This window comes from Antechinus flavipes, chromosome 5 (assembly GCF_016432865.1).
Source record: "Antechinus flavipes isolate AdamAnt ecotype Samford, QLD, Australia chromosome 5, AdamAnt_v2, whole genome shotgun sequence".
Classification (NCBI taxonomy): domain Eukaryota; kingdom Metazoa; phylum Chordata; class Mammalia; order Dasyuromorphia; family Dasyuridae; genus Antechinus; species Antechinus flavipes.
In genome coordinates, this window is record NC_067402.1 from 221,980,974 (window position 1) to 222,053,062 (window position 72,089).

General features: G+C 37.1%; 1 protein-coding gene across 2 annotated transcripts; it reads left to right on the plus strand.

The window, feature by feature from the left end:
* The first annotated feature begins 6,824 nt into the window (after window positions 1-6,824).
* On the plus strand, window positions 6,825-39,543 carry LOC127539399 (period circadian protein-like). 2 transcript variants are annotated; one of them, XM_051963600.1, is made up of 4 exons: window positions 6,825-6,988; window positions 37,870-38,109; window positions 38,516-38,545; window positions 39,403-39,543. In XM_051963600.1, the coding sequence occupies exons 1-4, from the start codon at window positions 6,931-6,933 to the stop codon at window positions 39,435-39,437; spliced, it is 363 nt and encodes a 120-aa protein (XP_051819560.1). In that variant the 5' UTR covers window positions 6,825-6,930; the 3' UTR covers window positions 39,438-39,543. The 2 variants fall into 2 exon arrangements, with proteins under 2 accessions (XP_051819560.1, XP_051819559.1); XM_051963599.1 differs by lacking the exons at window positions 37,870-38,109; window positions 38,516-38,545; window positions 39,403-39,543 and adding exons at window positions 10,668-10,934; window positions 11,393-11,434; window positions 12,234-12,374.
* Window positions 39,544-72,089: the final 32,546 nt, after the last annotated feature.

Consider the following 72,089-nt stretch of genomic DNA (forward strand, 5'->3'; position numbering starts at 1 on the left):
AATGATTGGGAGGATTACCAAATGACTTAATAATAATAGGGAAGTTAGCAAAAGGAGAAAGTTGAGGGAATAAAACATAGGGAGTGAAGATAATTTAAATTTTGGACATTTGGGATTCAAACTACTTATGAGACAACCAGTTTGAGAATTCTATTGGACGGGTGGTGCTGACAGACTGGAGGACAGGAGAAAAGTTAAGGCTGCATCAATGGACCTGAGCTTCATCTGCACAAAGATGATCATTGAATCCATAGGAGCTTTTGAGACTTGCTTTTGAGCAAGTGAAATAGTATAGAGTAAAAAGAGAAGAGAAGAAAGCTCAAGTCAGAGCTTGGGAAGACCCTCCAGAGATAGTGGGAATGATATGGATGAAGATTCAGCAAAGCAGACAAAGAGTGGCCAGAGGGATTGAAGGAAATGCAAGAGAGTAATGTATTGAAAACAGGAAAAGGAGAACATAGATCAATAATGTCAGGGCCACGAGAGAAATTTTGGAGGAGTGACAGAGCCTCTCAACTCTGACTACATGAAGCCAGACTCCTCTGCTTATGATTAAAGTAGTTATGAAATGACTTGAGTAACACATTCTAAGTGAGGAAGTTGAGGTAGAGCTTCTAATCCCCAGTAGTTCAGATTACTGGCATTAAGATTCAGCAGTAGAAAACAGAGGATAGCTCCCCATTCCCATTGTTAAGGACTAATTGAGGATTCAGCCATGGAGAGCCCAGGACAGACCATGGGAAACTCAGACCTCATCTCTACTGCACAATTTGTAACTATATCATGTACCTAGATCTGACCTGGTTTTACAGAGTACAAACAGGACCAGGGTTCAGGGAACTTGACATTAGGGGTTTTTCACCCTCCTATTAGGAGTGACAACAAGGTCTTACTGGTAATCCCAGACATGGAAATAGTCACCTGGACTCCTAGAGTGAATTACTCTGCTTAGGGATTTAATGTCATTGCTCTTTGTACACACTACACACCACACACACACACACACACACACACACTATTCTCTTCTGTTCGTTTCCTTTCAGTCACAAAAGTTACCAGCTCAGTTCCAATTAACACCCATTCTGACCAACATGTGGGGAAACTAAGGCTCAGGTGTCACAAAGCAAATGAGCATAAAGGGAAGAGAAAGCCAGGAAAGAACTGGGTACTGTAAAGTATCCCTATCCTCTGTACTAATAATCTCCTGCCTCTCTGTCCCAGAAAAGGGAAGAATGTACATTTATCTGTTTCCTGGAATCATTATTGGCCACTCAGTTATTTAAATTGTTATAGTCATTCTGTATACTGTTCTTTCATCTGGTCTTACTCCATAGTACATCAATTAATACAAATTTCTCTTTACGGTTTTCTGAATTATTATTTTTCTGGTACACTGATATGCTGTTGTATTTATATATCATGATTTGGGAGGGGGTATTTAATTTTTTTAATTAACAAGTATGCTTTTTCTCTCCTTGCCTCTACCACCAATTGTTTAAAAAATAAGGAAATAAAGTCTGTTTGTAATACATATTTAATTAGTTAGTTATGTAGTTAGGCAAAACAAATTCTGAAAATAGTTAAGTCCTTATTGCTCTTTATATATCTATTGTGTCTCTATAAAGAAGTGTACGGATGCCTTATCAGAAATTCTTTGGAATCAGGTCAATTATTGCATTAAGAGGTCTTCAGTTTTTCAAAAGTGTTCAACTTCATAATGTTGATGTTGTGATATAAATTGTTTTTCTGTTTCTTCTCACTACACTGCATCAATCCATAGATGTCTTCCCAGACTTCTCCAAAGCCATTCTTTTCATCAATTTTAGAGCAAGATAGTATTCCATTGTGTGCAGATGCCACAATTTATTCATTTATTCTTCCTATTGATGGATAACTCCTTAACTTCTAGTTGTTTGTCACTAAATAATTGTGTGAAATTTCCTCTTTCTTTGATTTCTTTGGGGTACAAGCTTGATTGTATTACTGAAAGTATAGTGTTTGGGGAAGCATAGTTACAAATCACATTCCAGAATGGTTGAACCACTTCATAACTCCACAAAAGATGTGGTAATGTGCTTATTTTCCTTCAACTCCTCCAACAATTGACATTTTCCTTTTTTTACCATCCTTGACAATCTGGTGGCTGTGGGGTAGAAAACCAGTTATTTTCACTGAAATAATTTTGGAACATTTTTTTCATGTGGATGTTGAGAGTTTTGATTTCTTCAATTGAAAACTGACTAACTGTCATTGAAAATATATCATTTGGGGAACTGGTTCTCATTCTTACAAATTTGAATCAATTTCTGATATGTCTAAAAAATAAGACTTTTATTAGACATTTGCAATAATAACGGTTTTCCCCACTAACCTGTTTCCATAACAGTCTTGGCAACCTTGAGTTGGTTTATTCACACACTTTCCAATTTTATTTGATCAAAAATGGTCATTTTTTTTAAAAAATGATTTTCTTATCCTTTGACCATATAATCTTATCCTACTCAAATCTGAAAGATGATATGCTCCTTTTTATTCTAATTTTTTATAATATAACCTTTTGCATCTAAATCATGTATTCATTTAGGGCTAATTTCAGAGACTAATTTTTAAGCAATTACTCAAATAATAGACACTCACTTTGTTTCCAGTACTTTTGCCACCACAACATGGCTTCCATTTATATTTTGGTATATATTCATCTTGGAATCAATTAATCAATTGATATGAGTATAATGATCACTTTTCTTTTATAATTCTAAACTGTTGTCTAGAATGGTAGTGTGTGAGACAGTAGCAGCCACCAAATCAATCAGAGAAGCTTGAGGTAAAAAAGGCAAAAAGAAATTTATTACAATCTCAGGAGAAAGGGCAACTCCTAATGGGCAAGGTGGCAACAGAGGAGTGCAAAGCACAAACTGCAAAACACAAGATTATAAAGAAGCCTAATGCAGAAGCTTCCATCCTCCCCCTTCCCTTCCCTCCCCAGACCCCTGGCTTTTTCTACCATAGTCTGGGGGACTCCAGATTTACACTTTAAACATGGAAATCAATCCAAGGAACAAAAGGATACTAGTAAATAACAAACTCTTTCTGCATCAAGTAATTAAGTGCTAATTAAGAGGAGGGGAAATGTTCATCCAAGACAATGGAATACCTGCAGTTTTTTAGCTATAGCTCACCTTGTTATTGCAAAGTCCCAAGTCACAATTTGGGGAAAGTTCAAGGCCACATTGCTATGAGAGGTCTTCACTCAGTTTAGCCCATTTAGTAAGGAAAATCATTATCTCCATCAACAGTATATTGATGTGCTCTTTCACATAACCCTTTAAATATTACAATCCACATTTCTTAATTTAAAGTTTAAAACACACTTTCTTCCTCCACTTTTTCGTTTTTATCCTGCATCATTATACATGATAAATTTATATTTAATTTCTATTTAATATATTTAATATAAATTAAATTTATAAATATTAATTTATATTATTATATGATGTAATATGTGTTATATGTATATATAAATAAATATATTTTATTTTTTAAAATAGGATAAATAATACCCATTATAATGCATATATATAATCCTGAAAAACAACTTTCCACATTGGATATGTCCAAATGTCTTTCCAAAAAGAAAAGAAAATATGTTTCAATCTGCCCTCAAGATGATTAGTTCTCTTACTGAAGGAGGATAGAAGAGTGTTTGGTCATTGGATCAATCAGATTTACTACGTCTTTCAACACTGATTTTCTTTTTTTTTTTCATCATTATGGTATAAAATGTTGTCCTAATTTTGTTCGCTTCACTTTGTGAACATAAAAGTTTTACTAAGCTTTTCTGAAACCATCCCCTTCATCATTTCTTATAGCACAGTAGAATTTGGTCATACTGATATGCCATAACTGATCCAGTCACGACTCGATGGACAGGCATAGCTTCATTTTATAAATCTTTGTCACCATAAGAAAAAGCTGATATATAAACACATTTTTGCATACTTTTTTGTACATTTCACTCATGTGTCATTTTGTATCTTCATCTTTTGAGGATTTCTACCTTTGAAAACTGCCTGTTTTTATCCTTTGAACCTTAATCTATTAGGGAATGGCTCCTATTCTTATACATCTTATTGAGTTCTCTATATAGTTTAGAAACAAGTCTTTTATTACAGGAAGTAGTTGCAAAAAACATTTTCCCACTTACCTGCTATCCTTTTCATTTCAGCTGCATTGGTTTTATTTGTGCAAAAATCTTTTCATTTTAGGCAATCAAAATTATGCATTTTACCTCCTGTGAACATGTCTATCTCTTGTTTGATCATGAACTGTTCCCCTATACATGAATCTAACAAGTAATTCCTTCCATGTTCCATTAATTTCCTTAGGATAGCAACCTTTATATCTAAATCATGTACCCATTTTGAACTGATAGAGTGAGGTGTTGATCTATGTTACTCTGCTTTCCTTTTTTTGTCTAATAGCAAGTTCTTGCAGTAGCTGGGATTTGGAGATTTATGCAACACAAGGTGACTGTGCTCAATTAATTATGTATATTGTAAAATTAATCTATTTCACTGATGCACTTCTTACCCATTATCAAATTGTTGTGACAATTACAACTCCCTAATATAATTTTAGATCTGCTGCTGTTAGACCCCATTATTTTCCTTGTTTGTTAATTGCTTCCCATGATATTATTGACCTTTTGCTTCTCCAGATGAATCTTGTTATTTATTTTTAGTTTTAAAATGTAATTCTCAAATAGTTTGATTGGCATGGCACTGTTTGAGTAAATTAAGTTAGATAATGTGCTTTATATTATAAGGTAGCATAGCCTATTCATGAACAATTAATATTTCTTCAATTAGTTATGTCTATCTTTATTTGTGTGAAAAAAGCTTTGTAATTCTGGTCATATGAGTAGATATAGTACTTGTGTATATATCTCGGCTGGTAGACTCCCAAGTATTTAAAACTGTCTCTTCCTGGTGATTTTAAAGAAAATCATCAATATTGTTGATTTAATATTCAAAAATGCTGAGGATTTGGGTGGATTTGTTGATAGACTTCATATATACTAAATGTCTTATTCAAATTAGTTTTTTAGTTGTCTTTCTACGATTCTCTAAGTAAGTTATCATGGCATCTGCAAAAAGTAATAGTTGTGTTTTCTTCTTTTTTATGCTTGTTGCTTCTATTTCTCTTTTTTGGTCCTATCTGTACATATATTATTTCTAGTAGAATATTAAATTGTAATGGTGAAAACAGAAAATTTTGCCTCAACCATGACGTGAGGGAAAGGCTTCCAGATTTTTTGTTCTTCAGGCATGGCCAACTGTTTTGGGCTCTATTTGGGGTTTTCTTGGCAAATATATTGGAGTGATGATTATTGCCTACTCCAGTTCATTTTAAAAGAGAAAAGTGGGGGGAACAAAATTAGGTGACTTGCCCAGAGTTACATAGTTAATAAAAGTCTAAGAATGATTTCAACGTTTCTTCCAAGCCTCCCTCCTTCTTTCCTGTTCCCTTTGTCCTTGTGTACATTACTCTAGCCTTCAGATGTTTTAAATTTATTTTTTGAAGGCTTCACCATGCTAAGATATCTTGAGATTTTGCTACCTAGATTTCTTTCTTTCTTAAGGACCACGCCTTAATGAATCCCAGGTCAAACTCCAGGTGAGCATTGCTGGGTCCTGATTGACTCAGGATGAATATAAAGAGAAAGCATTTCTCTTTTGGCTAGAAACACTGAGGACCTTCTGTTCCCAGGTTTATTCTATTTATTCATTTTTATTTTTCAGTAGGTGAAAGAGTCCATACTTTATAGCAATTGCAATCTAGCTTTAATCAGTCAAATTGAGACCTGTTAAAGACTTTAGCTTATTTGGAGCCTGAATATTAGGTGGTAAAACCTAACCACTCACCCTCTTTTCATGTGAGAGAAATATTTTTTTAAAATATGCCATAAAAAATTAAAAGTAGCTTTATGTAATTCCTTCTTTTAAAAATAAATACAAAAGGAAATTTTATAAAATAAAAAACATTAGCTTAAAAAGGTCAAGTTCTCTAACTGCATCCAAAGCCAACTCTAGCTCTCCTGACCTATTTCTGGCCACAAGATTCAGATGGTTCTGGAAGAAAAAGTGAGGCACATGGCCTTGCACAGTTGTCCATCACTTAAACCTAATTCACTTGAATGTCATGACATTACCCCCACTTATGTCACGGTTCTCTTCAAGAATGAAAGACAAACAACAATATTAAAATTATCATGTAGTTTTTTTTTCTACTTCTTCTCCCATCTTTAGATAGGTACCATTAGACATAGACAGATGGACAAATAAGAGAGATAGACATAAAATTATTCCATAAATACTTCTATTTATGAGTTCTTTCTCAGGAAAACTTTAGAATTATTTTCTTGATCTGACATAAATTGGAAATCGTCTTACCTAGAGTCAAGGAGTTGGACAAATTGAACTTCTAAAGCCCACAGGCAGAAACCAGGAGGTCTCTGTATGATCTTGGGAGAGGGTTCTATCACTATAATAATGCCAAATGAGTAGGAAGTCTCTTTCATCATCCACTGCCCTTGGGTCTAACTCATCAAGTAGGCCCTCCCCCATGGGCTAATTTTGGACAAAGTCATAAGTAAACATGTGATTTAAAGGATGAGAATTGCTAGCACTGCTGCCCATGACCTCTCTGCCAAAAAGTTAGGCATCTATCCCTAACAACCTTTGTTGATTTAGCAAATGGCTGTAGGCAGAAATAAAGGAAAGGGATTAGGGAGTGTGCAGAAGAAGGAGGGTAAATACCTCTCTCAACTTCCATTGGCTTCTGACATCTTTATAAGTACCTTGGTAGATAGCTGCTTCATCAACACTTCCCCCTCCTCCACAAGAGACTTCTCCATACTTCTTCAGCAAAATGAAGCTCTCCATTTTTCTCCTCCTGACTACTCTAGCTGGAATTCTGATGGGAGCTGGTGAGTATGGCCATTTCCCAGTCCCTCCTTCAGCAGAAGTCTAAGATCCAAAGAGGGCCTGAGACCAATTTTTCCAGATTCCCACTTAACAGAATAGGAGAGTTACCCCTCCTGGAGTCATGTTAACCTTCTCTAAGACCAATCACTCATCCATAGAAAGAGAGTTCCAAATATTGTTCAATTGTTTTTCATCTCTGTCTGATCCTTTGTGACATCATTTAGGGTTTTCTCGCTACAGATATTCAAATGGTTTGCCCTTTCCTTTTCTGTCTTATTTTATAGTTGAGGATACTAAGGCAAACAGAGTTAAATGACTTGCCAAAGGAGTCACACAGCTAATAAGTACCTACCTGATGCTAGATATCCACATATCTAAAAGATAAGTCTTCCCGACTCCAAACCTGGAATTCTATTCAATGTGCTACCTTTAAAAGAAAAAGTATCATTTTAGAGAAAAGCCTTAGAATGTACATTTTTTAAGAATTGCATTACATTTCATTTTGAAATATATATTTTAAACCATGGGCATATAATTTATTGATCTCTAATTATGAGTAACTATATTATATGCTAAAGTACACATTTTTAACTGATACCAGAGAAGTTTTATATTTACTTCTTCTCTGCTAGGTTGTCCATTTCATGATTTTATGTATTAACATAGTACTACTATCAAAAGGCCAAAATTAATCATTCCTTGCCTCCTGAAGACTCTTGATGAGTCATGCCTTTATTTAATCCAACAAATATGTCAGAATAAAGATTTTATGAGTTAAGCTAGTTGTCCTTTTGAAGAAGATACCCAACCAAGCCTTGAAAGGAAATATTTGGTAAAAAGTGCATTAAGAGTTAAAGGTAAGTGAGTAGAGATGCTGAATAATAATAAGCACAACACTACAGGCCAAGAACTGAGAAGGGACTCACTTACTTTCTAGGAACTCTCTACTTATTAGGGTGGATGAAAAAAGGCTATAACAGCCCTAGGTCTGTCTGAGCTCTCCTGGCTCGAGGTGGCTAAAAGGAAAGCCAGGAACACCAGGGCAAGTAACCTCAAACAAGTCACTTAACCTCTCAGTATTCTCTGCAACTCTCTCAGACTATATTTTGTCAGTTCCTCCAAAAAATTCACTGGCCTACATTGAGAAAGAGAAAGAACATAGAAACTGCCAGAAAAACAGAGGGAAAAGAGAGTGATAATAAAGAAGGGAGAGAAAGAGAATGAGAAAGAAAAGGAGAAAGAAAGAAGGGAGGGAGGAAGGAAGAAGGGAGGAAAGAAAAAAGGAGAAAAATAATGACAAAGAGAGAAAGACAAAGAGGAGGAAGAAGGAAAAGAAGGAAAAATTAGAGAAGACAGACCGAGGGAGAAAGAGGAAGGAAAAAAAAAAGAAAAATTCATCTACAAGAAATTTCTTGCATCAGAATTCACAGATCCAGAGACAGGGTTCTCTCTCCCCTAAAATAAACATCAATAATTCCTTGAAAGTTCTACTAATCCTTAACTTATCATCACCCCACATTCTAAAGAAAATAAGAATTTGGAATACTAAAAGCTACAATCTGTAAAAATCTTGGTATGAATTGACTGAATTAGTGAATGGAAAGTAAAGGGCCTTCTGGAGCAGGGAGAGAATCTTACTACTCCACCACCCAGCCCTTCCCAAATAAAGGCAGACTTCCATCACTTAACTGCACTTTGCAGATATTGCAGGGTTTGATTGTTTTTGCAAACTAAAGGTTTGTAGAATCAAACAAGACTATTAGCACCAATTTTTTTCTAATACTATGTGTTCACCTCATATCTCTGTGCCACATTTTGGTAAGTCTTACACTACTTCAATTTTTTTCATTATTATTATTTCTCTTATGATGATCACTGATCTTTGATTTAGCTATTATATTCGCTTTGGGGAGCCACAAACTGTACCCACATAAGATGGCAAACTTAATAAATGTGTTTTGTGTTCTGACTACTCCACCATCCAGCTGTTCACCATCTCTCTCCCTCTTCTTGCTTCTCTTTATTCTAGGTTACACAACAATACCAAAATCAGCTTAATTAGTAAACCTGCAATGAACTCTTTGTGTTAAAGTAAAAGGAAGTATCCCTCTATGAGGCAAATTTTTTTTGTTAACTTATTTTTTTAATTGCAACTATCAGTCAGCAGCTATCAATATAGAAGCAAGATCCTCCACAACTACAAAGATCACAATTTGCTGAATGTTCAGATAATGGTTAGCAATTTTTAGCAATAAAGTATTTTAATGAGGCAGATAAGAGGTGCCATAGGCATAGAGTGCCAGGTTCAGAATCAGGAAGATTCATTTTCCAGAGTTCAAATCTGACCTCATATTATTTGTATGATTCTGATAAGTCACTTAATATTGTTTGTCTCAGTTTCCTCCTTTATAAAATGGAGTAAAGAAGGAAATGGCAAACCACTGCACTATCTTTGCCATGAAAACACCAAATTGTGACAAAAGGTCAGATATGACTGAAATATCACTGAATGACAAAATGTTTAATTAAGGTTTTAAATTTTTTAGACATTTTAAGGATACAAATAGTCATTTTATACTATTTGACCAATAGGTATCTGAATTTTTAAAAAATTATTTAGATACAGTCTTTAATAGGCAAAAATTCTGCCCAGGGTCTTCCTAAGGCAAATGTAGCTTGACTATAGCTCCATTTATATAAGTAAACCTAACTTGAAAAGATTTCACTCTTCCAAAAAGTTACCAAATGGGAAAACTACTTCAAGAACATTGGACTTAATTCTTTTTTATTATTATTGTTTTATTTTTATAGTTATACATATATGTATATACATATAAACTGTTATATATAATTTATATATGTATATATAAATTATACATATTATATATATAAACTGTTTTAATACACATTTCTTTATGGATTATGTTGGAAGAGAAAAAGCAGAACAAAAAGGAAAAACTATGAGAGAGGGGAAAAAGCAGGAAAAAAATGAACATGTGTTGTTTCACATTCAATCTCTGTAGTTATCTTTCTGGATATTGATGGTGTTTTCTATTTATATTTCATTAGGATAGTCTTGAGTAGAGAACTGTTCAGTTCTGCAAACATATATTGTATCTAGGATATACTGCAACATATTTAACATATATAGGACTGCTTGCCATCTGGGGGAAGGGGTAGAGGGAGGGAGGGGAAAAATCAGAACAGAAGTAAGTGCAAGGTATAATGTTGTAAAAAAATTACTCTGGTGTAGATTCTGTCAATAAAAAGTTATTATAAAATAAAATTTAAAAAAAAAGGATAGCCTTGAGTATATTTTTTAGACTTAATACTGTTGCACATTTAATAGACAAAAGTGTAGTATTATATACTTTTTATGTGCACTGGGAAGCCAAAAAATTTATAGGATTCACTTTATTGTTATGGTCTAGAACTACACCTGCAGTATGCCTGAGGTACACCTGCACTGCCCTTTCCTACAAAGAAGATAAGTCTTTCTCTAGAAGGACAAACTGCTGCTCTGTCCAAGTTCCCTATCTTACTGAACAAGACCCCCAAAATCCATGCACTAGGAAGTGATTTTTTTTGTTACTCTTTACAACCTAGCTACTACCCAGATACATTTCACTCCCTAAGGGAAGGAGGATTTGAGTACCTCAACATTTAAAATTGACTCTGCAGCTGGACAGGATTCTAATGCAGCTCCAGAGACCACTACAGAAGAGAACAATGCCCCACAGAACACTACTGCAGGGAATGATAACACACAGAACACTGCGGCAGGGAATGATGACACACAGCCCACTCCTGAAGACAACAAGGCTGCAGATACCACTCCTGAAGACAACAAGGCTGCAGATACCACTGCTGAAGACAACAAGGCTGCAGATACCACTGCTAAAGGGACCGCTAGCCCACAGACTACTACAGGCTCAACAAAATCTAAGAGTGAGTATCTACCTCTGTCCCAAGCAGCGCCTTGTTCATTTGTCTCTGGGTATGGGCATAAACATATTCAGAATCACAAATGGTCTTTGGGTGGAGGGAGGGAAGCAGTACCCTTGGTTTCATAAGACATCCTTCTTGTTTCTTGGGCATTTGGGGGGCGAGGAGGAGGGAGGAAGAGGCAGCAGGTTCACTCCACTTGGAGTCAGGAAACCTGTTTTCTAATTCTATACTTGCTAGTTGACTGAGAATGGAGAAATTATTTAATTTCTCTGAGCCTCAGTTTCCTCATCTTAAAAACAAATAAATAGGATGTGAGAAGGAGAATAATTTATAATGATGCTTTCCATTAGGGGCTTTGCTCCTCCTGTGGGTGGGGCACTGGGGAGAAAACCTTGGCAACTTCTGTCATCTATGGATGACCTATTCTACTAACACAGCACCAATTGTTTCTGATGCAGGTCTCCTTGAAAAATTCAAAAAGGGTTGGAAAGACATTATAAGTGAGTATATTCAACATAGGCCACAGAATGAATCCCTACATGATCCCTTTCCCAAGCCTATAACCTTCATGTCCAATCCCTAAAATGAATAGGCCATTCTCCAAACCTAAGCAAAAGGTATGAAGCTATTTTGGAAGCGAGGGGTAGCTAAGCCTTTTCTTTTTGGTACAGTGCATAACACTTTCTAACATGCCCAAGGTCAGACAGGGAAAAAACATTCATTAAGCTGGTCTAATATGTCAGAAACTGGGCTAAACACTGGAGATATGATAAAAGATTAAAAAAAAACAGTCTCTGCCCTTAAGAAGCCTATTTTAGGGGGAAATAAGATATAAATTCTAGACAAAGGCTATATGACAACAATCTGGAAAGGACAAGAATTGGGAAGACCAGGTAAGGATTCCTGCAGAGGAGGGACTTGAACTGAGTCCAGAAAGAACACTGGGAACAGGGCAGAGCATTCTGGGCAAGGAGAGTGGCCAGCACAAAGACAAAGAGATGGAAGATGGTATAACTTGCATGAGGAACTGCAAGCAGAGCAAGTTCCTTCCTGGCCTAAAATTATTCTTTGAATCTTTTTCCTTTTTGCAGTTTAATCTGCAAAGCAGGAGTACATGTCCCTCAGCCCCTATTATGTCTACCTTGTCTCATTCTGGCATAGGTTCTAAGCTCTGTCCCCAAACTTGGGCTCAGGGTGATAAAGAAAGGAGGGTGGAAAGTCTGGGTGACTCAAGGCAGGAGCTGGCTATCTCAGGTTCACATTGGAGGGATGATTTCTTTCCATTTTTCTTGTTTCCAGATGACGTGGAGGAAAAAATATCCCATTTTGGTTGAGAATCAGGAAGATACAAACCTGTGGGGATCATTCCTTCAAAAGTTTTCTTAAAGGAATCAAAAAAAAAATTTATACAAGTCTAAATCATTAAACCAGAGCACCAAACCTGCTGTGTGTCTTTACTGAAGGATCTGTTGGGAAGGGAGGACCATGGGTAGAGGGTAAAGTGGGCATTCTAAGAAACTAGGCAGAAAATTTCTGTGGAAATCCCTGTCCTTCTCCAACCCGGCCAAATGCCATCAGCACCCTCAGTTAGCCAGCTCCTTCACACCCAATTCACACATAAAATAGAGAGAGATGCAACCAAAGTAGCTTACATAAAGAATAAAGAAATGTGTCTATCAAATGAATTATTTCTCAGAAATACAAGATGGAGAGAGAATCTCTGGAAAGGACAAAGAACTGGGAGGATCAGATTAGGCGTCCTGCAGAGGTAGGATTGAAGTGAGTCCAGAAGAAACACAGGGAAAAGGTCAGAGCATTCTAGCTATGGAGAGGAGTGTATGATTAAGAAAATTTATGGTTTGGATTCCCACCTAGAACAAAACATACTTAAGAAGAAGAATATAGATGTTTTATTGATAAACAGAAAAGGCAAATGCATAAATAGGCAATTTACAACAACAATAACTAATAAGCCCTAATACTGATATAATTATAGCAATACTTCTCCTATATATTATATTATATGTGTTATAATAGATACTACTATAATTATAGCAATAAATGTAAAAAGCAGTAGAAAACATCATCAATTCAGGGTGATGAACTAACTCCTGAGTCTCTCAGGATCCCAGATTCCAGCTCCATTCTCAGGGTCCCCAATGGGAAAGTCACAAGCAGAAAATCTTCTTTCTCCATGGAGGAGATTCCAAAGCTAGTAAGGTATCATGGCCATTTAAATCTTAGTTAGAAAAAAGAAGGCACTGCATCCAGAAGTGTGTTATGGTTCCTCACTTGAATCTGACCTAGGTCCAAGTGATGCATGGCTCCTTTAACAGTCAACATGTTTTGAAGGAACTTGGCTGACTTTCTGCAAAACATTTGAGGGGGAAAATCGGCAGGTTGGCCCACCTCCTACCTCACACACAATCTTTTCTGGCTTACAGCCCACCTCCCCATTCCTCAGTTCTCAGAAGTTAATCAGATTGGTGTTCAAATATGTTTTTAGAGGGGCAGATGTTTTCTTATAGGCATGGGAGTCACCCAAAAGATATGACAGTTTACATGGTGGGTCTGTTGAGAGACATGGAAGAACTTCCAATCCATAATAAGTATTCAGGTGAGCAAAACAGAAGCAAAGAGATGGAAGAAGAAATAACTACTATGAGGAACTGCAAGTACACCAGGGCCCTTCCAGGTCTAAAATTATTCTTTGAATTTCTTTTGTTGCTGAAATTAAATCTGCAAAACGGGAGGAAATGTCCCTCAGATCCTGCTGTGTCTACTTTGCATCATTCTGATAGTAGCTGTGAGTTCTGCCCCAAACCCTAGGTAAAGGGTGGTATAGGAGCAGAGTTGGGCCCAGTGAAACAGAAAGTCTGGGGTGACCAGATTGCCCTGGCTACCTAAGCTTCACGTTGCAGCCATGACCCCTTTCTATTTTCCCTCTTTCCAGACAAATCAATTAAAAAGTTAGTGAATTATCTGGTTGAGAGACAGGAAGATATGAACCTGTGGGAAGCATTTCTTAAAAGAATTCCTCAAAGTATATCATTAAAAATAGATTTTCACAAAGCTAAATTGTTGCACCAGATCATCCCTGCTTCTTCTCTTGTATCTTGACTGAAGAATCTGTAAGGAGAGAAAAACCATTAACAGAGGATGAAGTGGGCATTACCAGCAGCCAGGGGGGAAAATTTTGTGGAAATCCCTGACCTTCTCCAAGCTATTCAAGTGTTATCCATCTTCCTCACACCCACACAAAAAACACATATATTAGACACAGGCATAAATAAATTTGGAAAAAGACACCTATGTGCATCCACAAGGTGGCAGGTAAATAAAAAGAGGGTAACCAACATTTTTAACATAGTTCAATTCTTCTAAAGTCTATGCAGATACCCCTCAAATATCAAATAGAAAGTTAAGTCCTGGGAGAACCATCCAACAAAGTTTTCATTTGTCTCTCACTAAAAAAGAGAAACAGCAAAGAAAGAGAAAAAAGTGAGGGAAAAATAAAAAAAAGAAAGAAAGAAAGAAAGGGAACATAGGCGATGGTTTTGAGAAAGTCCAAAAACCATAGGTGGAACTTGGGGATTAAAAGTCATTTAGGTGTAACAAAAAGTACCCTGATCCTCACTTCCTAAAGACCAGATATGTTACATTTTACTTCCTTCCCAATTCTCCATTATTCTTATGAGAGTTAGAGATATCTAGGCTCTTTACAAATGGCTCCAACTATTTAGAATTTTGGTGTTCCCTAAGTATGTGGAGTCCCTTAAAGCCCAATCCTTTTAGCCACTAACAGAAAAATGTGATTTCTCAGAGAAATCATCTCTTCAAAAGATATAATAACAAAAATACAATCTTACTCCCCAAACAAATGAAAGATAGAATCCTCCCTTTTCACCCCATACCACCTCATATTCTAGAAAGAAAAACAGACTTATCCTTTAACTCCATTCTTACAGAATTTAGTCCCAAGTTCCAAGGATAAGGCCCAGCCCAGGCCCAGGCCCCAGGCTCAGATACTCCTCCTTCTCTAAGATTCTTTTCCAGGCTGGCAGTAACATCTCACCGAGAATTCTGGTTCCAACCATGACTTGAACTTTGAGCACCAGTGGTTTTCACCTCCAGGACTTAAAACTGAGAAGGATAAATGAAATAGAACATAAACAAGCAGCTCCGGGCCCATTTCTCGGAGCTAAGTTAGAAGAAAGTAAGACAAGGAAATCCTTCCCCTTTCACTGGGTCAATGCATGATCACTAAGTTATAGCTAAGATGTGTCTGTCACCCTTAGGATGTAGCAGGAGAGGGAAAATGCACCATATTACAAGCAGCCAATTAAAGAAGGTTCCCTTGCCACCAGTGGTACAGGAAGCATCTATTTAGGGTGATCTTGGATGGCCAGACAAGCCTCCTCACATATGGAATCACAGAATTTCAGAGACCTTCAGAAAGATTCTGGTTCAGCCTATGTTTTTTTTTTTTTAATTTTTATTTAATAATTACTTTATATTGACACTCGTTTCTGTTCCGATTTTTTTTTCCCTCCCTCCCTCCACCCCCTTCCCTAGATGGCAAGCGGTCCTTTATATGTTGGATATGTTGCAGTATATCCTAGATACAATATATATTTGCAGAACCGAACAGTTCTCTTGTTGCATAGGGAGAATTGGATTCAGAAGGTATAAATAACCCGGGAAGAAAAACAAAAATGCAGATAGTTCCCATTCGTTTCCCAGTGTTCTTTCTTTGGGTGTAGCTGCTTTTGTCCGTCATTTATCAATTGAAATTCAGTTAGGTCTCTTTATCAAAGAAATCCACTTCCATCAAAATATGTCCTCATACAATATCATTGTCGAAGTGTATAATGATCTCCTGGTTCTGCTCATTTCACTTAGCATCAGTTCATGTAAGTCTCGCCAGTCCTCTCTGTATTCATCCTGCTGATCATTTCTTACACAGCCTATGTTTAAAGAAGAATTCCCGTTATAACCTCATTGAGGAGTATACATCTAATCTTCACTTGTAGAATTCCAAGATGGAAAACGCAATTTTCATTCTTGTATGCATTCAACAAACTTTTACCTAGTCCCTACCTTTGACAGGCAATGCACTAGGTGTATATGCACTCTAGACAAGACATAGGTCATTGCTTTCAGAAATTTATAGTCTAATAAGGAAAGGGGGGATGGAGAAAAGACACCAACACAGATAACTACGTTACACATAGAGGGAGTCTTTCTCAAAACTCAGATAGGTATAAGAGGAAGTAAATGTAAACAATAGTAAAAGAATGGGAAAAGCAAAGGTAACCCAAGAACAGGAAATAGGTATACATATCAATGAGAGGAAAGCATGAGGCCCTTCCATTTCAGCTTCATCAGATCATTGACCACTCAGTAACCACATTTTGACCATTTTTTCATTTTGTTGCATCTAGACTTAATTCATTCTCATCCCTCAACTCCTATTTCTCTATACTCATCAATTCTTCATCTCTCAAGATCCTAGCCAGCCTTCCAGCCTCAATTCAATTATTATCTCCTACAGAAGTCTTCCCCATTCTTTATAACCAGAATTGTTTGCATTCTGTCTCCCTAGTTACATAGTAAGCTGCTTAAAATCAAAGTTATCTTTGAATCTCCAGCAAATTAGCACAGTGCCCACACACACTAGGTGCTTAATAAATGTTGGTTGGTTAACTAATGCTGTAAAAATAAGAGTGATGAGACACTACCTTCCTGGTAGGATCATCGTGGGAAAAGGGCTGCAGAAATGTCAGCTATTACTATTATGATGTCATTTAACACATAATACCTATTATTTGAACAACTCATGTTCAGATCCTATCTCCTCTGTTGTACTATCCTCATGTAGACAGGGACACCACTGAGTGATGTTATATAACACAGTATTTTGCACATATTAAGTATTAAATCAATCAAATGAATGGATGAATGGTTGGGGTCTGGAAGAACAAAATCAGGTTCTCTACCTCATATTAGCCATCTCTCCTGCAAATAGGACCGTTGCTTTCCTAAGAGGATTCAACCCAAAGGGGTCCCTCTTTATTTTAGAAAAAGTTCTCCAAAACAAGGTCCCACACAGAAACCAGACACAAATCCCTCTGTCTTGAGTTATCTCCCAGCTTATTTCATAACCCTCACTAATCACTGAGGCTACTTTTACTCCCAACAAAGATCTGAAGTTTCAGAGTTTCAGCTTTCAGATTATAACAGAAATCAGTTTCTCAGATGTCAGCAGAAAATTGTGCATTTTGGCCACTTAGTACCTTTTGATCAACACTTAGTTCTAGCTCTAACCAAAAGATTTTCCTTTATCACTCAATAATTCAAACAGTCATAGAATCCCTATACAAGTTGTAAAATGAACACCATTACATAATTTCAAAAGCAACCCTCACCAGTCGCCATGGTGATTCAAGCCCAGGATTCAGCCTCATTCAGTAGCTACTTTGTTTTTGAGAAGTTATATGTAACAGCCCCAACTAACCTCTGATGGAGGTTGGAGGTTCACTGGTATTCTGCCTTCTACATATTGTCACATTTTTTCAATATATCTATTAGTTTGGGTGATTGTTTTCTCCTAAAAATAATGTTATATAAGATGGCTTTCTGGGAAGGGAAGGAGAATTATAATGAGGATAACTATGATGATGAATACAACAGAAGAAATCAATTTAAATTTTTAAAAATCAAAATTTTAAAAGAGAAAAAGAAAGGGAATAAAATTTTCACAAAAGTATATTCCTCACAACAATTCTGAGGTAATTAATACTTATGTTTTCCAAATTTCATTGTCCCCCATTCTAACCCCTTGTACAAATTTGAAAATTCAAAGGTGAGGATTGGATGCAAGGTGAATATAGTAGCGAGGCACATCAAATTGACTTGTAAGCCCTAGGACCTCATAGGAAAAAATGTGTGCAAATAGCAAGGTTGTTTATGTTAGCAATTTTTCAAATATATAACTTGTATTGGCCATGACTGTGTGGAATTAGACCTAGAACAAAGTCAGTTTTTCATACAGATAAAAGCAAAGATGGTTCCAGGACCTAGCCTCATAAGATCACACATTTTTTTTGCTTCCTTTCTCCCTTCTTCATCCATTTCTTTCAATATTCTTTTAACATTCCCAGTTCTGTTGATGCAGAGAAAAAGAAGATCAAGAAGCCTCTAGGAACCTGAAGTTTTAGAGACGTCACATTGTACCCTTGTAGAATTTGAGATGCTGTTCCACTTGGCTCAAGTCAAGGTACATCACCTTAGCATATTAAGCACCTACTATGTGCTAAACACTAGGGACAGAGACATAGTGTGGAGGAAAAACAGTCCTTGATCAAAAGGAGCTCATGTCTAATGGAGAATATGATACTAATATGATAAACTAGAAACAATTAGGAAAAATTATGGTAACCTCAGAAGGGAGATATAAAGAAAAAGGAAGGTGGTAAAAACTTTCAGAAAATTGGAGATTCTCTGAGACTTGGAGGAAGTCAAGAAATTCAGGGGCAGAAATGAGGAGGGAAAGCACTCCAGACATGGAGGAGGCAGAGAGTCAGGAGATGGAGTGTGGTGTCTGAATTACCAAGGTCAGTATCACTGGATCACACAATACATGGAAAGAAGGAAGTTTTAAGAAGACTTGAAAGATAGGAAGAAACCGAATTAAGAAGAGCTTTTTAAAAAGCAGAAGAATTTATAACTGATCTTGGGGAGAAGCGGGAGCCTCCGGTTTATGGAGTGAAATAGGGGGAAACTGATCAGATCTGTGCTTTAGGAAAATCACTTTTGAATGGAGGATGCACTGGTTAAACAAATTAACAAGCTATTGAAATAGTCCAGCTATAAAGTAATAAGAGTATGGAGTAGAAGGGTGGCAGTGATAGAATGCAGAAGTAAAAAGAGATGTTATGAGGGTAGAAAGGGCAGAATTTGGCAAATAAGACATATGGGGAGGTGAGAGATAGTGAAAAGTCAAAGATGACACCTTATTTGCAAACCCCAAATGACTGGGAGGATTACCAAATGACTTAGTAATAATAGGAAAATTAGCAAAAGGAGACCATTGAGGGAGTAAAATATAGGGATTGAAGATAATAGTTTCAGTTTTGGACATTTGGGGTTCAAACTACCTATGAGACAACCAGTTTGAGAATTCTATTGGACGGGTGGTCCAATAGACCACGTGACAGACTGGAGCTCAGGAGAAAAGTTAAGGCTGCAACAAAGGACCTGAGCTTCATCTGCACAAAGATGATCATTGAATCCATAGGAGCTTTGAGACCACCAAGTGAAATAGTATAGAGGAAAAAGAGGAGAGAAGAAAGCCCAAGTCAGAGCTTAGGAAGACCCTCCAGAGATAGTGGGAATGATATGGATGAAGATTCAGCAAAGCAGACAAAGAGTGGCCAGAAAGACTGAAGGAAATGCAAGAGAGTAATGTATTGAAAACGGGAAAAGGAGAACACTGAGGAGAACACAGGGATCAGTAGTGTCAGGGCCACAGAGAGAAATTTTGGAGGAGTGACAGAGCCTCTCAATTCAGACTACATGAAGCCAGACTCCTCTGCTTATGATTAAAGTAGTTGTGAAATGACTTGAGTAACACATTCTAAGTGAGGAAGTTGAGGTAGAGCTTCTAATCCCCAGTAGTTCAGATTACTGGCATTAAGATTCAGCAGTAGAAAACAGAGGATAGCTCCCCATTCCCATTGTTAAGGACTGATTGAGGATTCAGCAGTGGAGAGCCCAGGACAGACCATGGGAAACTCAGACCTCATCTCTACTGCACAATTTGTAACTATATCATGTACCTAGATCTGATCTGGCTTTACAGAGTACAAACAGGACCAGGGTTCAGGGAACTTGACATTAGGAATTTTTCACCCTCCTATTAGGAGTGACAACAAGGTCTTACTGGTAACCCCAGACATGGAAATAGTCACCTGGACTCCTAGAGTGAATTACTCTGCTTAGGGATTTAATGTCATTGCTCTTTGCACACACTACACACACATACACACACACACACACACACACACACACACACACACACACACACACACACACAATTCTCTTCTGTTCATTTCCTTTCAGTCACAAAAGTTACCAGCTCATTCCAATGACCAACATGTGGGGAAACTAAGGCTCAGGTGTCACAAAGCAAATGAGCATAAAGGGAAGAGAAAGCCAGGAAAGAACTGGGTACTGTAAAGTATCCCTATCCTCTGTCCTAATAATCTTCTGCCTCTCTGTCCCAGAAAAGGGAAGGATGTACAATTATCTATTTCCTGGAATCATTATTGGCCACGCAATCATTTAAATTGTTATAGTCATTCTGTATACTGTTCTTTCATCTGGTCTTACTCCATAGTACATCAATTAATACAAATTTCTCTTTACGGTTTTCTGAATTATTATTTTTCTAGTACACTGATATGCTGTTGTAGTTATATATCATGATTTGGGAGGAGGTATTTAATTTTTTTTAATTAACAAGTATGTTTTTTCTCTCCTTGCCTCTACCACCAATTGTTTAAAAAATAAGGAAATAAAGTCTGTTTGTACTACATATTTAATTAGTTAGTTATGTAGTTAGGCAAAACAAATTCTGAAAATAGTTAAGTCCTTATTGCTCTTTATATATCTATTGTGTCTCTATAAAGAAGTGTACGGATGCCTTATCAGAAATTCTTTGGAATCAGGTCAATTATTGCATTAAGAGGTCTTCAGTTTTTCAAAAGTGTTCAACTTCATAATGTTGATGTTGTGATATAAATTGTTTTTCTGTTTCTTCTCACTACACTGCATCAATCCACAGATGTCTTCCCAGACTTCTCCAAAGCCATTCTTTTCATCAATTTTAGAGCAAGATAGTATTCCATTGTGTGCAGATGCCACAATTTATTCATTTATTCTTCCTATTGATGGATAACTCCTTAACTTCTAGTTGTTTGTCACTAAATAATTGTGTGAAATTTCCTCTTTATTTGATTTCTTTGGGGTACAAGCTTGATTGTATTACTGAAAGTATAGTGTTTGGGGAAGCATAGTTACAAATCACATTCCAGAATGGTTGAACCACTTCACAACTCCACAAAAGATGTGGTAATGTGCTTATTTTCCTTCAACTCCTCCAACAATTGACATTTTCCTTTTTTACCATCCTTAACAATCTGGTGGCTGTGGGGTAGAAAACCAGTTATTTTCACTGAAATAATTTTGGAACATTTTTTTCATGTGGATGTTGAGAGTTTTGATTTCTTCAATCGAAAACTGACTAACTGTCATTGAAAATATATCATTTGGGGAACTGGTTCTCATTCTTACAAATTTGAATCAATTTCTGATATGTCTAAAAAATAAGACTTTTATTTGACATTTGCAATAATAATGGTTTTCCCCACTAACCTGTTTCCATAACAGTCTTGGCCACCTTGAGTTTGTTTATTCACACACTTTCCAATTTTATTTAATCAAAAATGGTCATTTTTAAAAAATGATTTTCCTATCCTTTGATCATATAATCTTATCCTACTCAAATCTGAAAGATGATATGCTCTTTTTATTCTAATTTTTTATAATATAATCTTTTGCATCTAAATCACGTATTCATTTGGGGCTAATTTCAGAGACTAGTTTTTAAGCAATTACTCAAATAATAGACACTCACTTTGTTTCCAGTACTTTTGCCACCACAACATGCCTTCCATTTATATTTTGGTATATATTCATCTTGGAATCAATTAATCAATTGATATGAGTATAATGATCACTTTTCTTTTATAATTCTAAACTGTTGTCTGGAATGGTAGTGTGTGAGACAGTAGCAGCCACAAAAACAATCAGAGAAGCTTGAGGTAAAAAAGGCAAAAAGAAATTTATTACAATCTCAGGAGAAAGGGCAACTCCTAATGGGCAAGTTGGCAACAGAGGAATGCAAAGTACAAACTGCAAAACACAAGATTATAAAGAAGCCTAATGCAGAAGCTTCCATCCCCTTCTCCTACTCCCCCCCAGACCCCTGGCTTTTTCTACCATAGTCTGGGGGACTCCAGATTTACACTTTAAACATGGAAATCAATCCAAGGAACAAAAGAATACTAGTAAATAACAAACTCTGCATCAAGTAATTAAGTGCTAATTAAGAGGAGGGGAAATGTTCATCCAAGACAATGGAATAACTGCAGTTTTTTAGCTATAGCTCAACTTGTTATTGCAAAGTCCCAAGTCACAATTCGGGGAAAGTTCAAGGCCACATTGCTATGAGAGGTCTTCACTCAGTTTAGCCCATTCAGTAAGGAAAATCATATCTCCATCAACAGTGTATTGATGCGCTCTTTCACACAACCCTTTAAATATTACAATCCCCATTTATTAATTTAAAGTTTAAAACACTCTTTCTTCCCCCACTTTTTCGTTTTTATCCTGCATCATTATACATGACAAGTTTATATTTAATTTCTATTTAATATATTTAATATAAATTAAATTTATAAATAATTTATATTATTACATGATATAATATGTTTTATATATATATAATATATATATATATATATTTATTTATTTATTTTTTAAAATAGGATAAATAATACCCATTAAAATGCATATATATAATCCTGAAAAACAAATTTCCACATTGGGTACGTCCAAATGTCTTTTCTAAAAGAAAAGAAAATATGTTTCAATCTGCCCTCAAGATGATTAGTTCTCTTACTGAAGGAGGATAGAAGAGTGTTTGGTCATTGGATCAATCAGATTTACTTCGTCTTTCAACATTGATTTTCTTTTTTTTTTTCATCATTATGGTATAAAATGTTGTCCTAATTTTGTTCGCTTCACTTTGTGAACATAAAAGTTTTACTAGGCTTTTCTGAACCCATCCCCTTCATCATTTCTTATAGCACAGTAGAATTTGGTCATACTGATATGCCATAACTGATCCAGTCACTACTCGATGGACAGGCATAGCTTCATTTTATAAATCTTTGTCACCATAAGAAAAAGCTGCTACATAAACACATTTTTGCACACTTTTTTGTACATTTCACTCATGTGTCATTTTGTATCTTCATCTTTTGAGGATTTCTACCTTTGAAAACTGCCTGTTTTTATCCTTTGAACCTTAATCTATTAGGGAATGGCTCCTATTCTTGTACACCTTATTAAGTTCTCTATATAGTTTAGAAACAAGTCTTTTATTACAGGAAGTAGTTTCAAAAAACATTTTCCCACTTACCTGCTATCCTTTTCATTTCAGCTGCATTGGTTTTATTTGTGCAAAAATCTTTTCATTTTAGGCAATCAAAATTATGCATTTTACCTCCTGTGAACCTATCTATCTCTTGTTTGATCGTGAACTGTTCCCCTATACATGAATCCAACAAGTAATTCTTTCCATGTTCTGCCAGAGACTATGTCCTTGAAGACTGCCAGAGACCATGTCCTTGGAGGCAGGAGACAAAGAGCTAAGAAGAGTAGCAAACACCCTAAATTCCTGAGATTAGATAATGTGTGTCCCAAGAAATCGGTCATCTCCGCCCAAGATCTAGATAACAGTATACTCCAGGATTTCTGCCACACCTATGGTCCGACATTCTTCTCATTGTAACCCCCCACTCAGAAATCATATTTAATTAAACCCTCTTCATTCATTAAACAGAGACATTCACCATCTTAAATCTTGAGTTGCCTCTCTGTCTCTCCGATCCTGTTCCCAAGCACAGCGTGCTTTACAGACTGTTGTCTTACAGAGACTTTGCTCCTCCTCGGCCCTGGCTCCCCTCGATGTCCCACTGTTGTAGTCCTGCCGGACAGGACAACTGGCGCCCAACAGTGGGGCTCGAAGTGGACCTCGGCCCGACAGATCGCTCCCGGATCGTCCGGAACCCAGGGCTCTCATTCCGTGAGAGAATTCACGGTCTCTACAGAACCCCGCAAGGGAAGAGGTAAGTTTTCACGACTGTCGGTAATATGGGATCGCATTTATCTAAAGAACAAATATTCCTTAAAGATCTTAAAGGAAATCTTAAGGAAAGAGGCATAAAAGTAAAAAAGAAGGACCTCATAAAATTCTTTATATACATAGATAATGTCTGTCCTTGGTTTATTGTAAATGGCCCTGAAATACACCCCGGGAAATGGCAGAAGGTTGGCCGAGACCTAAACAATTTGCTAAAACAAGAAGGGCCGAATGCTGTAAATGTTTTCCCCCTCTGGGCATTAATTAATGAAGTCATTGAAGGAGCCTCTAACAACGGCAAGGTTCGGCAATTACCCCGGGTCCTCAGATAACTTGGGAAGACGCTGAGGGAAATACGGGCACTGTCCGCCTTTACATAGTTCCTAATCTACCTATTAACCTATGGGTTCTCTCACAAATGGGTATTATTATGTGCAGCCCCAATTCTGTAGTCACAAGACAAATACTAAGCCAGGGTTTTCTCCCTCAACAAGGATTAGGGAAAAATAACCAAGGTATCAATCAGCCTTTACAAGTACAGCCACACCCTGGCCGTGCTGGCCTTGGTTTTCAGAACCATTTTTTATAAGGGCCACTGGTCAGCCCAGCCTGCAGGCAGACAAGATCAAAACACTCCAGTCTGGTTTGACCAGTGGCCCCTTTCCAAAGAAAATATGTTGCGCAGTCCATAGATCCTTTTCGCTTGAAATACCCCAAACCTGCCACTAGACCTTAACCCTAATTTCATTTAGGTACCCCAAAGTTAGACCTCAACATTTGGTTCCCTGACGAAACGAACACCGGAAGCTAGATGATTTGGCGATCAAACTGGACCCCAACCTTTTCGGGGCACTCAGAACCAATCTGGGTTTTGAGCTGTTCAGGCAGTATTCTTCCGGGAAGAATCTGCATTCTTTCTTTGGTCTCACTCTATCTCTAAAGGTGGTGGGGAGAATATCTGTGTTCCGTCTCACCCTACTTCCATTTCAGGTGAAAAGGCTGCTATTTTGATCTAGACACTCCCCTGCCCCTAAAGTCTGTCCTGGAGCAGATGCTTTGCTTGAAGAAACTCCCTCTGTCCAAATCCTTTGGAGAGAGAAAGGCCTGCCCTTTGCATCTCAATGCATTTCTAATCTTTTTTTTTCCTGTCACCAGATAGTCCTGCTCTCCAGCAGGAACTGTTGAGACACGAGAGGAAGTGTCTCTTTAACACCACCCCAGACCAAAGAGTGGTCATGTGGCCGTTCTGGGGACCTTACCCTTCTCGGGGGTCCCAGGCCAGCGCTCTCTTTGCTCTGTTCTGGGGAGATAGCCGGAGAAACGTAAGAGGAGCTGTGTTTGAGCCCTTCTCCCACGCCACTGTTAAATGCAATGGAGTCTCTGATGGTCAGGCTGTAGCCACGAGGAGAAAGGTCACTGAATTGGGGTGAGTTTAGAGAATGTCTCTGCCCACGGCAGCTACTCCCTGGACAGGGGTAAGCGGTCTTCCCTTCAGGTTTTGCTCTCCCAGCAAGATTTGGGGGCTTAGATGAGCTGCCCCGCCTTCAAGTTCCAGCGTGGAATCGCCAGAGGAGCCCTCGCCATTCAAGACGCACTGCGCTGGGTAACATGGCATCTCTTCCTCCCCCACCCTCGTTCTGGCCTTTTCTCCCCCTTCTTCCATGGAGTGGGGAGTGTAGAACTCGAGGCCTGGTTTGGACCTCTCCCATGTGGCTTGGCAACCTGCCATTTAAATGCTCCTATCCTGTCCCCTTCTTGGGGTTACTGTACAGTGGGGAGATTGGGGACTCAATCTAAATCTTCTCAAATCTCCGGAAAGGTTGTCACCAACTTTTAAAATAGAACTTTGCTAGCAATTTGGACAAGTGAGCCGCGCCCCTTCCAGACCTTTACCTGGCTCTTAAAGCCGCAGCTTCCAGCCCTCGGGACGTGTGCTCATCCTATACATTTAAACGGGACTCAGTTTCCCTGATTTGGTCATCCTGCGTCTGTAGAAGCCTCAGAATTACGCTTTCGCATGCTCACAAGGCTGTCTACAAAGATGGGATTTTAAACTGCTCTCGTTTTTTTTTCTTAGCTTCAGGGCACTACTTAAAACTTTCTTAGCTGCTTATGGAGAGATAATCTAGGTAAGCCAGGCTAAGTCTGTCTGTCTCACACTTTCCTACCTAACCCTACAGGTGGGAACTCTTTTGCTCCTAATTTTCTTAGTCCTAAGACCTTTTGCTCTTAGTACCCTCGGTTCTGGTTCTATTCTTTTCTGGATTGGCATTCTATGTCCCTGCCAACAAAGGGGTTTTTTTTCCTGGGCTCCAACCCTGGCCAGGTTGCAGCTTCAAGAAAGACCTTTGGAATGATGGCTGGGGAATAAAATTTCAGGTCAAGGCAAATTAAATTCTTTGGAAGATGGCTTTTTATTTCTTTTCTCCCCTCATTCCTTGACTGCAGCAAGAAATGAGTAAATGGGAGAAACTGAAGCCATTTAAGAATTCGGTGAATACCCTTAGGAAAGAAGTCTGTCTTTCCCTTGTGCTTTTCTATGTTCTCTAGACTTGTTCCCTGTTTTCCCTCCCCCATTCTTTGAGATGCTGAGGGGCTAAGATGGGATAGTTTACCTTCCTACTTAATGGTGTGTTTTCTAGAGGTATTGGGCAATTTGTAACTGAGTTATGCCTTAAAATTTGTCATCTCTGTTGGGCAATTATAAGTTATATGAAATTTGGTTCAGTTACTTGTGAACTTCAAGATCTGTGTAATGTTACATTTAAAACTGTCTACTTAGATAAGAAAGATAGCTGTATAAGCTGTAAACCCTTTACTGTGATTCTTGAGAACTAGATTCATCTGAAGTCCTAGATTAATGATAACTGATGTAGAAGATAAAATCCTTTGGGACTGCAGCTAATATTTGCTGGGAGTTTTGAGTTCAGGTGTGACTGCATAGACCAGAAGTAAAACTGCCTTAAATAACTATTTTAATTTGTGGCCACACTATGATTGCTGCTAAGCTTTTTACTTCCTGGGGCTAGAGTTTCTTTATCTAAAGGTTTACTTCGCCCAAGTACTTGGGGCCACTCCCACCTTGCCTTTTGAGAAAGATGACCAGCCTTTTACACTGTATGTTGATGGCAGGCAGGGCTAGGCCCCTGACTTACTGCTCAAGGAGCCCAGGGCTATAGAATATGCATACTGTCTAGTGTTAAGAGAGGAGCTATTGAAAGCAGAACACACCCACTCCTACCACATCTCTCCTTTGCTACCTTGCCTTCAATGTTGGTGGCCCTCCTAGGAGGTTTCCACTGAGGCAAACCCACCATGTCATGCTTCTATAACGGGGGCGGCTCAAATGCCCGGGCTAATTTGAGCTCGCTGGGAGACTCTTGCAGTCTTGGGGGGATTTGTCGCTCATCCCGAGGAGGTTCTATATGCAGGACTATGGCTTTCCGGGGCTTCTATAATGTTGAGTAAGAGTCCAAGTGTAAAGGACACGAAGGAGGAAACTTTAAAGACCCAGCAATGGGACCCATTGTTATCTCTCCCTCCCCCATACTTATCCCCACCCCCAGAAGAAACCATGGTCTTAGGAAAGGGAAGGTGAGGACTTAATCCCATCAGCTCCTCCTGGGCCCCTCAGGGCACAGGAGGATTTAATTCGATTGACCCCACCTGGACTCCAAAAAGAGTCATTCTCCTCTTTAAGGAAGGAATTAGATCAAATTCAAAGAGATATCCGAAATTATCCTTTGCCTGGAACTAAAACCCCAAGTCCTAAATTATATCCCTTAAGAGAGGTTCCTTCCACCCAGGGAGGTATAGGATTTGTGAACGCTCCCCTGAGCACCACAGAAGTCAGGGCCTTTAAGAAGGAAATGAGGTCCTTGATAGAAGACCCCACTGGGCTAACAGAACAGTTTGATCAATTCATTGGAATTTGTCTCCTAGGACCTAACATGCTTCCTCCCAAACAGCTTGAAGGCGTTTGCAACCACACCATACCTGTCAACCTGATGTGGCAAATATGTGGCCGCTCCTGACAGCTCTTATTTTGCCTGCTCTGCTGGCCTTACTACATTTCTGGATGCCCGATCTTTTATCAAAAAACGCGATTACTGCGTTTCTGTCTTTCTCTTCCCTCATATTAATATACACCAGGCCGATGATTTCCTTGATATCTGGGAAAGAAAAAGTACTGGCAATTTCAGGACCAGGAGGGAACCCCTTACTGCATTAACCCTGACCGTCCTCCTTGGCCTAGGAGCGGTAGGAACGGGGACGGGTATAGCCTCCCTCATACAAAATGACAAACAATATTCCCAATTGAGCGCTGCTATAGATAAGGATTTACAGGAATTGCAAGCAGGACTTAAACACCTTAAAGACTCAGTAGCATCCTTAGCTGAAGTCGTCCTGCAAAACAGAAGAGGCTTAGACCTTCTCTTCTTACAACAAGGAGGTCTTGGTGCAGCCCTCAAGGAGGAATGCTGCTTTTATTCAGATAAACTTGGCCTTGTTGAAAACAGCCTACAAAAAGTTAGGGACAGTCTGGAAAAAAGAAAACAGGAAAGAGAAAAAAAAAAATGAATCCTGGCATAAGAACTAGTTCTCCACTTCCCCCTTGCTATCCACTCTTCTCCCTAGTCTTCTTGGCCCTCTTGTGGGACTCCTTCTCCTCCTTTCTTTTGGCCCTTGGGCCTTTAATAAACTAACCACTTTCGTTAAATCTCAAGTAGATTCTGCGATCACAAAAAGACACATCTTCTATCATCAGTTCCGAGACCAAGACACCTTGGAACCTGAAGAGAAGATCGAAACACTCAAGTTCACTGAACAGCTCCTGAAACAGACAGGGTGTCAACGATTGAGAAAATTGTTGTTCTCATGCTTTAAAAAATCTTGAATGTCATGGAATCTGTATAACTGTGTAGTCTGTGTGATATATGTTCTATATTCTGTGTGGTTTGTCTGTTATGTTGTTGGTTGGAAAACAACGTTGCAACTGTGCATAGTAAATTGGAGCTCCATGTTTGTTTGTGTGTGTCTGTGTTAAAAGTTAAAATAAGCTTGTAAGAGATAAGGATTCAGCCTCTGTGTTGCAGGCTTAGAAAATATCAAGAAGTTTGAAAAATCATAAAAAAAAAATAGATTGAAAGGGATTTGAAAGTTCGGATAGTTAAAAAATATATATATAGAAGAGCAGGTGCTAACATTTTAAAGGAAAGACGTTTGAATGGAATATCTAGGCATTCTCTGTGAAGGCAGAGAAAAGCACTAAATAGGCTTCCTTGGAAGTTCACAGAAGCCCCAAGGGAATTCAAGGTGAAACATACTTCTCTCTGAGGGTGGGGAATCCTGGAAAAAGCCCCTAATCTGTTTTTGCTGATTTAAAAGCTTTGTTAAGTTTTAAGAACAATGATTAAGGAAAATTTGCTTGTGATTTAAACCTTTTTAAGGAAAAACCTACTAGAGTAAAGAGCAATAAAATTCAAGCTTAGCCTGGCCTGGGCAATAAAAAGCTCTAGAGATAAGATGCTAATCGCTGTTAGAAGAAATGTGGTAGAAGAAAAAACTTTTAAAAACAGCTGTATTAGTTTGATTCAGTTTGTTACCTTCTGAAATTTGTTAACATAAGTTAATACTTTAAAACCAGCTCTGCTGGACATAGGTGGGTTTTTGGAGGTTTATTATTCACTATAGGGTTGAATCTTACAGGTTTTTGATGGGAAAAGGAAAGAGGAATGCAGGTGATTTAGGAAGGACTGATTTGCAAGGGAAATTAAAGGTCGCATGATGCTAGGAAGGTGAAAGAAAGACTTTTGGGAGTAGGTGAAGAGGTGGGGGAAGGAGTCACCCACCCCCACTGCCTTCTGCTACTTTACCAAAGGAGCATCTGGGAAGGAAAGTTCTTTAAGGAGATTGTTTAAGTATGTAGTCAGAGGGAAAGAGAAAGTTGGAAATGGGTGGATTTGGGAAGAAACCTGATATTGGGAAACTGATGGGTTAAATCTTGAAAAGGATCCCCATGTAGGAAATTGAGTGGGGAACCTGAGGGAAGTTTTTTCTTTTAGGTTAATTGATTGAATACTTGTTTTTTTGATAGATAAAAGTTTTCTTGGTTAAAAGAAAATGGTCGTAAATGTGATCCATACTTTGGTACGAATATTTCTAAAAGTTTAATTGCTATGTTAAAAAACCTTCTTGAATTCTTTTATGTGGAATTGGGTGTTTTGTATAAGTTTAAATTGATTGTATTGGGTCATCCTGAGGTTATTTAAAGGCCTCTGAACATAATGGTTTTTTCTTTGTCCTTTTGAAAATGTATGGACAATATGCAATTTGGGATGTTTTTCTATGTATTGGGTATTTTAAAAGCAAAATGATTTGTATGTACAATGTTCACTCATGTAACATCTACTTAGATATGATAATTGTTCTAAGTTGTGAACTTAACTGAGGCGAAATTTCTTTCTGTTATTACTGTAAGGTTATGGTAACTGTTTAAGATTTATCAGAAATTTGATTAATGACATTTGATATTGGAGGTAAAAGTTTTGGGGCTTAAATTAGCTAATGCTATTTGGGAGTTTTAAAGCTCCACCCTGTGACAGTTACTGGGACAATTGATAAGCTGTTAAAACTCAACTGCTTATATTATGTTATAGTTATGTTCTTGCATTTTTCCTTCTGTAACTGATTTCTCTGATCAGAGCAATGGTCAATAGAATTGTTAATGCAATTCAATTATGTCATGCCTTGCTATTTTCAGTCTGGTTATATGTAATCATTGTATCCTAAATGCTTGGGCAACTATTTCGCCTGGTCATCTGTCTGTTACTGGATATTTGTGTTTTGTTCCCTTAAGGTTTCTACATGATAAGTGGACAATTAACAGGGGTCTGTAAGACTGCACCCATTTGCTTGGCCTGTAAAGCAAAGTCATCCCTTCACATAGGAAACTGCTCGTCAATTTATTTTGGCCTCCTCATGTTTTGCAGCAGTCTGGTGAACTGAGTCTATCTGAGACTGATCTAATCTTTATGTGCTAGATTTGTGTTTTTGTTCTAGAATTTGGTCAAATTACAGATATTGGTTTGCTTCTGGAACTTGGATCAGCTTTGATCAGCTTTGATTGCCAGCATGACACACCCACTCTACAAGGAATGAGAGCCTCCTATCACTTCACAGCCTGAAGCAGCAGTTTTAAAATGAGACCATGGACTTGATCCTGCATCGAGTGTACTTTGGACTGATATGAGGGACTTTGGGAATGGTTGATGACTGACTGTTAAACCTTACCTGGATCATCTATTACTGTGTGTTTAAGACTTGGAATGGGATTTGTTAAAACTGTAATTGCTGTTATGTTTGAGGGCTTTGAAGGAAATGCTACTGTATTAGTCTGTTATGTATAGGGATTTTGATTTGCTCTTGGGATTTATATGGGGAATGGTTATTTGAAAAGGGGAGGTAGAGATAGAACATTGGGGAAACTGGTATATTTTTTCAAAATACCTGAAAGAATGGGAACTCTTAGCTCCTATTCACTTTGCCTTAAGCACTTTTGCCCCACCCCCTCCTCATATTCCATACAAGGTCTGGTCTCAGGTATTGCTCCCCCGCATTCAGTAGATAAGCTGTGGGTGAGCCAATGACGGGATTATTGTGGCCCCATATTTCAGGATCATCATACCCTCTGGCTGCAGGAACACCCAATGACGGGATTATTGTGGGCCCGTTTTCCAGAAGCACACCCCGGAAGTTTGATGCTGGGGTGCTGGGACGGATGCCGCTTTCTCCTGCCTCCAAGGACATGGTCTCTGGCAGTCTTCAAGGACATGGTCTCTGGCAATGTTCCATTAATTTCCTTAGGATAGCAACCTTTATATCTAAATCATGTACCCATTTTGAACTTAGTGTATAGAGTGAGGTGTTGATCTATGTTACTCTGCTTTCCTTTTTTTGTCTAATAGCAAGTTCTTGCAGTAGCTGGGATTTGGAGATTTATGCAACACAAGGTGACTGTGCTCAATTAATTATGTATATTGTATAATTAATCTATTTCACTGATGCACTTCTTACCCATTATCAAATTGTTGTGACAATTACAACTCCCTAATATAATTTTAGATCTGCTGCTGTTAGACCCCATTATTTTCCTTGTTTGTTAATTGATTCCCATGATATTATTGACCTTTTGCTTCTCCAGATGAATCTTGTTATTTATTTTTAGTTTTAAAATGTAATTCTCAAATAGTTTGATTGGCATGGCACTGTTTGAGTAAATTAAGTTAGATAATGTGCTTTGTATTATAAGGTAGCATAGCCTATTCATGAACAATTAATATTTCTTCAATTAGTTATGTCTATCTTTATTTGTGTGAAAAAAGCTTTGTAATTCTGATCATAGGAGTAGATATAGTACTTGTGTGTATATCTCGGCTGGTAGACTTCCAAGTATTTAAAACTGTCTCTTCCTGGTGATTTTAAAGAAAATCATCAATATTGTTGATTTAATATTCAAAAATGCTGAGGATTTGGGCAGATTTGTTGATAGACTTCATATTTACTGAATTTCTTATTCAAATTAGTTTTTTAGTTGCCTTTCTACGATTCTCTAAGTAAGTTATCATGGCATCTGCAAAAAGTAATAGTTGTGTTTTCTTCTTTTATATGCTTGTTGCTTCTATTTCTCTTTTTTGGTCCTATCTGTACATATATTATTTCTAGTAGAATATTAAATTGTAATGGTGAAAACAGAAAATTTTGCCTCAACCGTGACGTGAGGGAAAGGCTTCCAGATTTTTTGTTCTTCAGGCATGGCCAACTGTTTTGGGCTCTATTTGGGGTTTTCTTGGCAAATATATTGGAGTGATGATTATTGCCTATTCCAGTTCATTTTAAAAGAGAAAAGTAGGGGGAACAAAATTAGGTGACTTGCCCAGAGTTACATAGTTAATAAAAGTCTAAGAATGATTTCAATGTTTCTTCCAAACCTCCCTCCTTCTTTCCTGTTCCCTTTGTCCATGTGTATCATACTCTAGCCTTCTGATGTTTTAAATTTATTTTTTGAAGGCTGCACCATCCTAAGATATCTTGAGGTTTTGCTACCTAGATTTCGTTCTTTCTTAAGGACCACTCCTTAAACCCTTATCACTCTCTCTCTCATTGATTGGCCAATAATGAATCCCAGGTCAAACTCCAGGTGAACATTGCTTGGGTTCTGATTGACTCAGGGTGAATCTAAAGAGAAAGCATTTCTCTTTTGGCCAGAAACACTGAGGACCTTCTCCTCCCAGGTTTATTCTATTTATTCATTTTTATTTTTCACTAGGTGAAAAAGTCCATACCTAGCAGCAATTGCAATCTAGCTTTAATCAGTCAAACTGAGACCTCTTAAAGACTTTAGCTTATTTGGAGCCTGAGGTGGTAAAGCCTAACCACTCACCCTCTTTTCATGTGAGAGTAATATTTTTTAAATTATGCCATAAAAAAATTAAAAGTAGCTTTATGTAATTCCTTCTTTGAAAAATAAATAGAAAAGGAAAGCTTATAAAATAAAAAACATTAGCTTAAAAGGGTCAAGTTCTCTAACTGCATCCAAAGCCAACTCCAGCTCTCCTGACCTATTATTTCTGGCCACAAGATTCAGATGGTTCTGGAAGAAAAAGTGAGGCACATGACCTTGCACAACTGTCCATCACTTAAACCTAATTCACTTGAATGTCATGACATTACCCCTCTTATGTCATGATTCTCTTCAAGAATGAAAAACAAACAACAATATTAAAATTATCATGTAGTTTTTTTTCTATTTCTTCCCCCATCTCTAGATGGGTACCATTAGACATAGATAAATGGACAAATAGAGATAGATATAAAATTATTCTATAAATACTTCTATTTATGAGTTCTTTCTCAGGAAAACTTTAGAATTATTTTCTTGATCTGACATGAATTGGAAATCGTCTTACCTAGAGCCAAGGAGTTGAACAAATTGAACTTCTAAAGCCCACAGGCAGAAACCAGGAGGTCTCTGTATGATCTTGGGAGAGGGTTCTATCACTATAATAATGCCAAATGAGTTGAAAGTCTCTTTCATCATCCACTGCCCTTGGGTCTAACTCATCAAGTAGGCCTTCCCCCATGGGCCAATTTTGGACAAAGTCATAAGTAAACACATGATGTAAAGGATGAGAATTGCTAGCACTGCTGCCCATGACCTCTCTGCCAAAAAGATAGGCATCTACCCCTAACAACCTTTGTTGATTTAGCAAATGGCTGTAGGCAGAAATAAAGGAAAGGGATGAGGGAGTCTGAAGAAGAAGAAGGAGGGTAAATACCTCTCTCAGCTTCCATTGGCTTCTGACATCTTTAAAAGGACCTTGGTAGATAGCTGCTTCATCAACACTTCCCCCTCCTCCACAAGAGACTTCTCCATACTTCTTCAGCAAAATGAAGCTCTCCATTTTTCTCCTCCTGACTACTCTAGCTGGAATTCTGATGGGAGCTGGTGAGTATGGCCATTTCCTAATCCCTCCTTCAGCAGAAGTCTAAGACTCCAAAGAGGGCCTGAGATCAATTTTTCCAGATTCCCACTTAACAGAATAGGATAGTTACCCCTCTTGGAGTCATGTTAACCTTCTCTATGACCAATCACTCATCCGTAGAAAGAGAGTTCCAAATATTGTTCAATTGTTTTTCTCCTCTGTCTGATCCTTTGTGACACCATTTGGGGTTTTCTTGCTGCACATAATCAAATGGTTTGCTATTTCCTTTTCTGTCTTATTTTATAGTTGAGGATACTAAGGCAAACAGAGTTAAGTGACTTGCCAAAGGAGTCACACAGCTAATAAGTACCTACCTGATGCTAGATATCCACATATCTAAAAGATAAATCTTCCTAACTCCAAATCTGGCATTCTATTATTCACTGTGCTACCTTAGATTGTACATTTTTTAAGAGTTGCATTACATTTCATTTTGAAATATATATTTTAAACCATGGGCATATAATTTATTGATCTCTAATTATGAGTAACTATATTATATGCTAAAATATACATTTTAACTGATATTAGAGAAGTTTTATATTTATTTCTTCTCTGCTAGGTTGTCCAGGTCATGATTTCATGTATTAACACAGTAGTACTATCAAAAGGCCAAAATTAATCATTCCTTGTCTCCTGAAGACTCTTGGTGAATCATTCCTTTATTTAATTCAATAAATGTCAGAATAAAGATTTTATGAGTTAAGCTAGTTGTCCTTTTAAAGAAGATACCCAACCAAGCCTTGAAAGGAAATATTTGGTAAAAAGTGCATTAAGAGTTAAAGGTAAGTGAGTAGAGATGCTGAATAATAATAAGCACAACACAATAGGCCAAGAACTGAGAAGGGACTCACTTACTTTCTAGGAACTCTCTACTTACTAGGGTGGATGAAAAAAGGCTATAACAGCCCTAGGTCTGTCTGAGCTCTCCTGGCTCGAGGTGGCTAAAAGGAAAGCCAGGAACACCAGGGCAAGTAACATCAAACAAGTCACTTAACCTCTCAGTATTCTCTGCAACTCTCTGAGACTATATTTTGTCAGTTCCTCCAAAAAATTCACTGGCCTACATTGAGAAAGAGAAAGAACTTAGAAACTGCCAGAAAAACAGAGGGAAAAGAGAGTGATAATAAAGAAGGGAGAGAAAGAGAATGAGAAAGAAAAGGAGAAAGAAAGAAGGGAGGGAGGAAGGAAGAAGGAGGAAAGAAAAAAGAAGAAAAATAATGACAAAGAGAGAAAGACAAAGAGGAGGAAGAAGGAAAAGAAGAAAAAAATAGAGAAAACAGACCGAGAGAGAAAGAGGAAGGAAAAAAAAAAAGAAAATTTCATCTACAAGAAATTTCTTGCATCAGAATTCACAGATCCAGAGACAGGGTTCTCTCTCTCCTAAAATAAACATCAATAATTCCAGGAAAGTTTAATCCTAAAATTATCATCACCCCACATTCTAAAGAAAATAAGAATTTGGAATACTAAAAGCTACAATTTGTAAAAATCCTGGTATGAATTGACTGAATTAGTGAATGGAAAGTAAAGGGCCTTCTGGAGCAGGGAGAGAATCTTACTACTCCACCACCCAGCCCTTCCCACATAAAGGCAGACTTCCATCACTTAACTGCACTTTGCAGATATTGCAGGGTTTGATTGTTTTTGCAAACTAAAGGTTTGTAGAATCAAACAAGACTATTAGCACCAATTTTTTTCTAATAATATGTGTTCACCTCATATCTCTGTGCCACATTTTGGTAAGTCTTACACTACTTCAATTTTTTTCATTATTATTATTTCTCTTATGGTGATCACTGATCTTTGATTTAGCTATTATATTCGCTTTGGGGAGCCACAAATTGTACCCACATAAGATGGCAAACTTAATAAATGTGTTTTGTGTTCTGACTATTCCACCATCCAGCTGTTCACCATCTCTCTCCCTCTTCTTGCTCCTCTATATTCTAGTTTACACAACAATACCAAAATCAGCTTAATTAGTAAGCCTGCAATGAACTCTTTGTGTTAAAGTAAAAGGAAGTATCCCTCTATGAGGCAAATTTTTTTGTTAACTTATTTTTTTAATTGCAAAAGTCAGCCCAACTTTCAGCAACTACTACTCTGATCAGTCAGTAGCTATCAATATAGAAGCAAGATCTTCCACAATTAAAAAGATCACAATTTGCTGTATGTTCAGATAATGGTTAGTAATTTTTAGCAATAAAGTATTTTAATGAGGCAGATAAGAGGTGCCATAGGCATAGAGTGCCAGGTTCAGAATCAGGAAGATTCATTTTCCAGAGTTCAGATCTGACCTCATATTATTTGTATTATTCTGAGAAAGTCACTTAATATTGTTTGTCTCCGTTTCCTCCTCTATAAAATGAAGTAAAGAAAGAAATGGCAAACCATTGCACTATCTTTGCCATGAAAACATCAAATTGTGACAAAAAGTCAGATATGACTGAAACATCACTGAATGACAAAATGTTTAATTAAGGTTTTAAATTTTTTAGACTTTTTAAGGGTAAAAATATTCCTTTTATATTATTTGACCAATAGGATATCTGAATTTTTAAAAAATTATTTAGATACAGTCTTTAACAGGCAAAAATTCTGCCTAGGGTCTTCCTAATGCAAATGTAGCTTGACTATAGCTCCATTTATATAAGTAAATCTAACTTGAAAAGATTTCACTCTTCTAAAAAGTTACCAAATGGGAAAACTACTTCAAGAACATTGGACTTATTTCTCTTTTATTATTATTGTTTTATTTTTATAGTTGTATATATATAAACTGTTATATATAATTTATATATGTATCTATAAATTATAGATATTATATATATAAACTGTTTTAATATACATTTCTTTATGAATCATGTTGGGAGAGAAAAAGCAGAACAAAAGGGAAAAACCATGAGAGAGGGAAAAAAAGCTGGAAAAAAATGAACATAACATCTGTTGATTCACATTCAATCTCCATAGTTATCTTTCTGGATACTGATGGTGTTTTCTATCTATATTTTATTGGGATAGCCTTGAGTATATTTTTTAGACTTAATACTGTTGCACATTTAATAGACAAAAGTGTAGTATTATATACTTTTTATGAGCACTGGGAAGCCAAAAATTTTATATGATTCACTTTATTGTTATGGTCTAGAACTGCACCTGCAGTATGCCTGAGGTACACCTGCACTGCCCTTTCCCACAAAGAAGATAAGTCTTTCTCTAGAAGGACAAACTGCTGCTCTGTCCAAGTTCCCTATCATACTGAACAAGACCCCCAAAATCCATGCACTAGGAAGTGATTTTTTTGTTATTCTTAACAACCTAGCTATTACCCAGATATCTTTCACTCCCTAAAGGAGGGAGGATTTGAGTACCTCAATGTTTAAAATTGACTCTGCAGCTGGACAGGATTCTGATGCAGCCCCAGAGACCACTACAGAAGAGAATAATGCCCCACAGAACACTACTGCAGGGAATGATGACACACAGCCCACTGCTGAAGACGACGAGTCTGCAGATACCCCTGCTGAATACTACAAGGCTGCAGATACCACTGCTGAAGGGACCGCTGGCTCAACAGAATCTAAGGATGAGTATCTACCTCTGTTCCAAGCAGCGCGCCTTGTTCATTTGTCTCTGGGTATGGGCATAAACATACTCTGAATCACAAATGGTCTTTGGGTGGAGGGAGGGAAGCAGTACCCTTGGTTTTATAAGACATGCTTTTGTGTCTTGGGCATTTGGGGGAGCGGGGGGGGAGGAAGAGGCAGTAGGTTCACTCCATTTGGAGTCAGGAAACCTGTTTTCTAATTCTATAATTGCTAGTTGAGTGAGGTTGGAGAAATTATTTAATTTCTCTGAGCCTCAGTTTCCTCATCTTAAAAAGAAATAAATAGGATGTGAGAGGGAGAGGAATTTATAGTGATGCTTTCCATTAGGGGTTTTTCTCCTCCTGGGGGTGGGACACTGGGGAGAAAACCTTGGCAACTTCTGTCATCTATGGATGGCCTATTCTACTAACACAGCACCAATTGTTTCTGATGCAGATCTCCTTGAAGAAGTCGAAGAATTTGTGTGTGAGTATATTCCATATCGGCTACAGAATTAATCCCTACATGATTCCCTTCCCAAGCCTATAACCTTCATGTCCAATCCCTAAAATGAATAGGTCATTCTCAAACCTAAGCAAAAGGTATGAAGCTATTTTGGAAGCGAGGGGTAGCTGAGCCTTTTCTTTTTGGTACAGTGCATAACACTGAACTTTCTAACATGCCCAAGGTCAGACAGGAATCAAACATTGATTAAGCTGGTCTAATATGTCAGGTACTGGGCTAAACACTGGAGATATGATGAAAGACCAAAAAAACAAACAAACAAACCAAAAAAAAAAAAAAAAACAGTCTCTGCCCTTAAGAAGCCTATGTTAGGGGGAAATAAGATATAAATTCTAGACAAATACAAAATACAGAGAAAGGCTATATGACAACAATCTGGAAAGGACAAGAATTGGGAAGACCAGGTAAGGATTCCTGCAGAGGAGGGGCTTGAACTGAGTCCAGAAAGAACACTGGAAACAGGGCAGAGCATTCTGGGCAAGGAGAGTGGCCAGCACAAAGACAAAGAGATGGAAGATGGTATAACTTGCATGAGGAACTACAAGCACAGTAAGTTCCTTCCTGGCCTAAAATTATTCTTTGAATCTCTTTCCTTTTTGCAGTTTAATCTGAAAAGCAGGAGAATATGTCCCTCAGCCCCTATTATGTCTACCTTGTCTCATTCTGGCATAAGTTCTAAGCTCTGTCCCCAAACTTGGGCTCAAGGTGATACAGAAAGGGGGGTGGGAAATGGGAAAGTCTGAGATGACTCAAGGAGGAGCTGGCTATCTCAGATTCACATTGGAGTGATGATCTCTTTCCATTTTTCTTGTTTCCAGATAAACTGAAGAAAAATGTACCCTTTTTGGGTTGAGAATCAGGAAGATACAAACCTGTGGGGATCATTCCTTCAAAAGTTGACTTAAAGGAATAAAAAAAAATGTTTTTACAAATCTAAGTCATTAAACCAGAGCATCAAACCTGCTGTGTGTCTTTACTGAAGGATCTGTTGGGAAGAGAGGACCTTGGGTAGAGGGTAAAGTGGGCATTCTTAGTAACTAGGCAGAAAATTTCTGTGGAAATCCCTGTCCTTCTCCAACCCGGCCAAATGCCATCAACACCCTCAGTTAGCCAGCTCCTTCACACCCAATTCACACATAAAATACAGAGAGCTGCAACCAAAGTAGCTTACATAAAGAATAAAGAAATGTGTCTATCAAATGAATTATTTCTCAGAAATACAAGATGGAGAGAGAATCTCTGGAAAGGACAAAGAACTGGGAGGACCAGATTAGATGTCCTGCAGAGGTAGGATTGAAGTGAGTCCAGAAGAAACACAGGGAAAAGGTCAGAGCATTCTAGGTATGGAGAGGAGTGTATGATTGAGAAAATTTATGCTTTGGATTCCCACCTAGAATAAAACATACTTAAGAAGAAGAATATAGATGTTTTATTGATTAACAGAAAAGCCAAATGCATAAATAGGCAATTTACAGCAACAGCAATAGTAACTAATAAGCCCTAATACTAGTATAATTATAGCAATAATTATATTATATATTATATTATATATGTTATATAATAATACTACTATAATTATAGCAATAAATGTAAAAAGCAGTAGAAAACATCATCAATTCAGGGTGATGAACTAACTCCTGATTCTCTCAGGATCCCAGATTACAGCTCCATTCTCAGGATCACCAATAGGAAAGTCACAAGCAGAAAATCTTCTTTCTCCATGGGGGAGATTCCAAAGCTAGACAGGTATCATGGCCATTTAAATCTTAGTTAGAAAAAAGAAGGCACTGCATCCAGAAAGTGTGTTATGATTCCTCACTTGAATCTGACCTAGGTCCAAGTGATGCATGGCTCCTTTAACAGTCAACATGTTTTGAAGGAACTTGGCCGACTTTCTGCAAAACATTTGAGGGGAAAAATCGGCAGGTTGGCCCACCTCCTACCTCACACACAATCTTTTCTGGCTTACAGCCCACCTCCCCATTCCTCAGTTCTCAGAAGTTAATCAGATTGGTGTTCAAATATGTTTTTAGAGGGGCAGATGTTTTCTTATAGGCATGGGAGTCACCCAAAAGATATGACAGTTTACATGTTGGGTCTGTTGAGAGACATGGAAGAACTTCCAATCCATAATAAGTATTCAGGTGAGCAAAACAGAAGCAAAGAGATGGAAGAAGAAATAACTAGTATGAGGAAATGCAAGTACATCAGGGGCCTTCCAGGTCTAAAATTATTCTTTGAATTTCTTTTGTTGCTGAAATTAAATCTGCAAAACGGGAGGAAATGTCCCTCAGATCCTGCTGTGTCTACTTTGCATCATTCTGATAGTAGCTGTGAGTTCTGCCCCAAACCTTAGGCAAAGGGTGTTATAGGAGCAGAGTTGGGCCCAGTGAAACAAAGTCTGGAGTGACCAGATTGCCCTGGCTACCTCAGCTTCACATTGCAGCCATGACCCCTTTCTATTTTCCCTCTTTCCAGACAAATCAATCAAAAAGTTAATGAATTATCTGGCTGAGAGGCAGGAAGATACGAACCTGTGGGAAGCATTTCTTAAAAGGATTCCTTAAATTAAGTCATTAAAAATAGATTTTCACAAAGCTAAATTGTTACACCAGATCATCAAACCTGCTTCTTCTCTTGTATCTTGACTGAAGAATCTGTAAGAAGGAAAGACCATTAACAGAGGATGAAGTGGGCATTACCAACAACCAGGAGGGAAAATTTTGTGGAAATCCCTGACCTTCTCCAAGCTATTCAAGTGTTATCCATCTTCTTCACACCCACACAAAAAACACATATAATAGACACAGACACAAATAAATTTGGAAAAAGACACCTATGTGCATCCACAAGGTGGCAGGTAAATAAAAAGAGGGTAACCAACATTTTTAACATAGTTCAATTCTTCTAAAGTCTATGCAGATACCCCGCAAATATCAAATAGAAAGTTAAGTCCTGGGAGAACCATCCAACAAAGTTTTCATTTGTCTCTCACTAAAAAAGAGAAACAGCAAAGAAAGAGAAAACAGTGAGGGAGAAAGAAAAAAAAGAAAGAAAGAAAGGGAACATAGGCGATGGTTTTGAGAAAGTCCAAAAACCACAGGTGGAACTTGGAGATTAAAAGTCATTTAGGTGTAACAAAAAGTACCCTGATCCTCACTTCCTAAAGACCAGATATGTTACATTTTACTTCCTTCTCAATTCTCCATTATTCTTATGAGAGTTAGATATATCTAGGCTCTTTACAAATGGCTCCAACTATTTAAAATTTTGGTGTTCCCTAAGTATGTGGAGTCCCTTAAAGCCCAGTTCCTTTTAGCCACTAACAGACAAATGTGATTTCTCAGAGAAATCATCCCTTCAAAAGATATAATAACAAAAATAAAATCTTACTCCCCAAACAAATGGAAGATAGAATCCTCCCTTTTCACCCCATACCACCTCATATTCTAGAAAGAAAAACAGACTTATCCTTTAACTCCATTCTTACAGAATTTAGTCCCAAGTTCCAAGGATAAGGCCCAGCCCAGGCCCAGGCCCCAGGCTCAGATACTCCTCCTTCTCTAAGATTCTTTTCCAGGCTGGCAGTAACATCTCACCGAGAATTCTGGTTCCAACCATGACTTGAACTTTGACCACCAGTGGTTTTCACCTCCTGGACTTAAAACTGAGAAGGATAAATGAAATAGAACATAAACAAACAGCTCCGGGCCCATTTCTTGGAGCTAAGGTAGAAGAGAGTAAGACAAGGAAATCCTTCCCCTTTCACTGGTTCAATGCATGATCTCTAAGTTATAGCTAAGGTGTGCCTGTCACCCTTAGGATGTAGCAGGAGAGGGAAAATGCACCATATTACAAGCAGCCAATTAAAGAAGGTTCCCTTGCCACCAGTGGTACAGGAAGCATCTATTTAGGGTGATCTTGGATGGCCAGACAAGCCTCCTCACATATGGAATCACAGAATTTCAGAGACCTTCAGAAAGATTCTGGTTCAGCCTATGTTTAAAGAAGAATTCCCGTTATAACCTCATTGAGGAATATACATCTAATCTTCACTTGTAGAATTCCAAGATGGGCGACTCAATTTTCATTCTTGTATGCATTCAACAAACTTTTACCTAGTCCCTACCTTTGACAGGCAATGCACTAGGTGTATATGCACTCTAGATAAGAAATAGGTCATTGCTTTCAGAAATTTATAGTCTAATAAGGAAAGGGGGGATGGAGAAAAGACACCAACACAGATAACTACGTTACACATAGAGGGAGTCTTTCTCAAAACTCAGATAGGTATAAGAGGAAGTAAATGTAAACAATAGCAAAAGAATGGGAAAAGCAAAGGTAACCCAAGAACAGGAAATAGGTATACATATCAATGAGAGGAAAGCATTAGGCCCTTCCATTTCAGCTTCATCAGATCATTGGCCACTCAGTAACCACATTTTGAACTTTTCCATGTTTTCATTTTGTTGCATCTGGACTTAACTCATTCTCATTCCTCAACTCCTATTTCTCTATACTCATCAATATTTCATCTCTCAAGATCCTAGTGAGCCTTCCAGCTTCAATTCAATTAGTATCTCCTACAGAAGTCTTCCCCATTCTTTATAACCAGAATTGTTTGCATTCTGTCTCCCTAGTTACATACTAAGCTGCTTAAACCCAAAGTTATCTTTGAATCTCCAGACAATTAGCCCAGTGCCCACACACAGTAGGTGCTTAATAAATGTTGGTTGGTTAACTAATGCTGTAAAAATAAGAGTGATGAGACACTACCTTCCTGATAGGATCATCGTGGGAAAAGGGCTGCAGAAATGTCAGCTATTACTATTATTATGTCATTTAATACATAATACCTATTATTTGAACAACTCATGTTCAGATCCTATCTCCTCTGTTGTAATATCCTCGTGTAGACAGGGACACCACTGAGTGATGTTATATAACCCAGTATTTTGTACATATTAGGTATTTAATCAATCAAATGAATGGATGAATGGTTGAGGTCTGGAAGAAGAAAGAAATCAGGTTCTCTACCTCATATTAGCCATCTCTCCTGCAAACAGGACCGTTGCTTTCCTAAGAGGATTCAACCCAAAGGGGTCCCTCTTTATTTTAGAAAAAGTTCTCCAAAACAAGGTCCCACACAGAAACCAGACACAAATCCCTCTGTCTTGAATTATCTCCCAGCTTATTTCATAACCCTCAACTCATCACTGACGCTACTTTTACTTCCAACAAAGATCTGGAATTTCAGAGTCTCAGCTTTCAGATTATAACAGAAATCAGTTTCTCATTTTCTGTCAGCAGAAAATTGTGCATTTTGGCCACTTAGTACCTTTTGATCAACACTTAGTTCTAGCTCTAACCAAAAGGCTTTCCTTTATCACTCAATAATTCAAACAGTCATAGAATCCCTGTACAGGTTGTAAAATGAATACTTGGTCCTCTCCATTGAACACCATTACATAATTTCAAAAGCAGCCCTCACCAGTCGCCATAGTGATTCAGCCCAGGATTCAGCCTCATTCAGGAGCTACTTTGTTTTTTGAGAAGTTATATGTAACAGCCCCAACTAACCTCTGATGGAGGTTGGAGGTTCACTGGTATTCTGCCTTGTACATATTGTCACATTTTTTCAATATATCTATTAGTTTTGCTAATTGTTTTCTCCTAAAAATAATGTTATATTAGATGGCTTTCTGGGAAGGGAAGGAGAATTATAATGAGGATAACTATGATGATGAATACAGCAGAAGAAATCAATTTAAATTTTTAAAAATCAAAATTTTTAAAGAGAAAAAGAAAGGGAATAAAACTTTCACAAAAGTATATTCCTCACAACAATTCTGAGGTAATTAATACTTATATTTTCCAAATTTCATTGTCCCCCATTCTAACCCCTTGTATAATTTTGAAAATTCAACGTTGAGGATTGGAAGCAAGGTGAATATAGTAGCGAGGCACATCAAATTGACTTGTAAGCCCTAGGAGCTCTGAAAACCAACTTCCTCATAGGAAAAAATGTGTGCAAATAGCAAGGTTGTTTATATTAGCAATTTTTCAAATACATAACTTTTATTGGCCATGACTGTGTGGAATTAGACCTAGAACAAAGTCAGTTTTTCATACAGATAAAAGCAAAAATGGTTCCAGGACCTAGCCTCATCAGATCACACTTTTTTTTGCTTCCTTTCTCCCTTCGTCATCGATTTCTTTCAATATTTTTTTAACATTCCCAGTTCTGTTGATGCAGAGAAAAAGAAGATCAAGAAGCCTCTAGGAACCTGAAGTTTTCGAGACTTCACCTTGTACCCCTTGTAGAATTTAAGATGCTGTTCCACCTGGCTCAAGCCAAGGCACATCACCTTAGCATATTAAGCACCTACTATGTGCTAAACACTAGGGACAGAGACATAGTGTGGAGGAAAAACAATCCTTGATCAAAAAGAGCTCATGTCTAATGGAGAATATAATACTAATATGATAAACTAGAAACAATTAGGAAAAATTATGGTAACCTCAGAAGGGAGATATAAAGAAAAAGGAAGGTGGTAAAAAACGTTCAGAAAATTGGAAATTCTGAGACTTGGAGGAAGTCAAGAAATTCAGGGGCAGAAATGAGGAGGGAAAGCACTCCAGACATGGAGGAGGCAGAGAGTCAAGAGATGGAGTGTGGTGTCTGAATTAGCAAGGTCAGTATCACTGAATCACACAATTCATGGAAAGAAGGAAGTTTTAAGAAGACTTGAAAGATAGGAAGAAACTGAATTAAGAAGAGCTTTTTAAAAAGCAGAAGAATTTATAATTGATCTTGGGGAGAAGAGGGAGCCTCCGGTTTATGGAGTGAAATAGGGGGAAACTAATCAGATCTGTGCTTTAGGAAAATCATTTTTGAATGGAGGTTGCACTGGTTAAAAAAATTAATAGGCTATTGAAATAGTCCAGCTATAAAGTAATAAGAGTGTGGAGTAGAAGGGTGGCAGTCATAGAATACAGAAGTAAAAAGAGATGTTATGAGGGTAGAAAGGGCAGAATTTGGCAAATAAGACATATGGGGAGGTGAGAGATAGTGAACAGTCACAGATGACACCTTATTTGCAAACCCCAAATGACTGGGAGGATTACCAAATGACTTAGTAATAATAGGAAAATTAGCAAAAGGAGACCTTTGAGGGAGTAAAACATACGGAGTGAAGATAATAATTACAGTTTTGGACATTTGAGGTTCAAACTACCTATAAGACAACCAGTTTGAGAATTCTATTGGACAGGTGGTGCTGACAGACTGGAGGTCAGGAGAAAAGTTAAGGCTGCATCAATGGACCTGAGCTTCATCTGCACAAAGATGATCATTGAATCCATAGGAGCTTTGAGACCACCAAGTGAAATAGTATAGAGGAAAAAGAAGAGAGAAGAAAGCCCAAGTCATAGCTTAGGAAGACCCTCCAGAGATAGTGGGAATGATATGGATGAAGATTCAGCAAAGCAGACAAAGAGTGGCCAGAAAGACTGAAGGAAATGCAAGAGAGTAATGTCATGAAAACAGGAAAAGGAGAACACTGAGGAGAACACAGGGATCAATAGTGTCAGGGCCACAGAGAGAAATTTTGGAGGAATGACAGAGCCTCTCAACTCTGACTACATGAAGCCAGACTCCTCTGCTTATGATTAAAGTAGTTATGAAATGACTTGAGTAGCACATTCTAAGTGAGGAAGTTGAGGTAGAGCTTCTAATCCCCAGTAGTTCAGATTACTGGCATTAAGATTCAGCAGTAGAAAACAGAGGATAGCTCCCCATTCCCATTGTCAAGGACTGATTGAGGATTCAGCAGTGGAGAGCCCAGGACAGACCATGGGAAACTCAGACCTCATCTCTACTGCACAATTTGTAACTATATCATGTACCTAGATCTGATCTGGCTTTACAGAGTACAAAGAGGACCAGGGTTCAGGGAACTTTACATTAGGGGTTTTTCACCCTCCTATTAGGAGTGACAACAAGGTCTTACTGGTAACCCCAGACATGGAAATAGTCACCTGGACTCCTAGAGTGAATTACTCTGCTTAGGGATTTAATGTCATTGCTCTTTGCACACACTACACACACATACACACACACACACACACACACACACACACACACACACACACACACACACTATTCTCTTCTATTCATTTTCTTTCAGTCACAAAAGTTACCAGCTCATTCCAATTAACACATATTCTGACCAACATGTGGGGAAACTAAGGCTCAGGTGTCACAAAGCAAATGAGCATAAAGGGAAGAGAAAGCCAGGAAAGAACTGGGTACTGTAAAGTATCCCTGTCCTCTGTCCTAATAATCTTCTGCCTCTCTGTCCCAGAAAAGGGAAGGATGTACAATTATCTATTTCCTGGAATCATTATTGGCCACGCAATCATTTAAATTGTTATAGTCATTCTGTATACTGTTCTTTCATCTGGTCTTACTCCATAGTACATCAATTAATACAAATTTCTCTTTACGGTTTTCTGAATTAATTATTATTTTTCTTATACACTGATATACTGTTCTATTTATATATCATGATTTGGGAGGGGGTATTTAATTTTTTTAATTAACAAGTATGCTTTTTCTCTCCTTGCCAGTCTACCACCAATTGTTTAATAAGGAAATAAAATCTGTTTGTAATACATATTTAATTAGTTAGTTATGTAGTTAGGCAAAACAAATTCTGAAGACAGTTAAGTCCTTATTGCTCTTTATATATCTGTAGTGTCTCTATAAAGAAGTGTACGGATGCCTTATCATAAATTCTTTGGAATCGTGGTCAATTATTGCATTAAGAGGTCTTCAGTTTTTCAAAAGTGTTCAACTTCATAATGTTGATGTTGTGATATAAATTGTTTTTCTGTTTCTTCTCACTACACTGCATCAATCCACAGATGTCTTCCCAGACTTCTCCAAAGCCATTCTTTTCATCATTTTTAGAGCAAGATAGTATTCCATTGTATGCAGATGCCACAATTTATTCATTTATTCTCCCTATTGATAGATAACTCCTTAACTTCTAGTTCTTTGTCACTAAATAATTGTGTGAAATTTCCTCTTTATTTGATTTCTTTGGGGTACAAGCTTGATTGTATTACTGAAAGTATAGTGTTTGGGGAAGCATAGTTACAAATCACATTCCAGAACTGTTGAAACACTTCACAACTGCACAAAAGATGTGGTAATGTGCTTATTTTCCTTCAACTCCTCCAACAATTGACGTTTTCCTTTTTTACTATCCTTGACAATCTGGTGGCTGTGGGGTAGAAAACCAGTTATTTTCACTGAAATAATTTTGGAACATTTTTTCATGTGGATGTTGAGAGTTTTGATTTCTTCAATTGAAAACTGACTAACTGTCATTGAAAAAAATCATTTGGGGAACTGGTTCTCATTCTTACAAATTTGAATCAATTTCTGATATGTCTAAAAAATAAGACTTTTGTTAGACATTTGCAATAATAATGGTTTTCCTCACTAACCTGTTTCCATAACAATCTTGGCCACCTTGAGTTTGTTTATTCACACACTTTCCTATTTTATTTAATCAAAAATGGTCATTTTTTTAAAAATGATTTTCCTATCCTTTGATCATATAATCTTATCCTACTCAAATCTGAAAGATGATATGCTCCTTTTTATTCTAATTTTTTATAATATAATCTTTTGCATCTAAATCACGTATTCATTTGGGGCTAATTTCAGAGACTAGTTTTTAAGCAATTACTCAAATAATAGACACTCACTTTGTTTCCAGTACTTTTGCCACCACAAAATGGCTTCCATTTATATTTTAGTATATATTCATCTTGGAATCAATTAATCAATTGATACGAGTATAATGATCACTTTTCTTTTATAATTCTAAACTGTTGTCTGGAATGGTAGTGTGTGAGACAGTAGCAGCCACAAAAACAATCAGAGAAGCTTGAGGTAAAAAAGGCAAAAAGAAATTTATTACAATCTCAGGAGAAAGGGCAACTCCTAATGGGCGAGGTGGCAACAGAGGAATGCAAAGCACAAACTGCAAAACACAAGATTATAAAGAAGCCTAATGCAGAAGCTTCCATCCCCCACCCCCCACTCCCCTTCCCTCCCCAGACCCCTGGCTTTTTCTACCATAGTCTGGGGGACTCCAGGTTTACACTTTAAACATGGAAATCAATCCAAGGAACAAAAGGATACTAGTAAATAACAAACTCTTTCTGCATCAAGTAATTAAGTGCTAATTAAGAGGAAGGGAAATGTTCATCCAAGACAATGAAATACCTGCAGTTTTTTAGCTATAGCTCAACTTTTTATTGCAAAGTCCCAAGTCACAATTCGGGGAAAGTTCAAGGCCACATTGCTATGAGAGATCATCACTCAGTTTAGCCCATTCAGTAAGGAAAATCATATCTCCATCAACAGTGTATTGATGCGCTCTTTCACACAACCCTTTAAATATTACGATCCCCATTTCTTAATTTAAAGTTTAAAACACTCTTTCTTCCCCCACTTTTTCATTTTTATCCTGCATCATTATAAATGATAATTTTATATTTAATTTCTATTTAATAGAAATTAAATTTATAAATAATAATTTATATTATTATATGATATAATATGTGTTTTATATATATATATAAATATATTTTTATTTTTTAAAATAGGATAAATAATACCCATTAAAATGCATATATATAATCCTGAAAAACAAATTTCCACATTGGGTATGTCCAAATGTCTTTTCAAAAAGAAAAGAAAATATGTTTCAATCTGCCCTCAAGATGATTAGTTCTCTTACTGAAGGAGGATAGAAGAGTGTTTGGTCATTGGATCAATCAGATTTACTACGTCTTTCAACACTGATTTTTTTTTTCATCATTATGGTATAAAATGTTGTCCTAATTTTGTTCGCTTCACTTTGTGAACATAAAAGTTTCACTAGGCTTTTCTGAAACCATCCCCTTCATCATTTCTTATAGCACAGTAGAATTTGGTCATACTGATATGCCATAACTGATCCAGTCACTACTCAATGGACAGGCATAGCTTCATTTTATAAATCTTTGTCACCATAAGAAAAAGCTGCTACATAAACACATTTTTGCATACTTTTATGTACATTTCTCTCATGTGTCATTTTGTATCTTCATCTTTTGAGGATTTCTACCTCTGAAAACTGCCTGTTTTTATCCTTTGAACCTTAATCTATTAGGGAATGGCTCCTATTCTTGTACATCTTATTGAGTTCTCTATATAGTTTAAAAACAAGTCTTTTATTACAGGAAGTAGTTTCAAAAAACATTTTCCCACTTACCTTTTCATTTCAGCTGCATTGGTTTTATTTATGCAAAAATCTTTTCATTTTAGGCAATCAAAATTATGCATTTTACCTCCTGTGAACCTATCTCTTGTTTGATCATGAACTGTTCCCCTATACATGAATCCAACAAGTAATTCTTTCCATGTTCCATTAATTTCCTTAGGATAGCAACCTTTATATCTAAATCATGTACCCATTTTGAACTGATAGAGTGAGGTGTTGATCTATGTTACTCTGCTTTCCTTTTTTTGTCTAATAGCAAGTTCTTGCAGTAGCTGGGATTTGGAGATTTATGCAACACAAGGTGACTGTGCTCAGTTAATTATGTATATTGTAAAATTAATCTATTTCACTGATGCACTTCTTACCCATTATCAAATTGTTGTGACAATTACAACTCCCTAATATAATTTTAGATCTGCTGCTGTTAGACCCCATTATTTTCCTTGTTTGTTAATTGCTTCCCATGATATTATTGACCTTTTGCTTCTCCAGATGAATCTTGTTATTTATTTTTAGTTTTAAAATGTAATTCTCAAATAGTTTGATTGGCATGGCACTGTTTGAGTAAATTAAGTTAGATAATGTGCTTTATATTATAAGGTAGCATAGCCTATTCATGAACAATTAATATTTCTTCAATTAGTTATGTCTATCTTTATTTGTATGAAAAAAGCTTGGATTTCTTTGACAAAGAGACCTGAGTTTCAATTGATAAATGACCGACAAAAGCAGCTACACCCAAAGAAAGAACACTGGGAAACGAATGTGAACTATCTGCATTTTTGTTTTTCTTCCCGGGTCATTTATACCTTTTGAATCCAATTCTCCCTATGCAACAAGAGAACTGTTTGGTTCTGCAAACATATATTGTATCTAGGATATACTACAACATATCCAACATATAAAGGACTGCTTGCCATCTAGGGGAGGGGGTGGAGGGAGGGAGGGGAAAAAAATCGGAACAGAAACGAGTGTCAATATAAAGTAATTATTAAATAAAAATTAAAAAAAAAAAGAAAAAGAAAAAAGCTTTGTAATTCTGGTCATATGAATAGATATAGTACTTGTGTGTATATCTCGGCTGGTAGACTTCCAAGTATTTAAAACTGTCTCTTCCTGGTGATTTTAAAGAAAATCATCAATATTGTTGATTTAATATTCAAAAATGCTGAGGATTTGGGCAGATTTGTTGATAGACTTCATATTTACTGAATTTCTTATTCAAATTAGTTTTTTAGTTGCCTTTCTACAATTCTCTAAGTAAGTTATCATGGCATCTGCAAAAAGTAATAGTTGTGTTTTCTTCTTTTTTATGCTTGTTGCTTCTATTTCTCTTTTTTTGGTCCTATCTGTACATATATTATTTCTAGTAGAATATTAAATTGTAATGGTGAAAACAGAAAATTTTGCCTCAACCGTGACGTGAGGAAAAGGCTTCCAGATTTTTTGTTCTTCAGGCATGGCCAACTGTTTTGGGCTCTATTTGGGGTTTTCTTGGCAAATATATTGGAGTGATGATTATTGCCTATTCCAGTTCATTTTAAAAGAGAAAAGTGGGGGGAACAAAATTAGGTGATTTGCCCAGAGTTACATAGTTAATAAAAGTCTAAGAATGATTTCAACGTTTCTTCCAAGCCTCCCTCCTTCTTTCCTGTTCCCTTTGTCCATGTGTATCATACTCTAGCCTTCTGATGTTTTAAATTTATTTTTTGAAGGCTGCACAATCCTAAGATATCTTGAGGTTTTGCTACCTAGATTTCATTCTTTCTTAAGGACCACTCCATCAACCCTTATCACTCTCTCTCTCTCTCATTGATTGGCCAATAATGAATCCCAGGTCAAACTCCAGGTGAACGTTGCTTGGGTCCTGATTGACTCAGGGTGAATCTAAAGAGAAAGCATTTCTCTTTTGGCCAGAAACACTGAGGACCTTCTCCTCCCAGGTTTATTCTATTTATTCATTTTTATTTTTCACTAGGTGAAAAAGTCCATACCTTGCAGCAATTGCAATCTAGCTTTAATCAGTCAAACTGAGACCTCTTAAAGACTTTAGCTTATTTGGAGCCTGAGGTGGTAAAGCCTAACCACTCACCCTCTTTTCATGTGAGAGTAATATTTTTTAAAATATGCCATAAAAAATTAAAAGTAGCTTTATGTAATTCCTTCTTTGAAAAATAAATAGAAAAGGAAAGTTTATAAAATAAAAAACATTAGCTTAAAAGGGTCAAGTTCTCTAACTGCATCCAAAGCCAACTCCAGCTCTCCTGACCTATTTCTGGCCACAAGATTCAGATGGTTCTGGAAGAAAAAGTGAGGCACATGACCTTGCACAGCTGTCCATCACTTAAACCTAATTCACTTGAATGTCATGACATACCCCCACTTATGTCATGGTTCTCTTCAAGAATGAAAGACAAACAACAATATTAAAATTATCATGTAGTTTTTTTTCTACTTCTTCCCCCATCTCTACATGGGTACCATTAGCCATAGATAGATGGAAAAATAAGAGAGATAGATATAAAATTATTCTATAAATACTTCTACTTATGAGTTCTTTCTCAGGAAAACTTTAGAATTCTTTTCTTGATCTGACATGAATTGGAAATCGTCTTACCTAGAGTCAAGGAGTTGGACAAATTGAACTTCTAAAGCCCACAGGCAGAAACCAGGAGGTCTCTGTATGATCTTGGGAGAGGGTTCTATCACTATAATAATGCCAAATGAGTAGGAAGTCTCTTTCATCATCCCACTGCCTTTGGGTCTAACTAATCAAGTAGGCCCTCCCCCATGGGCTAATTTTGGACAAAGTCATAAATAAATACATGATGTAAAGGATGAGAATTGCTAGCACTGCTGCCCATGACCTCTCTGCCAAAAAGTTAGGCATCTACCCCTAACAACCTTTGTTGATTTAGCAAATGGCTGTAGGCAGAAATAAAGGAATGGGATTAGGGAGTTTGAAGAAGAAGGAGGGTAAATACCTCTCTCAACTTCCATTGGCTTCTGACATCTTTATAAGTACCTTGGTAGATAGCTGCTTCATCAACACTTCCCCCTCCTCCACAAGAGACTTCTTCATACTTCTTCAGCAAAATGAAGCTCTCCATTTTTCTCCTCCTGACTACTCTAGCTGGAATTCTGATGGGAGCTGGTGAGTATGGCCATTTCCCAGTCCCTCCTTCAGCAGAAGTCTAAGACTCCAAAGAGGGCCCGAGACCAATTTTTCCAGATTTCCACTTAACAGAATAGGAGAGTTACCCCTCCTGGAGTCATGTTAACCTTCTCTAAGACCAATCACTCATCCATAGAAAGAAAGTTCCACATATTGTTCAATTGTTTTTCTCCTCTGTCTGATCCTTTGTGACACCATTTGGGGTTTTCTTGCTGCAGATAATCAAATGGTTTGCCATTTCCTTTTCTGTCTTATTTTATAGTTGAGGATACTAAGGCAAACAGAGTTAAGTGACTTGCCAAAGGAGTCACACAGCTAATAAGTACCTACCTGATGCTAGATATTCACATATCTAAAAGATAAATCTTCCTGACTCCAAATCTGGCATTCTCTTCACTGTGCTACCTTTAAAAGAAAAAGTATCATTTTAGAGAAAAGCCTTAGAATATACATTTTTTAAGAATTGCATTACATTTCATTTTGAAACATATATTTTAAACCATGGGCATATAATTTATTGATCTCTAATTATGAGTTACTATATTATATGCTAAAATATACATTTTAACTGATATTAGAGAAGTTTTATATTTGTTTCTTTTCTGCTAGGTTGTCCAGGTCATGATTTCATGTATTAACACAGTAGTACTATCCAAAGGCCAAAATTAATCATTCCTTGACTCCTGAAGACTCTTGGTGAATCATTCCTTTATTTAATCCAATAAATGTCAGAATTAAGATTTTATGAGTTAAACTAGTTGTCCTTTTGAAGAAGATACCCAACCAAGCCTTGAAAGGAAATATTTGGTAAAAAGTGCATTAAGAGTTAAAGGTAAGTGAGTAGAGATGCTGAATAATAATAAGCACAACACTACAGGCCAAGAACTGAGAAGGGACTCACTTACTTTCTAGGAACTCTCTACTTATTAGGGTGGATGAAAAAAGGCTATAACAGCCCTAGGTCTGTCTGAGCTCTCCTGGCTCGAGGTGGCTAAAAGGAAAGCCAGGAACACCAGGGCAAGTAACCTCAAACAAGTCACTTAATCTCTCAGTATTCTCTGCAACTCTCTCAGACTATATTTTGTCAGTTCCTCCAAAAAATTCACTGGCCTACATTGAGAAAGAGAAAGAACATAGAAACTGCCAGAAAAACAGAGGGAAAAGAGAGTGATAATAAAGAAGGAAGAGAAAGAGAATGAGAAAGAAAAGGAGAAAGAAAGAAGGGAGGGAGGAAGGAAGAAGGGAGGAAAGAAAAAAGGAGAAAAATAATGACAAAGAGAGAAAGACAAAGAGGAGGAAGAAGGAAAAGAAGGAAAAATTAGAGAAGACAGACCGAGGGAGAAAGAGGAAGGAAAAAAAAAAGAAAAATTCATCTACAAGAAATTTCTTGCATCAGAATTCACAGATCCAGAGACAGGGTTCTCTCTCCCCTAAAATAAACATCAATAATTCCTTGAAAGTTCTACTAATCCTTAACTTATCATCACCCCACATTCTAAAGAAAATAAGAATTTGGAATACTAAAAGCTACAATTTGTAAAAATCCTGGTATGAATTGACTGAATTAGTGAATGGAAAGTAAAGGGCCTTCTGGAGCAGGGAGAGAATCTTACTACTCCACCACCCAGCCCTTCCCACATAAAGGCAGACTTCCATCACTTAACTGCACTTTGCAGATATTGCAGGGTTTGATTGTTTTTGCAAACTAAAGGTTTGTAGAATCAAACAAGACTATTAGCACCAATTTTTTTCTAATACTATGTGTTCAGCTCATATCTCTGTGCCACATTTTGGTAAGTCTTACACTACTTCAATTTTTTTCATTATTATTATTTCTGTTATGGTGATCACTGATCTTTGATTTAGCTATTATATTTGCTTTGGGGAGCCACAAACTGTACCCACATAAGATGGCAAACTTAATAAATATGTTTTGTGTTCTGACTATTCCACCATCCAGCTGTTCACCATCTCTCTACCTCTTCTTGCTCCTCTATATTCTAGTTTACACAACAATACCAAAATCAGCTTAATTAGTAAGCCTGCAATGAACTCTTTGTGTTAAAGTAAAAGGAAGTATTCCTCTATGAGGCAAATTTTTTTTGTTAACTTATTTTTTTTAATTGCAAAAATCAGCCCAACTTTCAGCAACTACTACTCTGATCAGTCAGCAGCTATCAATATAGAAGTAAGATCCTCCACAACTACAAAGATCACAATTTGCTGAATGTTCAGATAATGGTTAGCAATTTTTAGCAATAAAGTATTTTAATGAGGCAGATAAGAGGTGCCATAGGCATAGAGTGCCAAGTTCAGAATCGGGAAGATCCATTTTCTAGAGTTCAGATGTGACCTCATATTATTTGTATGATTCTGAGAAAGTCACTTAATATTGTTTGTCTCCGTTTCCTCCTCTATAAAATGGAGTAAAGAAGGAAATGGCAAACCATTGCACTATCTTTGCCATGAAAACACCAAATTGTGACAAAAAGTCAGATATGACTGAAACATCACTGAATGACAAAATGTTTAATTAAGGTTTTAAATTTTTGAGACTTTTTAAGGGTAAAAATATTCATTTTATACTATTTGACCAATAGGATATCTGAATTTTTTTTATTTTTATTTAATAATTACTGTATATTGACAGAATCCATGCCAGGGTAATTTTTTTTTACAACATTATCCTTTGCACTCGTTTCTGTTCCAATTTTTTTCCCCTCCCTCCTTCCACCCCTCCCCTAGATGGCAAGCGGTCCTTTAGGATATCTGAATTTTTAAAAAATTATTTAGATACAGTCTTTAATAGGCAAAAATTCTGCCCAGGGTCTTCCTAATGCAAATGTAGCTTGATTATAGCTCCATTTATATAAGTAAACCTAACTTGAAAAGATTTCACTCTTCTAAAAAGTTACCAAATGGGAAAACTACTTCAAGAACATTGGACTTATTTCTTTTTTATTATTATTGTTTTATTTTTATAGTTGTATACATATAAACTGTTATATATAATTTACATATGTATATATAAATTATAGATATTATATATATAAACTGTTTTAATATACATTTCTTTATGAATCATGTTGGGAGAGAAAAAGCAGGACAAAAGGGAAAAACCATGAGAGAGGGAAAAAAAGCTGGAAAAAAATGAACATAACATCTGTTGATTCACATTCAATCTCCACAGTTATCTTTCTGGATACTGATCGTGTTTTCTATCTATATTTTATTAGAATAGCCTTGAGTATATTTTTTAGACTTAATACTGTTGCACATTTAATAGACAAAAGTATAGTATTATATACTTTTTATGTGCACTGGGAAGCCAAAAATTTTATATGATTCACTTTATTGTTATGGTCTAGAACTGCACCTGCAGTATGCCTGAGGTACACCTGCACTGCCCTTTCCCACAAAGAAGATAAGTCTTTCTCTAGAAGGACAAACTGCTGCTCTGTCCAAGTTCCCTTTCTTACTGAACAAGACCCCCAAAATCCATGCACTAGGAAGTGATTTTTTTGTTATTCTTAACTACGTAGCTACAGATATCTTTCACTCCCTAAAGGAGGGAGGATTTGAGTACCTCAATGCTTAAAATTGACTCTGCAGCTGGACAGGATTCTGATGCAGCCCCAGAGACCACTACAGAAGAGAACGGTGTCCCAATGAACATTACTGCAGGGAATGATGACACACAGCCCACTGTTGAAGACAACGAGTCTGCAGATACCACTGCTGAATACTACAAGGCTGCAGATACCACTGCTGAAGGGACCGCTGGCTCAACAGAATCTAAGGATGAAGAAGCGCGCCTTGTTCATTTGTCTCTGGGTATGGGCATAAACATACTCTGAATCACAAATGGTCTTTGGGTGGAGGGAGGGAAGCAGTACCCTTGGTTTTATAAGACATGCTTTTGTGTCTTGGGCATTTGGGGGGTGGGGGGAGAAAGAGGCAGTAGGTTCACTCCATTTGGAGCCAGGAAACCTGTTTTCTAATTCTATACTTGCTAGTTGAGTGAGGTTGGAGAAATTATTTAATTTCTCTGAGCCTCAGTTTCCTCATCTTAAAAAGAAATAAAAAGGATGTGAGAGGAAGAGGAATTTATAATGAGGCTTTCCATTAGGGGCTTTGCTCTTCCTGGGGGTGGGACACGGGGAGAAAACCTTGGCAACGTCTATCATCTATGGATGGCCTATTCTACTAACACAGCACCAATTGTTTCTGATGCAGGTCTCCTTGAAAAAATCAAAGAGGATATGAAAGAAATTATGAGTGAGTATATTCAACATAGGCCACAGAATGAATCCCTACATGATCCCCTTTCCAAACCTATAACCGTCATGTCCAATCCCTAAAATGAATAGGTCATTCTCCAAACCTAAGCAAAAGGTATGAAGCTATTTTGGAAGTGAGGGGTAGCTAAGCCTTTTCTTTTTGGTACAGTGTATAACACTGAACTTTCTAACATGCCCAAGGTCAGACAGGAATCAAACATTCATTAAGCTGGTCTAATATGTCAGGCACTGGGCTAAACACTGGAGATATGATGAAAGACCAAAAAAAACAAACAAACAAACAAACAAAAAAACAGCCTCTGCCCTTAAGAAGCCTATGTTAGGGGGAAATAAGATATAAATTCTAGACAAATACAAAATACAGAGAAAGGCTATATGACAACAATCTGGAAAGGACAAAGAATTGGGAAGACCAGGTAAGGATTCCTGCAGAGGAGGGGCTTGAACTGAGTCCAGAAAGAACACTGGGAACAGGGCAGAGCATTCTGGGCAAGGAGAGTGGCCAGCACAAAGACAAAGAGATGGAAGATGGTATAACTTGCATGAGGAACTGCAAGCAGAGCAAGTTCCTTCCTGGCCTAAAATTATTCTTTGAATCTCTTTCCTTTTTGCAGTTTAATCTGAAAAGCAGGAGAATATGTCCCTCAACCCCTATTATGTCTACCTTGTCTCATTCTGGCATAAGTTCTAAGCTCTGTCCCCAAACTTGGGCTCAGGGTGATACAGGAAGGAGGGTGGGAAATGGGAAAGTCTGAGATGACTCAAGGAGGAGCTGGCTACCTCAGATTCACATTGGAGTGATGATCTCTTTCCATTTTTCTTGTTTCCAGATAAACTGAAGAAAAAGGTACCCCTTTTGGGTTGAGAATCAGGAAGATACAAACCTGTGGGGATCATTCCTTCAAAAGTTGACTTAAAGGAATAAAAAAAAAATGTTTTTTACAAATCTAAATCATTAAACCAGAGCATCAAACCTGCTGTGTGTCTTTACTGAAGGATCTGTTGGGAAGGGAGGACCTTGGGTAGAGGGTAAAGTGGGCATTCTTAGTAACTAGGCAGAAAATTTCTGTGGAAATCCCTGTCCTTCTCCAACCCGGCCAAATGCCATCAGCACCCTCAGCCAGCTCCTTCACACCCAATTCACACATAAAATAGAGAGAGCTGCAACCAAAGTAGCTTACATAAAGAATAAAGAAATGTGTCTATCAAATGAATTATTTCTCAGAAATACAAGGTAGAGAGAGAATCTCTGGAAAGGACAAAGAACTGGGAGGACCAGATTAGACGTCCTGCAGAGGTAGGATTGAAGTGAGTCCAGAAGAAAGACAGGGAAGAGGTCAGAGCATTCTAGGTATGGAGGGGAGTGTATGATTGAGAAAATTTATGTTTTGGATTCCCACCTAGAATAAAACATACTTAAGAAGAAGAATATAGATGTTTTATTGATTAACAGAAAAGCCAAATGCATAAATAGGCAATTTACAGCAACAGCAATAGTAACTAATAAGCCCTAATACTAGTATAATTATAGCAATAATTATATTATATATTATATTATATATGTTATATAATAATACTACTATAATTATAGCAATAAATGTAAAAAGCAGTAGAAAACATCATCAATTCAGGGTGATAAGCCAACTCCTGAGTCTCTCAGGATCCCAGATTCCAGCTCCATTCTCAGGATCCCCAATAGGAAAGTCACAAGCAGAAAATCTTCTTTCTCCATGGGTGAGATTCCAAAGCTAGTAAGGTATCATGGCCATTTAAATCTTAGTTAGAAAAAAGAAGGCACTGCATCCAGAAGTGTGTTATGGTTCCTCACTTGAATCTGACCTAGGTCCAAGTGATGCACGGCTCCTTTAATAGTCAACATGTTTTGAAGGAACTTGGCCGACTTTCTGCAAAACATTTGAGGGGAAAAATCGGCAGGTTGGCCCACCTCCTACCTCACACACAATCTTTTCTGGCTTACAGCCCACCTCCCCATTCCTCAGTTCTCAGAAGTTAATCAGATTGGTGTTCAAATATGTTTTTAGAGGGACAGATGTTTTCTTATAGGCATGGGAGTCACCCAAAAGATATGACAGTTTACATGTTGGGTCTGTTGAGAGACATGGAAGAACTTCCAATCCATAATAAGTATTCAGGTGAGCAAAACAGAAGCAAAGAGATGGAAGAAGAAATAACTAGTATGAGGAACTGCAAGTACATCAGGGGCCTTCCAGGTCTAAAATTATTCTTTGAATTTCTTTTGTTGCTGAAATTAAATCTGCAAAACGGGAGGAAATGTCCCTCAGATCCTGCTATGTCTACTTTGCATCATTCTGATAGTAGCTGTGAGTTCTGCCCCAAACCTTAGGCAAAGGGTGTTATAGGAGCAGAGTTGGGCCCAGTGAAACAGAAAGTCTGGGGTGACCAGATTGCCCTGGCTACCTAAGCTTTCACCTTTCTATTTTCCCTCTTTCCAGACAAATCAATCAAAAAGTTAGTGAATTATCTTGCTGAGAGGCAGGAAGATACGAACCTGTGGGAAGCATTTCTTAAAAGGATTCCTTAAATTAAGTCATTAAAAATAGATTTTCACAAAGCTAAATTGTTACACCAGATCATCAAACCTGCTTCTTCTCTTGTATCTTCACTGAAGAATCTGTAAGAAGGAAAGACCATTAACAGAGGATGAAGTGGGCATTACCAACAACCAGGAGGGAAAATTTTGTGGAAATCCCTGACCTTCTCCAAGCCATTCAAGTGGTAGCTATGTGCACCATGAAACCATAGGTGGAACATGGGGTTTAAAAGTCATTTAGGTGTAACAAAAAGTACCCTGATCCTCACTTCCTAAAGATCAGATATGTTATATTTTAACTCCTTCCCAATTCTCCATTATTCTTATGAGAGTTAGAGATATCTAGGCTCTTTACAAATGCCTCCAACTATTTAGAATTTTAGTGTTCCCTAAGTATGTGGAGTCCCTTAAAGCCCAGTTCCTTTTAGCCACTAACAGACAAATGTGATTTCTCAGAGAAATCATCCCTTCAAAAGATATAATTACAAAAATACAATCTTACTCCCCAAACAAATGAAAGACAGAATCCTCCCTTTCCACCCCATACCACCTCATATTCTAGAAAGGAAAACAGACTTATCCTTTGACTCCATTCTTATAGAGTCTAGTCCCAAGTTCCAAGGATAAGGCCCAGCCCAGGCCCAGGCCCCAGGCTCAGATACTCCTCCTTCTCTAAGATTCTTTTCCAGGTTGGCAGTAACATCTCACCTAGAATTCTGGTTCCAAGCATGACTTGATCTTTGAGCACCAGTGGTTTTCACCTCCAGAACCTAAAACTGAGAAGGATAAATGAAATAGAACATAAACAAACAGCTCCAAGCCCATTTCTCGGAGCTAAGGTAGAAGACAATAGACAATAAGACAAGGAAATCCTTCCCCTTTCACTGGTTCAATGCATGATCACTAAGTTATAGCTAAGATGTGCCTGTCATTCTTAGGATGTAGCAAGAGAGGGAAAATGCATCATATTACAAGCAGCCAATTAAAGAAGGTTCCCTTGCCACCAGTGGTACAGGAAGCATCCATTTCGGGTGATCTGGGATGACCAGACAAGCCTCCTCATATAGGGAATCATAGAATTTCAGAGACCTTCAGAAAGATTCTGGTTCAGCCTATGTTTAAAGAAGAATTCCCCTTATAATCTCTTTGAGGAGTATACATCTAATCTTCACTTGTAGAATTCCAAGATGGGCGACTCAATTTTCATTCTTGTATGCATTCAACAAACTTTTATCTAGTCCCTACCTTTGACAGGCAATGCACTAGGTGTATATGCACTCTAGATAAGACATAGGTCATTGCTTTCAGAAATTTATAGTCTAATAAGGAAAGGGGGGATGGAGAAAAGACACCAACACAGATAACTACGTTACACATAGAGGGAGTCTTTCTCAAAACTCAGATAGGTATAAGAGGAAGTAAATGTAAACAATAGCAAAAGAATGGGAAAAGCAAAGGTAACCCAAGAACAGGAAATAGGTATACATATCAATGAGAGGAAAGCATTAGGCCCTTCCATTTCAGCTTCATTAGATCATTGGCCACTCAGTAACCACATTTTGAACTTTTCCATGTTTTCATTTTGTTGCATCTGGACTTAACTCATTCTCATTCCTCAACTTCTATTTCTCTATACTCATCAATTCTTCATCTCTCAAGCTCCTAGTCAGCCTTCCAGCCTCAATTCAATTATTATCTCCTACAGAAGCCCTCCCTATTCTTTATAACCAGAATTGTTTGCATTCTGTCTCCCTAGTTACATAGTAAGCTGCTTAAAATCAAAGTTATCTTTGAATCTCCAGACAATTAGCACAGTGCCCACACACAGTAGGTGCTTAATAAATGTTGGTTGGTTAACTAATGCTGTAAAAATAAGAGTGATGAGACACTTACCTTCCTGATAGGATCATCGTGGGAAAAGGGCTGCAGAAATGTCAGCTATTACTATTATTATGTCATTTAACACATAATACCTATTATTTGAACAACTCATGTTCAGATACTATCTCATCTGTTGTACTATCCTCATGTAGACAGGGACACCATTGAGTGATATTATATAACACAGTATTTTGCACATATTAAGTATTAAATCAATCAAATGAATGGATGAATAGTTGGGGTCTGTAAGAATAAAGAAATCAGGTTCTCTACCTCTTATTAGCTATCTCTCCTGCAAACAGGACAGTTGCTTTCCTAAGAGGATTCAACCCAACATTTTCCCTCTTTACTTTAGAAAAAGTTCTCCAAAACAAGGTCCCACAGAGAAACCAGACACAAACCCCTCTGTCTGGAATAATCTCCCAGCTTATTTCATAATCCTGAACTAATCACTGAGTCTACTTTCACTCACAACAAAGATCTGGAGTTTTAAAGCTTTCAGAATTTCAGTTTTCAGATTATAACAGAAATCAGTTTCCCAGCTGTCAGCAGAAAACTGTGCAATTTGGCCACTTAGTGCCTTTTGATTCACACTTAGTTCTAGCTCTAACCAAAAGATTTTCCTTTATCACTCAATAATTCAAACAGTCATAGAATCCCTGTACAGATTGTAAAATGAATACTTGGTCCTCTCCATTGAACACTATTACATAATTTCAAAAGCAACCCTCACCAGTCGCCATGGTGATTCAGCCCAGGATTCAGCCTCATTCAGTAGCTACTTTGTTTTTTGAGAAGTTATATGTAACAGCCCCAACTAACCTCTGATGGAGGTTGGAGGTTCACTGGTATTCTGTCTTGTACATATTGTCACATTTTTTCAATATATTAGTTTTGCTAATTGTTTTCTCCTAAAAATAATGTTATATAAGATGGATTTCTGGGAAGGGAAGGAGAATTATAATGAGGATAACTATGATGATGAATAAAGCAGAGAAAATCAATTTAAATTTTTAAAAATCAAAATTTTAAAAGAGAAAAAGAAAAGGAATAAAACTTCACAAAAGTATATTTCTCACAACTCTGAGGTAATTAATACTTATATTTTCCAAATTTCATTGTCCCCCATTCTAACCCCTTGTATAAATTTGAAAATTCAAAGTTGAGGATTGGAAGCAAAGTGAATATAGTAGCGAGGCACATCAAATTGATTTGTAAGCCCTAGGAGCTCTGAAAACCAACTTCCTCATAGGAAAAAATGTGTGCAAATAGCAATGTTGTTTGTGTTAGTGATTTTTCAAATATATAACTTGTATTGGCCATGACTGAGGAATTAGATCCAGAACAAGGTCAGCTTTTCATACAGATAAAAGCAATAATGATTTCAGGACCTAGCCTCATCAAATCACACTTTTTTTTTACTTCCTTTCTCCCTTCTTCATTCATTTCTTTTTAACATTCCCAGTTCTGTTTATGCAGAGAAAAAGAAGATCAAGAAGCCTCTAGGAGCCTGAAGTTTTAGAGACTTCATGTTGTACCCCTTGAAAAATGGGATGGGGCTATGATTTACCATTAGTGAGTTCATCACTAATGGTAGAATTTTAGATGCTGTTTCACCTGGCTCAAGTCAAGGCATATCACCTTAGCATATTAAGCACCTACTATGTGCCAGGCACTATGCTAAATACTAGGGACAGAGACGTAGTGTGGAGGAAAAACAGTCTTTGATCAAAAGGAGCCCATAGTCTAATGGAGAATATGATAAACTAGAAACAATCAGTTTCAGGAATTCTGATTCCTGAATCAGGAAAAATTATGGTAACCTCAGAAGGGAGATAGATATGAAGAAAAATTAAGGTTGTAAAAACTTCTTTCAGAAAATTGGAAATTCTCTGAGACTTGGAGGAAGTCAAGAAATTCAGGGGCAGAAATGAGGAGGGAAAGCACTCCAGATATGGAGGAGGCACAGAGTTAGGAAATTTTTTTGTGGTGTCTGAATTAGCAAGGTCGGTATTACTGGATCACACAATACATGGAAAGAAGGGAGTTTTAAGAAGATTGGGAAAGTAGGAAGAAACCAAATTAAGAAGAGCTTTTTTAAAAAAGCAGAATGATTTATAACTAATCTTGGGGAGAAGAGGGAGCCACTGGAGTTTATGGAGTAAAGTAGGGGGAAACTGATCATATCTGTGCATCAGGAAAATCAGTCTTGAATGGAGGATGCACTGGTTAAACAAATTAACAGGCTACTAAAATAGTCCAGCTATAAAGTAATAAGAGTATGGAGTACAAGGGTGGCAGTGGCCGAATACAGAAGTAAAAAGAGATATTATGAGGGTAGAAAGGGCAGAATTTGACAAATAAGACGTGGGAGGGGAGAGTAAGATAGTGAGCAGTCAAGGATGACACCTTATTTGCAAACCCCAAATGACTGGGAGTACCAAATGACTTAGTAATAATAGGGAAGTTAGCAAAAAGAGAAAGCTGAGGGAGTAAAATAGGGAGTGAAGATAATAATCTCAGTTTTGGACATTTGGGGTTCAAACTATCTATGATACAACCATTTTGAGAATTCTATTGGACAATTGGTGCTGACAGACTGGAGGTCAGGAGAAAAGTTAAGGCTGAATCAATGGACCTGAGCTTCATCTGCACAAAGATGATCATTGAATCCAAAGGAACTGATGAGACCATCAAGTGAAATAGCATAGCGGAAAAAGAGAAAAGAAGAAAGCCCTAGTCAGAGCCTGAAAGCACCCTCCAGAGGTAGTGGGAGTAATATGGATGAAGATTCACCAAAGCAGACAAAGTAGTAGCCAGAGAGATTGAAGGAAATCCAAGAGAGCAATTTCATGAAAACAGGAAAAGGAGAACACTGAGGAGATTGTCAGGGCCACAGAGAGAAATTTTGGAGGAGTGACTGAACCTCTCAACTCCGACTACATGAAGTCAGACTCCTCTGCTTAGAATTAAAGTAATTATGAAATGACTTGAGTAACACATTCTAAGTGAGGAAGCTGAAGTAGAGTTTTTAATCCCCAGTAGCTCAGATTACAGGCATTAATCTGTAGATTAACTAACAACAGAAAACAGAGAATAGCTCTCCATTCCCAATGTTAAGGACGGGGAAAAGTGACTGAGGACTCAGCAGTGGAGACCTCAGCACAGACCATGAAAAACTCAGATCTCATCTCTACCGCACAATTTGTAACCATGTCATGCACCAAAGTCTGACCAGGCTTTACAGATTAGGAACAGGAACCAGGTTAAGAGACCTTGGCATTGGAGGCCTTTTTTACCCTCTTATTGAGAATGACAGGAAGGTCAAGCTGATACTCCCAGAAATGGACACAATCATTGAATTGCTCTGCTTAGAGATTCAATGGTGTTGCTCTCTGTATGCATACAAACAGAGAGAGAGAGAGAGAGAGAGAGAGAGAGAGAGAGAGAGCGCAAGTGCAAATAAATGTAAGGGGGATAGGAACCCAGGGAAGAGGAACCAGGGACTTTAAAGTATCCCTAACTCTAACTGGGGGCTAATGTAGTCAAACAGATAGAAACCCTTGTGCCTCCTTCTTTCCTGTTAACAGACAGGGCTACTGATCGTTCCTCAATAAAACTCATGCTGAGAGTTATTCATCCAGATGCTGATGGGAATAAACCAGGCAAACTCATCCAAACTCCTTTATCTGATCAGTAGCATGGCTAACTCTCTAGAGTTTGGGTACAGTGTGTGACACAAGAATAGAACCAAAAAATTAACTAGAATATATGACATCTGTTCTAGAGCATTCTACTCCATCACTTGTTCCTCCTGCTCTTACAACTGCTCTTGGGAATAGAGAAATGGGTAACGTTATTATTTCCAGGATGAATCAAAGCCCAGGAGGACACTTAATGTTCCAGAACACAAAGTCATGGTGAAAACCAACATCAGAACCTTTGATCTCTTTGGGATACAAAGTTTGGTGATTTGGGAGGCAGAGTTCCAAGTTACATTCCAGTATGCTTTAACTACTTCATAACTCCACAAATGATGTTGTAATATGCTTATTTTCCTTCAACTTCTCCAGCAATTGACATTTTATTTTTATTTTTTTTACCATTCTTGATAAACTGGTGGCTACAAAGTGGAAAATCAGAGTTATTTTCTTTGAAATGATTCTGGAACATTTTTTCACATGGATAGTTTTGATTTCTTTAATTGGAAAACTGACTCAATAACATTGAAAATATATCACTTGGGCAAATGGTTCTCCTTATACATTTGAATCAATTCCTAATATGTCTAGAAAATAAGACTTTTATTTAACATTTGATATAACAATGGTTTATCCCACTAACCTGTTTCCATTACAGTCTTGGCAATCTTGAGTTTGTTTATTCAAAAACTTTTAATTTTATTGGATCAAAGTTGTTCATTTTTTTTAAATGATTTTTCCTATCCTTTGTTTGTTCATATAATCTTTACCTATTCATAGATCTGGAAGATGATTTGCCCTTTTTACCTCTAATTTGTTTATGATACAAGTTTTTATATCTAAATTATGTATTCATTTGGAGCTAATCTCAGAGACCAATATTTAAGCCATTATTCAAGTAAAAGACAGCCATTTTGTTTCTAATACTTTTGCCACCACAAAATGGCTTGTACTTATATTTTGGTCTGTATTTATCTTGGAATTGATCAATAAACACAATAATTATTTTTCTTTTATAATTCTAAACTGTTTCTGGACTGGTAGAGACAATTTGCATCTTCACCAACAGTGTATTTAAGTACTTCCCCCCCCCCAACCATTCAAATTTCAGCTATACCCATTTTTTAATTTAAAGTTTAAAACTCTCTCTTTCTTTATCCCATGCCCAGCTTTTTTAGAATGCAAGATAAACAAAGCCCATTACAAATATATATGTATATATGTATATATTATGCAAACAAATTTCCATTAGCTATATTCAAAAAGGGGAGGATACAAAGAGAAAGAAAAGGAAATATCTGCAATCGTCACTCTGAGATGATTGGTTTCTCTTACCAAAGGAAGATAGAGTTTTATAGCATGAATCCTTGAAAGAGTATTTGGTCATTGTTTCAATCAGAGTTACTATATCTTTCAAAGTTAATTTTCTTTATTTTGTTATTGCTACTGTATAAATTTTTGTCCTAACTTTGTTCACTTCACTTTGTACCAAAACTGGGTCTTACCAGGCTTTTCTGAAATCATCCCCTTCATCATTTCTTATACTAAAATAGAATTCAATCACTCTGATATGTCATACTTGGTTCAGTCACTCCTCTATTGGTAGATATAACCTCATTTTATGAATCTTTGTCACTGTAAGAAAGAGGTGATATATAAACACACCTTTGCATATTTTTATATATGTTTTACTACTGGGTCTTTTTCTTCCTTCCTCAATCTTTTGGGGAATACAGGTAACATTTGGACATAGGAACATAATTTAACTTCTTTTGGGACAGAGACCCAAATTTATTTCCAGAATGGTTGAAGTACCTCAGAAGCTTTACTAACACTACGTTAGTGTTCCTATTTTTCGACATTCCTTCTAGCCTTTGCTATTTTCTTTCTTTTTTTTTTTTGTCATCTTAGGCAATCTCATGGTTGTGAACTGCAACATCTGAATTATTTCAATGTGCATTTCTCTTATTTAGAAAATTTTTCATATGGTTACTGAAAGTTTCCTCTGAAAACTGCTTTGTTTTTATTCTTTGACCCTTAATCAATTAGGAAATAGCTCCTATTCTTGTACCTTTTTTTTTTTTTTTTTTAGTTCTCCATATAATTTAATAAAAGACTTTTAACTGGGACACTGATGCATTGTTGGTGGAGTTGTGAACGAATCCAACCATTCTGGAGAGCAATCTGGAATTATGCCCAAAAAGTTATCAAACTGTGCATACCCTTTGCTCCAGCAGTGTTACTTCTGGGCTTATATCCCAAAGAAATACTAAAGAAGGGAAAGGGACCTGTATGTGCCAACATGTTTGTGACAGCCCTGTTTGTAGTGGCTAGAAACTGGAAATTGAATGGATGCCCATCAATTGGAGAATAGCTGGGTAAATTGTAGTATATGAATATTATGGAATATTATTGTTCTGTAAGAAATGACCAGCAGGATGAAGACAGAGAGGCTTGGAGAAACTTACATGAACTGATACTAAGTGAAATGAGCAGAACCAGGAGATCATTATACACTTCAACAACGATATTGTCTGAGGATGTATTCTGATGGAAGTGGATTTCTTTGACAAAGAGACCTAACTGAGTTTCAATTGATAAATGATGGACAGAAGCAGCTACATCCAAAGAAAGAACACTGGGAAATGAATGTGAGCTATTTGCATTTTTGTTTTTCTTCCCGGGTTATTTTTACCTTCTGAATCCAATTCTCCCTGTGCAATAAGAGAACTGGTCGATTCTGCAAACATATATTATATCTAGGATATACTGCAACATATTTAACATATATAGGACTGCTTGCCATCTAGGGAGGAGGTGGAGGGAGGGAGGGGAAAAATCGGAACAGACGCGAGTGCAAGGGATAATGTTGTAAAAAAATTACCCTGGCATGGATTCTGTCAATAAAAAGTTATTATAAAATTAAAAAAAAAAAAAGAAAACTATCTTTACATGTATTTGGAAAAATAAAATACTATTGAATTTTTTTAAAGAAAAAAAAATAACAAGACTTTTATTATAGGAAGCTATTGCAAGGAATTTTTTCCCAGTTGCCTGCTATTCTTTTCATTTTAGTAACATTGATTTTATCTGTGTAAAAAATGTTTTAATTTAAAACAATCAGAATTATGCTTTTTACCTCCTTACTTATCTCTTGTTAGATCATGAACTGTCCCCTTACACATGGATCTGACAAGTAATTCCTTTCATGTTCCATTAATTTCCTTAGGATAGCATCCTTTATATTGTTATGCCTCAGTTTCCCCTGAATTGTTCTGCCTCAGTTTCCCCGAATTATTCTATTTCAGTCTCTCTGGTGGCAACCCCCCCTTCCTGGCCATTAAGACAGAGATAATGAGGGCTGGGAGCCCTGGCTACTCTGGCATTCCAAAAGTCCTAAAACTCCAGATGGCTTATCCCAAATATTTAGATGGGACCCTCTATCTTCTGGTTCAGACAGTGTCTCCTAGCCTCTTCCCTCCCAACTTATCAGAATTTGTGATCCTTCCTTATTTACCTCCAACCTGTCAAAACTAAATTTATGATCTTTTCCTGGAGTTCCTGCTCACTAGTGCTCTACCCCACCTTGCCTTTGTTTTCCTGGAGTTCCTGCTCACTAGTGCTCTACCCCACCTTGCCTTTGTTTCCCTGATCACTGGAGCCCTGTAAGAGTCATTGGAATCCCTCACTCATTGCTGAATGCTTTGAGACAAGAGTCCAGTTCAGCCTGCTAGCTAAGATGACTTGACCAGTCTTACTATCCACTATTAAAATATTAAAAACCTCTGATCTCTATCTTGCCTCAATTTCTCCAGCATTACAATATCTAAATCATATACCTATTTTGAATTTATCTAGTATATGATGTGATGTGTTGATCTATATTATTTTACATTCCAGTTTTCCCAAGTGTTTTTGTTGAATGTAAAATTCTTGCTGCAAAGCTGGGATTTGGAGATTTATCCAACACAGGGTGACTGTGCTCAATTATTTATATTTATTGTATACGTAATCTACAACTGAGGCACTACCCATTATCAAATTGTGACAATTACAACTCTGTAATATAATTTCAGATATAATGCTGTTAGACCCCCTTACTTGCCTTGTTTTTTCAGTGCTTCCTGTGATATTTTTGACCTTTTGCTCCTCCAGATGAATTTTGTTGTTATTTTTCTAGCTTTATAATGTGATTCTCAAGTAGTTTGATTGACATAGTACTGATTAAGTAAATTAATTTAGGTAATGTGTTTTTATTATATTGTAGCTTAGCTTATACATGAACAATTAATATTTCTTCAATTATTTATATCGCTCTTTATTTATGTGAAAAGAGTTTTGTAATTCTAGTCATATAGTTCTTATATGTGTGTGTCAGCTGGTAGACTTTCAATTATTTAAAACTGTCTAGTTATTTTAATTCATATTTCTATACCTCTTTCAGTTGGATTTTGACAGTAATCAGTAAAAATGCTGAGGATTTATATGGGTTTGCTTATAGATTTCAAATTTATTCAAGTTCTTAGTGATTCAGATTTGTTTTTGAGTTGAGTTTCTAGGATTCTCTAAGTAAGTTTTCATATTATCTGCAAGAAAAGTGATAGTTGTGTTTTCTCCTTTTCTATGATTGTGGCTTCAATTTCTTTTTCTTGTCTTATCAGTATACTTAGCATTTCTAGTAGAATATTGATTTGTAATGGTGAAAATGAAAAAATGTGTCCAAAAAACTACTTTGATGAACTAGAAAAAATAACAACAAAGTTCATATGGAAAAACAAAAGGTCAAGAATTTCAAGGGAATTAATGAAAAAAAAAATCAAATGAAGGTGGCCTCGCTGTAGCAGATCTAAAATTATATTATAAAGCAGCAGTTACTAAAACCATCTGGTATTGGCTAAGAAATAGACTAGTTGATCAATGGAATAGGTTAAGTTCAAAGGACAAAACAGCCAATAACTTTAATAATATAGTGTTTGACAAACCCAAAGACCCCAGTTTCTGGGATAAGAATGCACTATTTGACAAAAATTGCTGGGAAAATTGGAAATTAGTATGGCAGAAACTAGGCATTGACCCACACTTAACACTGTACCAAGATAAGGTCAAAATGGGTTCATGACCTAGGCATAAAGAATGAGATTATAAATAAATTGGAAGAGCATCGGATAGTTTATCTCTCAGACCTGTGGAAGAGGGAGGAATTTATGACCAAAGAAGAACTAGAGATCACTGTTGACTACAAAATAGAAAATTTTGATTATATCAAATTGAAAAGTTTTTGTACAAACAAAACAAATGCAGACAAGATTAGAAGGGAAACAATAAACTGAGAAAACATTTTTTACAATCAAAGGTTCTGATAAAGGCCTCATTTCCAAAATATATAAAGAATTGACTCTAATTTATAAGAAATCAAACCATTCTCCAATTGATAAATGGTCAAAGGATATGAACAGACAATTCTCAGATGAAGAAATTGAAACTATTTATAGACATATGAAAAGATGCTCCAAATCATTATTAATCAGAGAAATGCAAATTAAGACAACTCTGAGATACCACTACACACCTGTCAGATTGGCTAGAGTGACAGGGAAAGATAATGTGGAATGTTGGAGGGGATGTGGGAAAACAGGGACACTGATACATTGTTGGTGGAATTGTGAACACATCCAGCCATTCTGGAGAGCAATTTGGAACTATGCTCAAAAAGTTATCAAACTGTGCATACCCTTTGATCCAGCAGTGTTTCTATTGGGCTTATACTCCAAAGAAATACTAAAGAAGGGAAAGGGACCTGTATGTGTCAAAATGTTTGTGGCAGCCCTGATTGTAGTGGCTAGAAGCTGGAAAATTAATGGATGCCCATCAATTGGAGAATGGTTGAGTAAATTGTGGTATATGAACGTTATGGAATATTATTGTTCTGTAAGGAATAACCAGCAGAATGAATACAGAGAGGACTGGCGAGACTTACATGAACTGATGCTAAGTGAAATGAGCAGAACCAGGAGATCATTATATACCTCAACAATGATACTGTTTGAGGATGTATCCTGATGGAAGTGGATCTCTTCAATAAAGAGAGCTAATTCAATTTCAATTGATCAAGGATGGACAGAAGCAGCTACACCCAAAGAAAGAACACTGGGAGATGAATGTAAATTGCTTGCATTTTTGTTTTTCTTCCCGGGCTATTTATACCTCCTAAATTCAATTCTCCCTGTGCAACAAGAAAACTGTTCAGTTCTGCACACGTATATTGTATCCAGGATATACTGTAACCTATTCAACATGTAAAGGACTGCTTGCCATCTAGGAGAGGAGGTGGAAGGAGGGAAGGGAAAAATCGGAACAGAAGTGAATGCAAGGGATAATGTTGTAAAAAACTACCCTGGCATGAGTTCTATCAATAAAAAGTTATTTAAAAAAAAAAAAAAGGAAAGAAAGAAAATGGAAAATGTGCTTTAACCCTGACCTGATGTAATGGCTTTCAGATTTTTTTGCTCTCCAGTCATATCTAATTGTTT

Excerpts from the sequence above, each read along its gene's own strand:
- LOC127539399 (XM_051963599.1), top strand. The coding sequence starts at position 6,931 with ATGAAGCTCTCCATTTTTCTCCTCCTGACTACTCTAGCTGGAATTCTG. Across the intron at positions 6,989-10,667 it reads TGGAATTCTGATGGGAGCTG|CTGGACAGGATTCTAATGCA; the intron begins GTGAGTATGGCC and ends TTGACTCTGCAG. Across the intron at positions 10,935-11,392 it reads AGGCTCAACAAAATCTAAGA|GTCTCCTTGAAAAATTCAAA; the intron begins GTGAGTATCTAC and ends TTTCTGATGCAG.